General features: G+C 42.3%; 1 protein-coding gene across 1 annotated transcript; it reads right to left on the bottom strand.

Moving 5' to 3' along the window:
• Positions 1–23,661: 23,661 nt before the first annotated feature.
• BNC1 (basonuclin zinc finger protein 1) lies at positions 23,662–53,593 on the bottom strand. Its single transcript, XM_030878489.2, has 5 exons — positions 53,516–53,593; positions 33,732–33,831; positions 32,437–32,672; positions 28,596–30,442; positions 23,662–24,346 (listed from the first exon to the last, which is right to left on the bottom strand). Exons 1-5 carry the CDS (start codon positions 53,591–53,593, stop codon positions 23,662–23,664), a joined length of 2,946 nt encoding a protein of 981 aa, XP_030734349.1.
• Positions 53,594–72,089: the final 18,496 nt, after the last annotated feature.

The raw sequence follows: 72,089 nt of genomic DNA, 5'->3' as shown, positions 1-72,089 counted from the left end.
TGAAATTAGAACATTCTCTAACACCATACACAAAAATAAACTCAAAATGGATTAAAGATCTAAAGGTAAGACTGGCTACTATAAAACTCCTAGAGGAAAACATAGGCAGAACACTCTTTGACATAAATCACAGCAATATTTTTTTGGATCCGTCTCTTAGAGTAATGGAAATAAACACAAAAATAAACAAATGGGGCCTAATTAAACTTAAAAGCTTTTGCATAGCAAAGGAAACCATAAACAAAATGAAAAGACGACCTACAGACTGGGAGAAAATATTTGCAAATGACGCTACTGACTAGGGATTAATTTCTAAAATATACAAATAGCTCATACAGCTTAATATCAAAAAAACAAACAACCCAATCAAAAAATGGGCAGAAGACCTAAATAAACATGTCTCCAAAGAAGACATACAGCAGCCAACAGGCACATGAAAAGATGCCCAATATCACTAATTATTAAAGAAATGCAAATCAAAACTACAGTGAGATATCACCTCACACCAGTCAGAATGGCCATTAAAACTTCTACATATAATAAATGCTGGAGAGGGTGTGGAGAAAAAGGAACCCTCCTACACTGTTGGTGGGAATGTAAATTGGTGCAGCCACTATGGAGAACAGTATGGAAGTTCCTTAAAAAACTAAAAATAGAGTTACCATATGATCCTGCAATCCCACTCCTGGGCATATATCTGGAGAAAACTCTTAATACAAAAAGATACATGTACCCCAACCTTCATAGCAGTATTATTTACAATAGCCAAGATACAGAAGCAACCTAAATGTCCATCAACAGATGAATGGTTAAAGAAGACGTGGTATACACACACACACACACACACACACACACACAATGGAATACTAGTCAGCTATAAAAAAGAATGAAACAATGCCATTTGCAGCAGCACAGATGGACCTAGAGATAATCATATTAAGTGAAGTAAGTCAGAGAAAGACAAATATATCACTTCTATGTGGAATCTAAAAAAAAAATGATACAAATAAATAAAACAGAAAAAGACTCACAGACAAATTCAGAAAACAAATTTATGACTACCAAAGGGGATAGTGGGGCAGGGGAGATAAATCTCGGAGTTTGGGATTAACATATACACTCTACTATACATAAAATAGGTAAACAACAAGGACCTACTGTATAGCAGAGAGAACTATACTCAATATCTTGTAATAAACTATAATGGAAAAGAATCTGAAAAAGAATATATATATATAACTGAATCAATTTGCTGTACACTTGAAACTAACACAACATTGTAAATTAACTATACTTCAATTAAAAAAAATAAGAGTTGGATTTCTCAATAGACTGGCTATACTCAAATGACTACTGGGCTAGGCAAGAAATGTAAGTGGTTGAAACAAACTATGTACAAGATAAGCAGTAGTGAGGACTGTGGCAAACTGGGGAGCCCCTTATAAAAGGGACAGTCATGCTAAGCTTCAACTGATTGTTACCATCTTGGAACGAGCCCCAACCTTAATTAGAAATATTCCTGAAAGACATTATTGGAGAAAAATTCCCTCACCTCCCACAACTTCAAGTGGTCCATTTCACTGATAATTCATTCAACATGAAATAACTAGAGGTGAGAATCTATATTTATCTCTTGGCAGAGGTTTATGAGTTGGCCAGTTGGCCAGGGTCTTGGAAAGAACAATATTGGAGTGAAAAGGAGATCTAGGGAAGAGATATGAAGATGGACCTCCTTGAACGGGCACAGAGTGTAAGGATATTTATGTCCCATGTGGGTGCTCACCAAAGGGCATCTACCATAAAATAATTAAGTAGATAAGAAGACATGATCTGAGGAGGTCAGCAAGCCTCTTTTCCCAGCCACCTTACTGCTTGCTGAATGCTCCATATTCAAAGTGGCCGTGATGGCAGCAATGGGCCCAACAGGGCCCTCCTCCTCACCAGGAGGATGTAGCTGAATGTCTAACCTGCCAACAGCACAGGCCAATGATGATATCATAATATGAAGTAGGCAGTAATTGGTTCTCATTGGAATAATCATTTATGGATATGGATTTGCCTTTTCTATCTGCAATGCTTCTGATAGTACCACCCTCCCTGGACTTATGGAATGCTTTATTCACCAGGAAAGTATTTCATACATCACTTCTGACCAAACAACTCATTTCACAGCGAAAGGAGAATCACAACAAGCTCATGCTCATGTAATTCACTGGCTTTACCATGGACCCCCACACTCAGAAACAGCTGGCCTGAGAGAACAGTAGAATGGCCTACTGAAGACAGCTACAGTGTAAGTTGGAAGACAATAACTCTGAAAGGTTGGGGTATATCCTACGAAATGTGTTTCTTTTCTTCTTGTACCAGTGATCAATATATGTGCTATTTTTTCCATAGCCAGGATATTCAGGTTTAGAAATCAAGGGGTAGAAATGGGAGTGTTTCTAATAACCCACTCACAAAATTTTTGCTTCCAAATATGATAGGTTTTTGCTAGCTTAGAGGTCTTAGTTTCTAATAGAAGAATATTTCCACTAGGGATCATAATTGATTAACATCCTTGAGTTATAAGTTGAGACTACCATTGGCCAATTTGGACTTTAACGTGCCATTCAATTAACAGGCAAAGAAGGGAGTCATTTTATTGGCTGGGGTGATCCCAATCACATTAGGGAATTGAGTTGCTAAGACACAATGGAACTCAGTGGATTCTCTTAAGGCATCTCTTAGTGCTTCCACGTCCAGTAGAAAGAAAGTTAATAGTAAACTAAATGAAGACCACTGGGGGTCAGATGGTTCAGGAATGAAGGTTTGGGTTACCCCAAAGAATCTGGATCTGCCAAGAGACTGGCTGAGGATAAAGGGGACTAAAATGTATAGTGAGACAAGAAGCTGGATACAACAACTACAGCTTGAGTACCAGTTACAGAAATGGGGTTCATTTTCCCCTGGTCAATTTCATATAAGGCTTAATATTAGTCTTTGTGTTCCAAATGGTTCACATGGGATTCTGACTGAATTAGAAGAGAAACTAGCCTCACCCAGAGATGGAAATAGCAACTGTTAGGTTTTTGTATATTGCTTATTTGGGAAGAGAGTGATGGCTGTATTGCTTTTTTGGGAAGAGTGTGATAGCTTTATTGTACAAAAAATGGTAGCATCCTGTTAGGTGGAAGCATGGAGTTTTTATTCTTGTCTAACATTCCTGTCTTCTGGCATTGTCTTTCTAGAGATGATCAGAACCCTGCCTGGGCTTATTCCCCAATATAGGTGACTTGCCTGTGTGCTAATAGTATTCTTTATCTTTAGAGTTGAGAAACTTCTCCAGGCTATGTCTCAGTTTTGATGATACTGTATCATATTTTCCTCCACAACTTTTTTGTCTTCAATTGACTAAATTTGAAGATATAGTTATTTCTTCATTTCAAGGGTGTTTTCATCTGTTCTAATTTTGGAAATTTTTTTTAACATGTGTTTATTCTTTATTTAGGAGTATCATTTACCTGTCTATGTCTTCCATATCCATCATTTTACCTCTAATTGTTTTATTTCTTTGCCTTTTCCCTTTCTGTGAGACATTTTTTTGTGTAATTCATTATCTTCTTTGATTTTTATTCTCATATATGAGCTAGTTATATAGAGACATTTTTTTCTTTTTGTTCTCTATTTCTTTCCTTTTCTCTGAAATCTCCCTGCTATTCTTCTTAGTCTATTGTATTATCTTTTAATCTTTTCTTTCATACATTTCATGTTCTCTAAATTTAAGGGCATGAAATATTTATTGCTTGGTATTTCCTTCTTTTTTCTAGGGTGCACCTACTGACAGAATGGGCTTTTCCCTGGTTAAAAGATCTGCCATCATTTATCTGGTAGCTTCAGTCTGTTCTTTTTTATTTTATTTTATATTGGAGCATAGTTGATTGACAATGTTGTGTTAGTTTCAGGTGTACAGCAAAATGATTCAGTTATACATATATCCATTCTTTTTCAAATTCTTTTTGAAAGAATTCATCAGCCAACCATACTTTAGAGAAGCCCAAAGTTTCTGAGGTAAACAGCTCTCCTCTTTAATAAAGGCTAAACCAGTGTGCAGTATTTCATTCCTTCAAGGAGAAAGCAAAGAAAATTAGAGGTGATGAATGAACAACTGTACCCCCAGCTTTGGGAAGACCAAAATTTCTTCCAGGCTCTCAAAGAAAGCAGGTAATTTGCATCAGCTAACGATGAAAAGAAAGCATCACTATCTCTCACACAGACCACACCATATGCCCCAGGTACTACCTGTGTTCATTTCCCCCCTTTCCCAACTTCCCTTTGGTTAAGGGCTCCCTCCCTTTGGGGCCCAGTTCTGTTCATATCCTGCATCAAAACTCCCCTCTAGGATTTAGACGCTTCTCAAAGGCTATAGCATTTGGTATCTGTACTAGGCATTTTATTTATTATTTATCTTACATATCCATCCTTTTCCTGATGCACAAGATTGCAAATTTCTCAAGGACCCATGTCTTATTTCTGGAGTCCGGCACACAGTGTGGGCAGTTAACGAGCTGATAACATCTATTAAGAATGACACTATGGACTTTTTCTTAACATTGTATTTACATGGTACTGTAAAAGTGTAATATCTTTATATAAAATTTTAGGGTTAAATGGTGACTTGAGTAAAGGCAACCTACTTCTCTCTCAATCCCAATGGAAATGAACAAGGGAATAAAAAAACTAAAAAATGTTCTATTTCTTTTCTACAGAAGAGGACAGTCGCATGACAGAACATCAATTTCTGGAAGTCACAGTGAGCTGGAACATGATCAAGAAGAATGCCAAGTATTAATTTATAATTCCCCTCCCAAGAAGGCAGTTGAACTTGTGGATTTTTAAATCTAAGAATTCCTAGTTTTTTGTTTTTTTTTTTACGATGGGAGGGAACACTGAGAGTGCGCAATAGGACAGATAGGCAACACTCAACTCAGTATCTTCTTGTCTATAAATATCAGTGGCATTTGAGGGCCTAGCTCATGGCACAGAATCTTTACCAGACATAGAGAAAAAACTATGTAGAGACCTTGGCCCACAGCCCTGGCTTCCTCCCTTTTCTCTTTGAGAGGCTTGATCACTGAACTGTAACAAGTTCTTTACCTTAAGATAAAGGCAGAATGCCATCAGCACCTGAGTCATGCATGGAGTGATCTAAGGAGAATGTTGGGGGCAAACACAAGGCATGGATGACACTCTTAGCATTCAAATCTGATGAAATGCATGAGCACATAAAGAAGCACTATTCCGTGACTTGAAAGGAAGCTTGCCAAGTTCTCGTGAGTCAGAAGAGCACGTGTTCACAGGAGGAATTTTATTTGGGGTTCTCAAAATTCAAGAGAACTTCAAGGTATCCCTGGATGACGGTGGTCACCTATTTATATCTTTCCATGCTTCCTCCAAAAACTGTACAGATTGACAAGAAAAACAAGTGAAACCACCACTAACCTGTGCCTTTGGCATACTAGAAGACAGAGAACACTACACACTTCAGATTCATTTAATACATGTAACTTTAGCTCTAAGACTAAAACAAAAGGGGGGGGTGGCAAGAGTGGAAGAATAATATGTCTTGGGGATGATAGAATAAGTTCATGGATTGTTGTGTGGGCAACAGGTGGGAGTTACTGGATACTTTTCATAACTGACAAACCCAATATATAAAAAGATATAAAATAAAAAATATATTTATTATAAAATAAAAAATGTAAAAATATATATTAAAAATAAAAAGTAAGGTTACTGTAAAAGGTCTAAATATAAGGGTAACAACTAACCAAATATTCTGTGACTTGGCAAACCTCTCTAAATATCAAAAGAAAATTTAAAAATTAGAACAAACAAAATACATCCAATAGAGAAAGAAATACAATAAATATACATGTGTAGTAATTATAACATAAAATAATAAGGCAGAATTGAGGCCAAACATATATGTCATATCAATAAAAGTGAGTGGACTGAACTCACCTAATAAAAGAAAAGGATTTTTAAGTTGGCTCATAAAGCTGATAGGTATACAAGAGACACTGGAAAGTCATTCAGAACAGTTAAAAATAAAGAAATAGGCAAAATATACCAGGTAAATGGAAAGGAAAAGAAAGCTGGAGTTGTAATCCTGATATCAGTCAAAGCAGTATTTAAGTCAAAAAGCGTTAAGTATAACAAATAAAGATGCTAGAACCTATGACTCACAATTAAGCTACAACAATTATAGATAGGTATGCACCAAATAATGCAGCAACCACCTATAACTACACTGTAGTTGCAAGGAGACACAGATAGGAAAACACTAATGGTAGGAGGCTTTAACATACCACTACAAGTACAAGACAGGTCAAATGGTCAAAATAAGCAGGAATAATGAAGACGAACTATGTAATCAATAAGGTAGATTTTACGCATATATAAAACTTTCACACCCTGATTATAGGAAATACACCTTCTCAAGCACACACAGATCATTAGCAAAAATGGATCATGTATAAAGTCATAAAGGAAATATTAAATTCCATAAAGTAGAAAATTACTAATAATACTTTCTGATAACAGAATAAAACTAGAAATTAATAACAAAGTATTTTTAAAGGTCCACCTAGAAATTAAAGAATCTCCTATTGGGTCTAATTTTTCCAATGTTTATGGAACACCTACAAAAATTAATTGTATACTGGGCTACACAGAAAACCTCAATTAATTCCTCAAAGCTGAAAATGTACAGGTCACACTACATCTTACCATGATGCAATAAAATCAGAAAGTAATAACCTAAGATTAAACAAAGAAATAATCTTGTAAAACTTGGAAATGAAAACAAAACAATTTTATTATATCTTGGATCAAAGAAGAAATAAAAGTTAAAATTATACTACTTAAAAATAATAACATTATATTTTAAAACCTCCATAAGAGTTAAATTCTTAGCACCAAATTCTTACACTAGAGTGAGAATAAATGAATTGAGCATTCAACTTATGAAAACAGAAAATAAACACAAGAAAAGCAGAAGTAAGGAATTAATAAGGATAAAAGTAGTATATTAGTAAGTAGAAAAATGAACTAGTGTTACTGATAAACAAATTGAAGGAAAAAAATAACACAGATTTCTGGACAGATTGATCAAGAAAGGAGAAAGAAAATGTTTCTTTTAAATTACATGTTTAAATTACCCAAATTGGAAAATTACTATTAAAATTGGCAAAGTAAAGGCATTTTTTTTTTCCTCCTCCTCCTACTCCCCACCTCAAACCTCATCAAAAACAACCATCAAAAAAGAATGTGATCGAGGCTCTGAAATGGGCATAAGACTTTCTTTGATGTGAAAGAGAGCCAGGAGGAGGCAGGAACTTTGTGGATTCCATTTTCTAGAAGGTTGGCTGGGGAGGGGTCTGGCCTTGGGTGCAGTGTGGTGGAGTTTCAGGGCATCCAGACCCAGTGACGGAGGTCCCAGCTGGCATAGGGTCTTCACTGTAAAAGAAGAAAGGTCTTTGCTGGGTGAATAACACTGTGTGGCTAGACCAGCATTGCTCCTGGCTGTGTAGCCTCCAAACCTGACTTGCTGTCTGGCTCCCCTAAAGGTTTTGTGAGCCACTTAATGCCCTTTTCTGGTTACAATAGCTTGAGTGAGTTGTGTAGTTAATGACCAAGAACCCTTCCGATCTGAGGAAGGTCAGAGACCTGAAAGTTCATTGCTAGGGGCAGTCTTCTCCAAACAGTTTTGATTGTAAACCACTATCAGAATAAAATAGATGCACCCCAACACATAACCCTGTAATTTATATACAAATATTGGTATGTTCATGAATTATATAAATGATAAAACAGATTGAAGGAGAAAATTTAAACTGATGAGATTTTAATGGACTAAACAATATTTAAAGCCAAATCATTTTTTTTTTTTTTTTTTTGCGGTACGCTGGCCTCTCACTGCTGTGGCCTCTCCCGTTGCGGAGCACAGGCTCCGGACGCGCAGTCCCAGCGGCCATGGCTCATGGGCCCAGCCGCTCCGCGGCATGTGGGATCCTCCCGGACCGGGGCACGAACCCATGTCCCCTACATCGGCAGGCAGACTCTCAACCACTGCGCCACCAGGGAAGCCCAAAACCAGATCATTTAAATTTTATTTATTAACTGCACATCTTTACTCATATGAGAATCCATGCTTCAAATACTTTTTTTTGGATAAAATCTGGCTTTTTTCCCGTAGATCTGATTAGATTGTTGTAGTTTTTACTCTGTAATGTGGCTGATGAAAAGTTCACTTCTAACAGTAAAAGAGGTGTTATGTCTGCCATTTTGATCTTAGTGTTTTGTTTGTGCTTGCTTTAGTATTGTCTTCATGCTGTGGACAATGAGTGTCTCCTGCCATATTAGTAAACAAAGGATGCAGCCACTGCAGCCACCCCCAACAGTGCACCCTGAGGGGATTCAGGTTGGAGAAAAACAGGATTCTGGCCCCAGATAGCTGAGGTGCATATCAAAGGAATGATTTCAATGAGCCCAGATTCTTGCGTCTTCCCATACATAGAAAAGTGCTAAATTGAGTAACTTGAGATGTCCGGTTTTTCTTTAATTAACAGTAATCTTTTGATGTTCCGACTACCTGGTTTTTGTTGTAAAAATTCCTGTATATCCTGGGCTCCTCTCTTACCTCTTCAGAGCAATCTGAAAGGCTGCCTCCCGGGCTTGAGTCCTCAGCAAATCCACTGAATAAAACATAATTCTCAACTTTTAGGTTGTGCAGTTTTCCACTCCATAACACCATAGTTTTTTTTTGTTTGTTTGTTTTGTTTTTGTTTTGGCAGGAATTTCTGTAAACTTCTTGTTCACTTTGTGTTAGCTAGGTTTTAAAATTAGATAGTATAATTGCTAATCCTCTAAACTGGGCACCCATAAACTGCATTACTCTGCAACACACTGAGAGGGAAAGAAGGAGTGTGAGAGCCACTGTCAACTTCTCTACGTGTTTAGCTTCCAGTCTTCCAAATATGTACCACATGTCCACCTGACACACGAGCCAAACAAGGGTGCCCTTGTTTGGCCGTATATTCAAGGTCAGTAAAGATGAACTTCTTTGTTTTGTCAAGATAAAAATAAGATCAACTGAAGCTCCATGTTTTCTTCCTTCAGCCCATTTGATCATCTTCTGCACCCCCTTGGGAGTGACTCGTCCACCTGGGAGACTCTAGATGGCAGCAGTGAGATCCAGAAGCAGGTGTCAATCATGAAAGAAGGACACTTCCTGTACAGGCCAGGTGGACACTGGAAAGGCAGGGGAAATGGAGCTGAAGGAGAAGTGACACTGGAAGGCCAAATTTGTTGCTGGTGACCTAGTTTGTATGGCTTCTGAGAAGAGGCAGTAATCTCCAGACTGTAGCACAGGGAGTAGTGACTCAACCTCTGAGCCAACCACCCAGTTGAAAAATGGAATATGAAAGGAGACTTAGTCCCAGGACAAAGGAAAGATGTGGAAACCACTGTTTGTTTGTTTGGCTGTGCCACGCAGCATATGAGATCTTAGTTCCCTGACCAGGGATTGAACCTGCACCCCCTGCAGTGGAAGCATGGAGTCTTAACCACTGGACTGCCAGGGAAGTCCCCACTGGCTTTCTTTATATTGAAGTATAGTTGATTTACAATGTTGTGTTAGTTTCAGGTGTACAGCAAAGTGATTCAGTTATATATGTACAACTGAATAGATATATATTCTATTTATTTATAAGATATATATTCTTTTTCAGATTCTTTTCCATTATAGGTTATTACAAGATATTGAATATAGTTCCCTGTGCTATACAGTAGGTCCTCACTTATCTATTTTATATATAGTAGTGTGTATCTGTTAATCCCAAATTCCTAATTTATCCCTCCTCCACCCCTTTTCCCTTTGGTATTCATTAGTTTGTTTTCTATGTCTGTGAGTCTGTTTCTGTTACTTGGCTAACTCAGTAGATAGTTCCAAACTCTTTCATTGTTGCCACCTCCACCACAGAGGAAAGGAAAACTAAATCTTTGCTTTCCCTGCTTCCCTGGCTGCTAAATATGGCCATGTGACATGGTTCTGGTCAATGATACAGAAGTAGAATCTGCTAGGGCCTTCTGGGAAAACTGCTTTTCTTGATAATACAGAAAAACCTATTTAGTGCCAATCCTCTACCCCTTCCTCCTACCTTCAATTCAGGTTGGTGACTGGAGTCAGAGAGGCCTCATTGTTCCTTGACAATGAGGGAAAAATCAAGAGAATTGCAGAGATGGTGGCCCTGGCCAGCCTGGGCCACTATGCAAATCCCAGCAGTTACTTATGCCTACATTTCTTGTTATTTGAAATAAATTCTGTCTGACACTAATTTTTTGAATTTTCTGTTGTATGCTTCAAAGCATTCCTAAGTGCTACAAGACATCTCCTTATAGACTAAAATGATAGAGCATTTCTCTCCATTTCCTCCCTCCCTCTGCTCAGCCTCACTCATACCCACTCTATCCTTCAGCAAGTAACCAGCCCCACCAAAAGGTGAAAAATCATCAGAAAGAACCTTGCATAGGTTCTGTGCATGGAAACAGCAAAAGCAAAGGAGGAAAGGAACGTAGGCAGTTGAAAACCATACATCCCAAGAAGAATTACTCCTTTGGAATATGGAGCTCTTAGAAATATATAAATATAATATCTAAGAGAATATAAATATAATAGCCAAAATAAATATTACTTAGATAAAAAGAAGAGTAAATAATTAAACAAACACGACTTTTCTTTTAACAAAAGAAAGGAAAAAGATGGAAGGATGATGGCAGGGTGGGATTTTTAAACTTTTGTCTTCTTCTGTATTTCCGTCCATCTCCCCTCAGCCCCCCATGAGTTTGTATTACTTTTGCATTCAGAAAAATCCCGATATTTAAGAAAAGATTCCACTTTACTATATCTTCAAGTCTCTTCTCTGGTGGCTTGGATTTTAGGTCAGAGAGACTCCCTTCTTTAACAAAAGCCATGCTGTTCTGATTATGTTAGGATGACTATTATCAAAAAGCCAAAAGAGGAGGAGGAACCAAGATGGCAGAGTAGAAGGACATGCTCTCACTCCCTCTTGCGAGAACACCAGCATCACAACTAGCTGCTGGACAATCATCGACAGGAAGACACTGGAACTCACCAAAAAAGATACCCCACATCCAAAGACAAAGGAGAAGTCACAATGAGAATGTAGGAGGGGCTCAATCACAGTAAAATCAAATCCCATAACTGCTGGGTGGGTGACTCACAGACTGGAGAACACTTATACCAGAGACCTCCACCCACTGGAGTGAAGGTTCTGAGCCCCACGTCAGGCTTCCCAACCTGGGGGTCAGGCAACGGGAGGAGGAATTCCTAGAGAATCAGACTTTGAAGCCTAATGGGAATTGATTGCAGGACTTCGACAGGACTGGGGGAAACAGAGACTCCACTCTTGGAGGGCACACACAAAGTAGTGTGCACATCGGGACCCAGGGGAAGGAGCAGTGACCCCAGGGGAGACTGAACCAGACTTACCTGCTTGTGTTGGAGGGTTTCCTGCAGAGGCGGGGGGTGGGGTGGGGTTGGGGCTGTTGCTCACCTTGGGGACAAGGACACTGGCAGCAGAAGTTCTGGGAAGTATTCCTTGGTGTGAGCCCTCTCAGGGTCTGTCATTAGCCCCACCAAAGAGCCCAGGTAGGCTCCAGTGTTGGGTTGCCTCAGGCTAAACAACCAATAGGGAGGGAACCCAGCCTCACCCATCAGCAGTCAAGTGATTAAAGTTTTACTGAGCTCTGCTCGCCAGAGCAACAGTCAGCTCTACCCACCACCAGTCCCTCCCATCAGGAAACTTACACAAGCCTCTTAGATAGCTTCATCCACCAGAGGGCAGACAGCAGAAGCAAGAAGAACTACAATTCTGCAGCCTGTGGAACAAAAACCACATTCACAGAAAGATAGACAAGATGAAAAGGAAGAGGGCTATGTACTAGATGAAGGAACAAGATAAAATCCCAGAAAAACAACTAAATGAAGTGGAGATAGGCAACCTTCCAGAAAAAGAATTCAGAATAATGACAGTGAAGATGATCCAGGACCTCGGAAAAAGAATGGAGGCAAAGATCGAGAAGATGCAAGAAATGTTTAACAAAGACCTAGAAGAATTAAACAACAAACAAAGACAGATGAACAATACAATAACTGAAATGAAAACTACACGAGAAGGAATCAATAGCAGAATAACTGAGGCAGGAGAACAGATAAGTGACCAGGAAGACAGAATGGTGGAATTCATTGCTGCAGAACAGAAAAAAAAAAAGACTGAAAAGAAATGGAGACAGCCTAAGAGACCTCTGGGACAACATTAACCGCAACAACATTCACATTATAGGGGTCCCAGAAGGAGAAGAGAGAAACAACCCAATCCAAAAATGGGCAGAAGACCTAAATAGACATTTCTCCAAAGAAGACATACAGATGGCCAAGAAGCACATGAAAAGCTGCTCAACATCACTAATTATTAGAGAAATGCAAATCAAAACTACAATGAGGTATCACCTCACACCAGTTAGAATGGGCATCATCAGAAAATCTACAAACAACAAATGCTGGAGAGGGTGTGGAGAAAAGGGAACCCTCTTGCACTGTTGGTGGGAATGTAAATTGATACAGCCACTATGGAGAACAGCATGGAGGTTCCTTAAAAAACTAAAAATAGAATTACCATATGACCCAGCAATCCCAGTACTGGGCATATACCCAGAGAAAACCATAATTCAAAAAGACACATGCACCCCAATGTTCATTGCAGCACTATTTATAATAGCCAGGTCATGGAAGCAACCTAAATGCCCATCGACAGATGAATGGATACAGAAGATGTGGTACATATATAAAATGGAATATTACTCAGCCATAAAACGGAACGAAACTGAGTCATTTGTTGAGACGTGGATGGACCTAGAGACTGTCATACAGAGCGAAGTAAGTCAGAAAGAGAAAAACAAATATCATATATTAACGCATGTATGTGGAACCTAGAAAAATGGTACAGGTGAACTGGTTTGCAGGGCAGAAGTTGAGACACAGATGTAGAGAACAAACGTATGGACACCAAGCAGAGGAAAACCGCGGTGGGGTGGGGATGGTGGTGTGCTGAATTGGGCGATTGGCATTGACACGTATACACTGATGTGTATAAAATTGATGACTAATAAGAACCTGCAGTATAATAAAACAAAAAAAACCCCAACTAATACTAAACTTTCTTTGGGTTATTTGTATGGAAATATGTTAATATAAATGTTTCAGACATTACATGAAATTTCTAAAAATCTTATATGTTCTGGTATAATGTTATAAGTCATAATTCTAGTTATTACTTTAAAATGTATATCTCAGAAATAACTAAATTTCCTTGTCAATTGCATTACTATGAACTTTCATCAAATCTTTAACCGTGGTCATTTTAAAGTGTTTTGTGATTTACAGACAGTTCTGAGTGTACTCTGCTGCTTTTGCAAAAATGTTCCTATAAAAGAGTTTCATCTTCAAGGAATTAATGGAAAAGACTCCAACAAGTACAGGTTTCTGGTAACTGACCATACTACTGAACTGAATAAGCATTTTCAGAACTCTAATGGAAAACTGATGAATTCATAAAAGTGCTACCAAAAGATCAAGATGAAAAAAAAATTAATTACATGGGACTGAGTGAACTGATGAGGATGATTATAATTTTTGTGACTTTCTGTTTGAATAAAAAAAATAATAAAAAAATAAAATAAAATAAATCCCACAAGGACTCAGAGGCAAAAAATATACAAATCAATTTTCACTGCAAGTAAAGGAGCTGTTACCGTGGAGGATTCCTGGACTGAATGTCAATATTATGACATAGTATGAGTGTGTTTCGTGTTTGGTAATTGCAATCATTGTTGCTTTTGTTGTGGTCATCCATTTACAATGCTTGGTGTCAGTTGATTTATCTCTTGTAAAAATAAAATACAGGGTGTGTGTGTGTGTAAAACAAAAAAAAGTTTAAAAAAAAAAGCCAAAAGATAACATGTTGGTGAGGATGTGGAGAAAGGGGAACCCTTGTGCACTGTTGGTGCAAATGTAACTTAGTACAGCCACTATGGAAAACAGTATGAAGGTTTTTCAAAAAATAAAAAATAGAACTACCATATGATCTAGCAATTCCTGTTCTGGGTGTATGTCCAAAAGAAATGAAGTCACTATCTCGAAGAGATATCTGCACTCCCATGTTTGTTGTTGAATTATGCACAGTAGCCAAGACATGGAAACAACCTAAGTGTTGACAGATGAATGGATAAAGAAGACGTGGCATATTGGGACTTCCTTGGTGGTCCAGTGGCTAAGACTTCGTGCTCCCAATGCAGGGGGCCTGGGTTCAATCACTGGTCAGGGAACTAGGTCCCACATGCACAAATGAAGATCCCACGTGCCACAACTAAGACCTGGCACAGCCAAATAAATAAATAAGTATTAAAAAAAGAAGGTGTGGCATATATATATAATATACTTATATATATATATTTTAGCAGAACACAAAATATTAAAACCTAACATATGAGACCAGACAGAAGGGGAATGAACTCCTCTGGTGCTGGTCATTGCCCTCTTGGCAACTCCTCATACCCCCTTTGGCCTGTGAGGTCCCTGTGAGGTTCCTAGAACACTATGAAATACAATCTGAAACCACCATTTGGTCGATGGAGAAATGAGGTCTCCAAGCGTTAGAGATGTTTAAGGCCCCACAGCTAGGGATGTGCAGAGGTGGAAGGTGAAGCCAGGAGCCTGGGGGCCCTAAACGTGTCCTTCCCACCACATCACTCCTCCACATGCAGGCAGGCTGGAGAGCTGGAAGGGCTCTGGTTTCACCTTCTGTTCTAGGAAGGCAAGTGCCAAACTGGGGAGTGACAGAAGGAGCCTGTGTGAACTTACCCTGAACCAGTGCCCTAGGTGGAGACACTCAACTCCACGAAGCGGGCTTAAGAACATTCAGGAAACATGTCTTCTTTTCACCTGGCCTTGGCATTGGAGGACATGAGGGGAATTTCCAAACACATTATTTCCCAGGACAGACAGGACTCCAGCAGCTCACAATGCCAATTGCAATAACCAAGATATTCCAGCAGAGGGCACTATTCACCAACAATCTGAAAGGTGGCCAAGCATCAAAGAAGATTGGAAAGCCAAGCACCTCCTTTAAAAAATCGTTTGTTTTTTCTTAGTATTCCCAGCCCTCTGCAAAGAACATAAAGAAAATATAGCAATACAGATGAATTAAGAATCAATCACAGATTTCTAGGACGTAGCTTTAAAAGCATCAGGTGACCAATTGGCATTTAGTTCTTTATACAATTTGTCTGAAGCCACTTCTAAAGTTTCTTGGGGGACTTCCCTGGTGGTCCAGTGGTTAAGACTCTGCGCTTCCAATGCAGGGGGCGCGGGTTTGATCCCTGGCCGGGGAACTGAGATCCAGCGTGCTGCAAGGCGTGGCCAAAAAATGAAAAAAAAAGTTTATTGGAAAATATGGTTTTAATGAGTAGACAAAAGTAGACCTTGCACAGAAGGAGTTATGGGTGAGGAGGGAGGGTGACAGGGGCTGGGCTACCTGTCAGGACTATAAAGCTGGTGTTCAGAGACTCAGACGTTTCTCTTGTACTCCACAATTGCCAGGGAGCTGGGACCAGGGTCTCATTTCCCTGTGAGTAAATCCTGGGTGAAAGATGTTGCCCCAGGGCGTCTCAGGCTCCTTTGTAGATGCCCCCCAGGATCTGAGGGGGTGGGAGAAGAGGCTGAGAGAGGTTGCCTGAGCCAGGGGACAACTCTCCTCTCCCAGGAACGGGATGAGTGACAGACCCTCCCTTTTAGGAACAGTCTTGACCAGTGGTTCTCAACTGGGGGCTATTTTGTTACCCATCCCCACTAGGGGATATTTGGCAATGCTTGGAGATATTTTTAGCTGTCACAATTTTGGGGGTGCTACTGGCATCTCATGGGTAGAAGCCAGAGAAGCAGCTGAACATCCTACAATGCACAGGGTAGCCCCCTACAGATAATAAAGAATTATCTGGCCCCATATGTCAACAGTGCCGAGATTGAGAAACCCTGGTCTGGACTTTAGACCGGGGATTCTCAAAGTGGGGTCCCCAGTCCGAGTGCATCAGCATCACCTGTTACAAGTGTAGATTCTCCGGCCATGCCTCGACCTACTAAATGAGAAGCTCCGAGAGCCACCTGTGCTTCAATGAGCCTTTAAGATGATGTAATGCATGTCCACTTTGAGAACCACTTGTCCAGGGACAATACAGCTTGAGATTTAGGAGTCTACGTGTGCTTTTAAGATACGAATGTGCTTGGGACTTCCCTGGGGGTCCAGTGGTTGAGACTTCACCTTCCAATGCAGGGGGTGAGGGTTTGATCCTTGGTTGGGGAGCTAAGATCCCACATGCCTCATGGCCAAAGAAACCAAAGCATAAAACAGAAGCAATATTGTAACAAATTCAATAAAGACTTTAAAAATGGTCCACATCAAAAAATATTTAAAAAAAAGAAAGATACGAATGTGCTTATAATCACTGTGGAATTGCTAAAAGACAGATTCTGATTTAGCTGTATGAGAATTTGCATTTCTTACAAGCTCCAGGTGATGGTGATGTGGCTGGCTGAGGCCTACACTTTGAGAAGCAAGGATCTATGATATTGTTTCCAAAACCTGCCAGATCATAAGGTAGACCTGAAATGGGCGTCAAAACTTCAGATTCCCAGGATCCCCCCGAGGCCCACTCCCTAAGCCATCTCCAGAGGAGGGGCCTATGAATCTGTATTTTTAGTAAGTGCCTCAGAAAATTCTCACAATCAAGCAGGTCTGAAAACACTGACTTCTGACGGCAGATTCAGGAGTTATTGATTAATGACATCATCTCTGAGTCCTCTTTGTCTGTATACTGGAAGTTCTCAACCAGGGCTGAGGAGAAGCATCTGGGGAGCTTTGAAACTCTCCCTGCAAAGGCCACAAAGCAGGTTGATTACATCAGAACCTCGGAGGATGGGACCTAGGAAGTGGTACTTTTAAAAGATGCCCAGGTGACGCCAACGTGCAACTACATTTAGGAATCAGTGACCTTAGAAAACAGTCTCACAATTCCTCAGAAAGTTAAACATATAGTTACCATATGACCCAACAATTCCACTCCTAGGTACATACCCAAGTGAACTGAAAGCGTATGTCTACACAAAAATTTGTATATGAATGTTCAGAGCAGCATTATTCAAAATAGCCAGAAAGCGAAAACAATCCAAATGTCCACTAAGTGGAAAAACAAATTAAAATAGTTGTGGTATAGCCATACAATGGAATAGTATTTAGCCATAGGAAGGAATGATATGTTACAACATGGAGGAACTTTGAAAACACTACATTAACTGAAAGAAGCCAGATACAAAAGACTATATATTTTATGATTCCATTTATATGATATACCCAGAATAAGCAAATCCATAGAGGTAGAAAGGAGATTGGTGGTTTCCAGGGGCCGGTGTGAAGGGCGAATGGAGAGTGATTGTTAATGGGTACAGGGTTGTATTTTGGGGTTATGAAAATGTTTGGGAACTAGATAGAGGTCGTGGTTGCACAACACTGTACATGTACTAAATGCTGCTGAATTGTATACTTTAAAATAGTTAAAATGGTAAATTTTACGTTATGTGAATTTTATCTCAATTAAAAAAGGAAAAAAAAACAGTGACCTATACAATTTCCTAATAGAGGTAGAGTCTAAGAGATCAGGGAAAATCTGGATGTGAGTGGATTAGCTCATTCAGAATAAACCTTAAGAGAGGTCATATTTATGCTCCCATGGTCTTTGACGCTCTGCTAGAGGAGGGAGAAAAGGGTTTTTGAAAGCTTGATTGGAGGAGTGAATATTATCAGATCCCTAGGATTAAGGGCAAAGAAGCTAGTTTTCATCTGTCAGTTGAAGTTGTATTGATTTGAAAGTCTGCTCCCAGAATCTGGGAGGCTTGTGTGTTTTTAATGTTCAAAGGCTGATGGAGAAAGTGATTGCTGAGATGAGTCTTCTTAAAGTGTGGGCGTTATTTAATGTGAATATAAACAGAAGGATGACCCACAAGGCTGAAGGTTTAGGGACCTGCAGGCAATTGACAGTTAAGTTACATTTAAGCAGCCACGCACCTGGGTGTGGAGACAGAGTGCCCAATCTTGAGGAGGGGGGTCACGGGGAGGTCATGACCCCATGCCCTCAGTTGGGTGGGCCTTGCAGGAAGGGATGCTAGTGAGAGAGGTTGAAGATAGAGAGACCTCTCTTCTGGAAATTCAGCTTGTGTCATTTTAAAATCTTTTGGTTTATTATCGGTCTTCCTTGCTGGGCTTTAAACTCCACAAGAGCAGGGACCATGTCTATTACATTTACCACTGTGTGCTCTGCATGCTTGGCACGCGGTAGAGGGTTCTCTGTTGACTGACAGCCAGAGGTCACAAGTAAAGCCCCTTGGTGAGGGGTGAATGCTGACAGTAGACCTGCCAAAGGAGGGGCTGGGGTGGGGGAGGGCAAGTCTGTGGGTAAACCTGACAGCACATGGGTGCCAAGAACTGGCTCACTTCACTCAACACTGAGAGGGAGAGACAGCGAGGTCACCAGGGGCTTTCAGGAAGTGATGACACCTGAGCTGAGTCTCAAAGGAGGACCAAGGGTTAGTGGGTCAGAGACTGGAAAGGCGATTCCTGCAGAGCAAGCAGCATATGCAGGGCCTTCGGGGCCTGACTAGCCCCAGGATTGTGGGGCCACTGCAGGGGGTCAGCCTGGCTGAGGCCTGGCTGGACGGTAGGTCCCTGGAGGGGGTGGCACCGTCAGACCTTGGGCTGCTGTCTGGAGGTTGGATTTGAGAGAGAAATAAAAATAGGATGCTGCTGAAATACTCTCAGAGAACGGAGCGGAGGGTTGCCTTGATGAACTGACATCGATGATGAGCAGGAAAGAGGGGAAGGATGTGAGAGCGTTTTCGCAGGTAGAGCCTTTTGGATTTGGTGACTGAGTGCTACTGTTGGGAGTGAGATGAAAGGAGAAGTCTGCGATAGGGATGATGATGGCGACAAAGACGATGCTTACGGCTAATGTTTGTTGAGGGTGTACGTGCCAGGCACTGTGCTGAGTGTTTCATATACACCACGTCATCTGAGTCTCATCATGAACTATCGAAGCTCATGAGTATATTTTTATACTCATGATACAGATGAGGAAACTGAGACCCAGGGAAGCTGTAACTTGGCCAAGGTCACCAGGTTAGTATGTGGAACAGCCAAGGACAGTCAGACCTAAAGAGCTATGCTCTTAACCATACTCAGTACCGGCTATGCTCCTAGCCACGCTCGGTACCGGCTATGCTCCTAACCACGCTCGGTACCGGCTACGCTCCTAGCCACGCTCAGTACCGGCTGCAGGGTTTTAGTTTGGGTTGGCCAGGTGATGGCACCACTCCCTCAATCCGAGGAAACAGAAGGAGAAAAATGTTTGATTGGTGGGGAAACGACAAACTGAGCTGAGGACAAGTTGAACTGGAGATGCTGTGGGTTATTCCATGATAACCAACAGTCCAGAGGGCAGCTCTGGAGGGATCCTGCTGGGGGTGCAAGTCATGGGGATGCATAAGACAACCAAGAGCATGAGCATGAGGAGAGAAAAAGGCCAGGGAGGGACCAGGGTTCACCAAAGAACCAAATGTGTCCTTTGGATATGGCCGTCCGGGAGCAAGATTAGTGCAGCCAGAGGACAGAGGCAAAGTCTTACTATTCTAAGGAAATTGGATGCACAGGAAGGAAAGAAGAGTCACCAGAAGGGATCGGGGGAGCGGGGACAGAGAGCTCTTTTTTCTTTCTTTTAATCGTTGAGATGAGAGAGATTTGCAAATGTCACAGGCTAGAGAGATGGGACCATTAGAAAGACGAATTTGATAATGAATGGGAGAGGAGAAAAGTGATGGAACGACAACCTTGAGGCAGCTGGAGGGATGAGGTGAGAGCATCAGTCTTCAAAAAGAAAGTGAACACTTCTTTTGAGTCTAAAGAAAAATATAGGTTTGAATGCACCTTGAACAGGACCCAGGGGCTTTAGAAAGGTAAGATTTGGCCAACTGCTACAGCTATCATGCTCTACGTCCACTGCCACGTTTGCACAGTGGCCACACTTCCCATGGGTTGCTCGCAGCCAAGACGGAGCATGGCAGGGAAACGATTCCCAGGGAACCCATTCCCGGGAGATCGGGGCCGACTGCTCAGATGGTTCATCTGGACACAGGGACTCCCCAAAGGCCGTGCTGAACCTTCCTCAGGTACATGGCGGTCTCAAGATACTTTCACCCAATCTTCCCTCCTTCCTTTCTTCACTTGGGGTCAGCCCTGCATTGCATCTGCTGGCTCCTCCCGCTTTCCCCAGCTCCCTATTTTCTCTCAAGAGTGTCTCTTAATACCATCCTTGTACATTTAGTCCTACTGGCATCTGCTTCTTAGAGGACCCAGACTAACACAGCCACCCAGGCACACATGGATAAAATCAGAAAGGTTGAGTTAGGGAGACTCGGATCCCTCAGTGGGAGGTGATGAACCTAAGGAGGCTGTGACGGGTCTGCGTGTGAGGGCAAAATGGGCGGTGGGAGTGCAGGGGGGATCCTGGTCACCTTCTCACAGAGGCCTGCAGCTCGCTGTTGACTGTCTGCCAGGCACAAGATAGATTCTCAGGAGGTCCAGGCAGATGTGACCACATGAAGATGGGTATGAATACAGACAAATGGATGGGGGCTGGTGGGCACCGGGGGAGAAGCTGAAGGGGTTCCCACCTAATTCTCAGAGAGCAGGAAGTGAGGTCAGCTCTGTGAATATGACCAGTCCACGGGGTGGGACCTTGCAAACTGGAGGTTTGGAACAGCTGCTATGGTGAGAGGGAGGGAGAGATGGCTGACAAAGACTGTAATGAAAAGAGAATGGAGAAGCGGCAGGGGCAGGAAAAGGTTTTAGGGCCTTGTAGGCCTTGGGAGGGTCTCTGGATTTTACACTAACTGCTAAAGGGAAACCTTGGAGGGTTTCGAGCTGGGGCCCTACAGGACCGGATCTGTAACTTAGAAGGACATTCTGGATACTGCAGGAGATGAGAATGGATGCAGCAGACCAGTGAGGAGGTTACAGCAGTCGTCCAGGCAAGAGAGGACATGGCCCAGAGCCGGGCGGGAGCAGTGCAGATGCCGGTAGCTAAGAAAGTTCCCCTCTGATGACTCCTATTCTCCCAGTGAAATAAGAAGCAGGGACACTGACATCACCTGAGAGGGGGGCTGGATGGGTAGGTGGGATTGTGCTTTTATCTGTATGTTGGAAGGGTAGAAGAAAGAGGCAAAGTTGTTAAAAGATAAGTAATAAAAACTTACTTTAATGTATAAAATAGATAACTAATGAGAACCTACTGTAGAGCACAGGGAACTCTACTCAATGCTCTGTGGTGACCTAAATGGGAAGGAAATCCAAAAAAGAGGGGATATATGCATACGTATAGCTGACTCACTTTGCTGTACAGCAGAAACTAACACAGCATTGTAGAGCAACAATACTCCAATAAAAATTAAAAAAAATAAAAAACCCCTGCGTATTTAAGAAAGAAAGAAGAGGCTTAAATCTTTCATTACATTCCATTTTGAGCATTGGCCATAAGACTTATCTTTGATAGCACAGATTTTTAAAAATCCCTGTATTTTCCTTGATAAGTGATACCTAGCCCCTCCTCCCAGTGAAGTAACCACTTGATTTCTTTGCAACTCATGAACCGCTGCAGTTCCTGTTAGGATGGGGCAGTAGTTACTGATTCCTGTCCACCAGACCTTCCCTGAGTGGTTAGATCTGTAAAATTCATGTGTATGTGTGTGTGTGTGTGTGTGTGTGTGTGTGTGTGTGTGTGTGTATGATGATCACATGCGCTCACACAACACGCAGTATGTATGACAAAACTGCTTTGACAAAGGTTTGCCTTTTTAAACAAAAAGTGTGTCATATATTTTTATTAAATCATAGAAAACTCATTTGTATACAAATTTTTCCACTTTGGGGACAATGGAATATTAAACAGCTGGGTAACAAAACAGTTGAAAGATACATCTCACTTTAAGCAGAGACAAATTTTAAGTCATCACATTTATTTAAAAAAATGTTGAAATAATCAGTAACAGGTTATTGGCTTTTTTCACCTTTGGGTCAGAGGAATAGTATCTCTTATAAAGCCCCAATTCTCTTTAAGGATGCTTTTCATTACTCAAACCAACCATGAGTTTAAAAAGGTGATTAACTTGAAGTTTTCTTTTTCCCAATTTCTTTTTCCCAACCATGGACTTTTAGGGTATTGTAAATGCCGAATTTCAGGACAGGGTCTCCTTTCACAGGACCTATTATGCTTCTTTTCTACAACAGCAAATGTGTATAATGGTACAGAATATATTTCAGAATAAGTTAAATATTAAGACATACAGTATGGCAATAATGTCCTACTTTTCTTTCTACCATGTAAATTCAAAAGTTCATCCTAATCTTACACATTTATAAAAGGGTGAAGACTGAGGGATCCAGTGATAATGAAAATGCACAACCACCATCAGGACCACATTCTCTAAACACTCTGGCTGAATATATACAAATGGTCCTGCCAGAATCATGCCTGCGTTTGTTCCACAGGGGATCTCAATGAACAGACGCTGAAGGTCACCAAACAAAAATGGGCAGTGGTTTTGCAGTTTAGGTTGTCACTTGTTCTGCTTTTGAGCAGAGACCCAGAGGTCACACTGTGACATGTCTGCACTCACCACAAACACTCACAGAACATAAACACAAATTAAATATTAGCAAACATTTTAAATTAAATTGAAGACCGCTATTTTTAAGTGCATGAAGTATTTCCCCCTAGCTTCTTAACGCGTGTTACAGAGCGAGAACTAAGATCCTGGGTAACATTTGTGTTCCTACGTATTAGAGGCCAACATGCTTCCTTTGCGAACTCCCTGGAGTAACACATGAGATCTTCAGGGGGACAAAAGGCAATTCTCCAATCTAAATGGAGGGATAGTCTCAAACAGTCATTTTCCCAAACTCCAGTTTGGATTTGACTCATTAAAGCAGGAACTCAAAAATGTGATCTTTGGGAGTGGCTCCTGGTGTCACCCCTGGTGACAGTCTGTGTCCCAGGACACTCGACTGACCCTTAATACTACAAGCCTCACTTCAAGCTGCCCCCAGGTCCTGGGACCCTGCTGTCAACTTGCAGACCTGGAGCTCTCCCAGGGAATGTGTAAACAAATCTGGGGAAAACCACGTTTCTGCAAGTTTTTGTTATGTCAGTGGTAAATCTCCTGGGCTAAGAAAAATAATAGGAAACGCCACCCCAATGGCAACTTCTCACGAGGCTCGTCTTCTGCTCATCCTGCTGTCGAAGACTACGAAGTCAACTCAAATATTCTTCGCCTCGCTTGCCCCAAATGGTAACTAAACAGAGTTAGAAGCTTTTCTTTGGACTACCTGATTCCTGAATTACGACAAAGGCTTATCTGAGCAAACGTGGCCCACTACCTCGTTACTGGAGGTGACTTGGAGAGGAGGCTAGGCTTTTGTGCAGGTTGGGATTCTGGCTGTGTCTGTTTCGACTTCGAACAGACGAGAACATGGTGCTGCAGCCCGGGACTTTGCACTTGTGCAGCTGGCGGAGGTGCACAGTTTTGTAGTGAGCCTTGAAGGTCCCCTTATTACTGTACGTCTTTTGGCAGAGGTGACATGTTATGGGCAGCCCAGACGGCAGGCTGGCAAGGCTCTGGTCGGCCTTCTCCATCAGGACGCAGATGGGATAGTCATCCTCCCCGGGGACCAGGCTCGCCCCCTCACAGTTGCCGTCGCTGTCCTCCATGAGCACGGTGCCTTCCTCGCTTGCCCCGTCTGAGTCCCAGGAGGAATGGCTGCTACTCTCCGATTTCATGCTCGAGGTAGTACTCAAATCCAGGATGGTGCCCTCGCTTGGCGGACCGGAGGTGTAGCTCTCCGGGCCGGCGCTGTGGACTTGGGCTACTGGGTAAACCAGGCTGCCCATCCGACTCGTTCCCTTGAAGATGACAGATGTCGGGGAGGCTTGCTGTGTGAAAGCCACACCCTGACAGGCCTCCTTAGCCGTATCTTTCAACAAGTAAGCTGCACGGAAATGGTCTTCACCGCTCTCCAACACTTCTTGAGTCAACACTTTTTGGTGGAGGTTTAGGTTTGAACTGTGTCTACAAGAGTGAAAAGACGGTTAGCAATGGGTTGGGCTGTTGTTTCTGGTGTGTTAAAGACAGCCTTCATTCTGAGTAGAGACGCTACGCAGATACCAGGAAAGCTTGTGGCATGAGAGAAGTGATACAGTGTGTGTGTGTGGTGGACACTGCCCACTGCCGTTCACCACCTGTCACAAGTTAGCATTTGACCAGAAAGGTCAACAGAATATGTAGTTCTCTTCAGTTTCCACGATCTGATTGACACGTAAGTTCTGGTACCTCATCTTTAGAGAATGGCTGGACTACTTCAGTTAGGCCAGTTCAACTGGGACACTGGAACCAGGAGATCCCAGAAGAAAACTGGTCACAGACAATAAGGAACTAAGCAGAGGACTTTATTTCAATGAAACCAGGAAATATTATCTTCTAGAGCTGCACTGTCCAGTATGACAGCTACTCATAAGTGTATGAGCTCCTGAAAGGTGGCTATGACATATACTGAAATGATAATATTTTGGATAGGCTGAGTGAAATAAAATATGTTACTAACACTTACTTCACTTGTTTCTTTTTACTTTTTTAATGTGGCTACCAGAAAATTTAAAATTTCCTATGTGGCTTGCATGGTGGTCTAGAGGATTTGCATACATACCCCCACGCAAGTTCCACAGGTGTGATAATCTGACTGGCTAGAAATTGTATGTGTGTGCATGAGTGTGTGTGTGGGGTGTGCACATGTGTGTGTGCTAAATTTAGTTCATATCTGCAACATTTCACTATATACCAGACAGAAATCTTGCAAATGCAGCACTGTGAGCACACTGCCAATCATCTACCCAATGATTACTCCTAAAGGGCAGATAATAAGTATCCATTATGACACATGCCTTTTACTCATAAGGTATCATTTGGATGTAACTTGTCAATCAATGTCAGCCTTGCTCAGAGATCCCCTAACTACTGATGAGCAAAAACACCCCTTACCAGAGGGTACAATCTTAAAGGTGATTGGAGATTATTCCAAACAGGGAAGATACCTCCCCCAACGCAGATCAGAAGGCATGCCAGGGTCAAACTGGGAAAAACACCCTCACCTAAATGACAAGGAATCAAATTTTCTCTTCTAAATCTCCAAGGACATATGGAAGGGGTGTTACTCATAAAATGTATCAAATTTACTTCTGAACTTCTTTTTAATCCTCTTATACATTCTTTTCTTGGGACATAATCAGAATTATACTCCCAGATCACCCACTTTGCAAGCAGCTCTTCTCAACTGCAACTCTGCCCTGTGATTATGTCAGCACCCTGGGTTGAAGGGGCAGGTATGTCTCGGCAGAAAACCAGACATTAGATTGACATACAGGTTCCAGTATACACAAGTGGTCAAAAAAAAACGTCTGACAAACACATTTACTGGAACACCTTGCACAGAAAGGTCCCTGATGCAACAAAGCAAACCTCTGGGCCCTTTGCTCAATCCTGAGGATCCCATGAACACCAAGAGCTAACATGTGGGAAGCCCTCTCTCCTCCTTAACCATCCTCAGAGGGTTAGATGCACTTCCCAAGGTGCCATGTCCCCTGAGACCAGTGAGTACCACAGCTTCAAAAACCCTGTGACCACGTGCCAGGCTTTCTGTTTCCAGGACTAATGCTGTGCCTACTGCCCAGGTCTGCATTTCTTCCCTTCAACCTCTACACCTCCCCCTCCAACTCTTCCCTCCCGTTTGTGACTATTTAGATAAGCTGAGACCAGTGGTTTTCAAATTGCGGTCTGGGTACCCCTAGTGGTCCCTGAGATCCTTTCAGGATGTCCCTCAAGTCAGACTCCTTTCATGATGATACTAAGACATTGTTTTCCCTTTTCAGGCTCATTCTCTCACTCGTGTAGAGTGGAGTTTTCCAGAGGCTACGTGACCTGTGATATTGCAACAGATTGAATGCAGAAGCTGGTGTGAGAACCCAGTCGTCTTCTACCAGACCAGACATTAAAGATATTTGCAAAATGTAAAACAAAGCCACTTCTCACTAAGTTTTTGATCCAGAAAATGTAGTTATTTTTCATAAAAATGTAATGGTAACGTATAATAGGTTTTTTAAGTGATGTGATACATATTTTTTCAATTTTAATTTCTAATACAGTAAATATTGATAGATATAAACCCAAATAGACAAAAGTTCTTGAGGGTCTTGAGGTTTTAAGAATTTGTAAAGGGGCTGTGAGACCAAAACTTCTGCAAGCTGCTGGATTAGACAGAACTCCTCTGGGAAACCATCCCTAACTTCTCAGAGAGTTTGGTTAGGCGCCCCGCCATGTGCCCGTAACAGAATACCCCCGCTTCTAGCAGCCACCACCTTCAGCTGTAATCACCTGCTTACTGCTCTGTCTTCCCCACTGGCCTTCGTGGGCAGGAACTGTGTCTAGAGCACCTAACACAGAAGGTCATTAACTATTTGTTGGCTAAGTATCCACAGTGCTGTCCTCGTCCCTTTGTGATGGGTCCTAGGAACTGCTGTTGGCAGTAGCAGCGGCTTGAAGAGAGGACATCAGTTATCATTACAGCCATGCAATTCTCATCTCTGACTCAGAAAAATGGTGGTGGGCCCGGGACTGCTCACAAAGTCCTGTTTAAAATAGTATCATTTTAATCACAGATTCTAGGGAAAATGCAGTCCAAGTTCTAGACTACTAGAATTAGTGGTTTACATTTAGAACGAAAGATGTTTTCCTGTGGTGGGGCAGGAGGTTTGCATCACAAAGAGGTTCCAAAATAAGAAAATGTTAAATATATGAAAAATAAATATAAATAGTATCTGAAATTCAATATGTCTTCTAATTTAGTAGACAATGTAGGTCAGAACAGTATCATAAATATCAAGGATAACCTGACCGATATGACTCTCTCTTCTTTATAACGACAGCTTATTCATGATCGAACACCCTTCTTGGAGGGTGGAGGAGGGGCACTGGCTCACTAATTTGGGTATCTTGGTGGTTTGGTGCAACATCCAGCAACAGAAACAGGAATTTTAACTAATATCACCCCTGCCGCATCCTCTCTGCTCAAGACACTGTGTGTGTTCTTAGGGGCCCTGTCCAGGAATGTGTGTGGGAGTCTATACATTTTCACCCTCTTAATAAATTAGGTGCTACAACTTGGACTGAGGCAATGGTGGTGTTGAGCTGCTCGAAGTCAAGCTTGTTTGAGCGAATGTAACATTTTGATATTCTGTGAACCATTTAGCATCCACAATGCTGCATTTCATCAGTGAGCTGGTTCTCTCCTTAAAGCCTCCTGGGGTCATCTTTTGGTAAGCTTCCTCTTCCCTTTACAGGCTGGGGAGGAAGGCGACCTGAAGAGTGGTTATGCGACTCAAGTTCATTAAGAAAAACACAAGTAAGATAGTAACGCCAGTGCTGTGTCCCCAGAGCGATGAGAGATACTCTATACCCGGGCGCTCTGTACAAACAGTCTGACTCTGTGTGGTGGGGTCATGAAAACCCGGCACTGAAAGACTTCTCATCTTTGAACTATACATCACAGACACTGAAATAACCTGTTAATTGCCTTTACTCTTTGATATCTTAGTATTTAAAAAATCTTCAATCAGGCAGTTATTCTTCCTTTCAAAAATAGTGGTTAAATAGAAATCGGAGAAAACGTTTCATTCTGTGGACTTCATAGTGTGAAATGAAAATCAGACAAGTTTTGGGGAGCTACAATCCTAACTTTAAAAGCTCCCCCGCTTCCTCCCCCTCTATTGTGTGAACTAGTTCATGACGCCTTATCCCAAACCCTTGGGGCCAGATGTTTCTGAATCCAGAATTTCTCAGGCTTTAAAAAGGCAGAATGATGCATATACTGTCATGTCATGGCAATGCCCCCATAATAAATCCATTAACATTTCTGTATGGAATATATAGTAAAAAAATCCACGCAAAGGGAGATTTAAAAAGATTAAAATAGCCTCACATCATTTCAGGTCAGGTTTTGTGGCTAAATGAGTTTAAATTCTGGAATTGAAAATCCAGGAATCTGGATCTATAGAACACCGTTTCTCAATCTGTGGTCCCTGGAATAGCATCAGTGTCCCCTGGGAACTTAGCAATGCAAACTCTCACATCTCGTCCCAGACCAAGTGAAGCAGAAATTCTAGGGAGAGGGCTCAGAAGTCTGTTTTAACAACCCTCCAGGTGACTCAGAGGCATGCTAAAGTTTAAGAACCACTGCCTTGGAAGAAATGATTGCCACCAGACGTCTTACCTGTCTCTGCTCCTGCGGGAGGGGAATGTGGCCTTACAGCCCTCCAGCGTGCACGTGTGCGTCTCTTTGGCATGCATGTTCTTGTGATGCATCTTCACACCGCAAGCGTTTTTAAAAGTCTTCTTGCAGATGTCACACTGGAAGCGATTTTCCTCCTTCGGCCTCGCTAATGTGTGCTGACCTGAGTGCTCCAGCTCTTTGGAATCTTCAAAACAAGGAAAAGCCATCCCCCGGCTGGACAAAGCACTGAGGAGGCCCCCAGCCAGAAGGCGCTGCTGCAGTTTGACGTAGTCAGGAAAAGGGACACAGGGCTCCACCCCGGGGGCGAGGTGAGGTTCATGGCCACCATCCTCCCCGTCCCGTGGCACCACGGTCAGCACTGACTTCTGCTCAGTCTCCCTCTCCGAGTTGTATGTGGCCTGCTCGGGGGTTTGGCGGAGGGCTCCGCTGGACTCGATCACCGGTTTGAGATGGCAGGGCCTCTCTCCTTCAGGACCAGGCTTCCCTAAGCTTCCCAGTGGGGCTCTGTCTGACCGGGGGCTGCAGGTCTCCAGCTCGTCTTCACTGACCACCTGCAGGGGCATGTCTTCATCTGAGCTGAGAGTGTGCCTCTTCTCATCCGCTATCTCCACAGCCTCCTTCTCTATTTTGATGGGCATACTGGACTTCCGCGATTTCTTCTTGGGCAGGGCATCGAATGGCATCTCGTTGGAAACCAGTTGTTCCGGGATTGAAGAGGACAGCAGAGGGAGGGAAGGTAGCATCCCAGGTGTGTTTGCTAGCTCAGCCGGGGTGGCCGGACTGCGGTAGAAAGGAAGGACCGGCTGGACCGTCTTCAGGTTGGGAAAAAGCACTCCATTTTGGCCAATGCTTGGGAAGGCTGGCTGGCTCCGGGAATCCTCCCCTGAACCAGTGTAGCCAGGGAAGGGTCGACAGTCTGGAGAAGTCACCCTGAAACCGGGGCGCTTATAGCTCTCAGAGGCAGCCAGGTTCAGGCTGTTCCTCAGGTCTTTGTCCCTGTTGTTTCTGTTCATTGGCATGTGCAGCCGGGGGTTGGGGTTGGCGCTGTGGCGGTTCCGGCTCCTCAGGGAGCTGAACACCATGTTACAGCCTTCGATGGTGCACTTATGCTTGATCTTCAGGTGGACGGCATTGTAGTGGATCTTGAGGGTGCCTTTGTCGTAGAAGGTCTTCTCACACGCTGTACAGAACACCCGGCCCTTCTTTGTGCCGAGGCTGTTCCTCTCGGACTTCACTTTGCCCTCTGGGGACAACTGTGTCCTTTCGAGCTTTGTGATGATGTTGTATGAGCTGGAGTCACTTAAATGGGCACTGTCTTCCTTTGTAGTAACAGGACCTGGACAGTTTAGACACTGCTCTTTTTCAACCTGAAATGGGGTGGAACTGGAAGTTAAGAAGCTGCTGTTGGGGAAGGGTCCGTGGATTTCCTGTTTGGGGTCCTGACTTTGGTCCTGACCCTGCTCCAGCACATATGGTTCGGGCACTGACCCTATCAGTGCGGGAGGCACGGGGTTGAAGAACTGGAAGGGCAGCATGAAGGTCATGTTGTTTATGAGGTTCTCAAAGGGGTGTATACTGCCGGGGTTTCCTTTGTCTACAGGAGGGGGGAGGCTGCCACTCCGGTGGCTGCAGCTCTCGATGAAAGCCCTGATATCTACGTTCGCCGTGGAGGGCGGGATGATGATGGACTGCTCTTCCTTCTCTTGAATTACCATGAGCTCAACGATAGACTTGGTCTCTCCAAAACGAAGAAACTGCTGCAAGGTGGCCAGCTCTTCCTCACTGGTCATGATGCTCCAGTGATCCAACACCTTTCCTGATGCATCCTAAACCCAAACCAGAATTAAGAAGGGCAATTAATTGACTATTCCTTACCCTTTTCTCTAAGAAAGGAACCACGTGTGTAGTCAGGGCCTCCACCAGCACCACACGGCACTTTTGTACATATTAGAAAAAGACACCCCTGCGAGCAGAAGGCTTGATGAGTTCAGCCCTCGCTCACCCCACTGTCCTAGGACAGAAACTCTGTGCAGAAAATAAACTGCACAAAGGTAAGCAGTGGTCCAGAAGAGAGAAATAAAATATCACTCAAGCCTAAGGGAAGTTTGGTGATTATTTTCCATCTTATTTCAAACCAATTGGTTGTCTTGCATCAGGCATAATTTTCCTCCACTAAAATTAAAATATGTATCATTTGAACAATAGTAGCTTCTTTATCTAAAGAGTATAGATGAGGCAATCAGGCCTAGATATAGTTCAAGTATTTATTCGCTGCAAGTTTAATAATCTTTCCTAAGCAACTAACATTGAAAAACAAATGAACCTGTATTGATCTATTGCCTATGTTCACAAGGCAGAGCTGTAATTACACTGGAGTGTTGGAGATCTTTCAAACTCTAGCAAGGCCTAACTTTTCCCAAAACTACAATAAATATTTTATCACAGAACATGTATTTGATGGCCTACTGAGATTTTTCACAGTGCATGTAAGAGTTCTGAAGATGATGAGGAATGTAACATCATAAATTTTTCATGCACTAGAGGTTCAAGGTAATTGATTCCATATTTTTAATCCTAACACTAGAAAGCAAGATTATTAGGATCATTAAATATTGATCTATGTCATAATGTAAGATCATAATGCTGCTCTACATAAAAGGTGGTTTCTAGCCTGCTGGGGGTCCTGCACTCGAGGTGAGCAAACATGTTTCCAGAGGAAGACTGGAGGCATTGTCAGAGTTCGAAAGAAGTGGGTTCAAATTCTCAGTCTGCTGCATACAAGCTGAGTGACTTCAGCAAGATTTAGAAGCACTCAGTCTCTGGTTTTCCAACTGGAAAATGGGGATAATCTACCTACCTTGTGAGATTACTGGAAGAGGGTCTAAGTCAATAAATGGCTGTTATTAGTGTTTGTTTCAGGGTTATGGCCCAGCTGAGTTAGACTGAAGTGTATGTTAGTCTTGGAAATAACATTCATCCACCCATTTCGTTGAAATTTTTATCAAAGTTAGCTGACATTTTCTAGTGTAGTAACAAGAAATAAAATGTTGTAGCTGTTTCATATGTCAGAGAAATGATAGAATTCACACCAGGGAATATGTTCTTTGCTGTTGAAACACCTTGATAGCCTCTCTGGATAGGAAGCATAAGGCCTACCCCCCACAGTATGGTACAGAAAAAGAGGTACAACACTCTGCAAAGGAAAGAGATGAGAGAAGGGCCGAAAGGCATGGAATGATGGAGAGACGTAGAGAAAATGCGAGGAGGCCAAAAGGAACTGGAGAGGCAGAGAGAGAATGAGCCAGAGCATGCAAAGAGACATATCACAAGGTGATGGAGCCTGGGAAGGAAAACTGGCAGTAGGATGGATGGCAGAGGGCTTTAAAGAACAGGAAGGTGTGGCATGAAATTGTAACTGTTTGCTGTGCGGTTCTGCAATGTAAGTTCCCTTCCTCAACCCCAAACTCTCAGTAAAATCTGAAACATGATGTCTTGTGTCAGTAAATAGTTTGAGGATAATAAAAGAAACGGAGGCATCACCAAGGATGGGGCAAATGGCTGACTGTGGAAGAGCTGGCTGAGTGAAACCTAAAGCAGAGAATATGTAATGCTCCCGCATCCTCAAGTCTTACAGATACCTTGAGGAAAGGCACTGGATTTCACCCAGCACATGAGGTAGCGCTTAAGACATTAGAAATAACTATGAAAGGGAAGGATGACTACCAATGGCTGTAGCACTGTAGGCAACGGGGTTACATCAGTTCCAAGGACACGAGCTTCGGAAGACATTCTAGGAGAACAGTGCCCATGGTCCCCATACCTGCAGCACGTATCCACGGATGTAATCCTGGAGGGTCCAGTCCAAGGCATGGAGGATCTGGAGGACCTCATCTTGCTTCAACACACTGAAGAGCCGGTCCAGTAGGATTTTCAGGCGAACAGGGATGGCCTGGGTCCCATACAGCATGAGGCTGCTAATATCAAACACCACGTTGGACTGGACAATCTCCACCTGGCTTGTTGGATACACGGGGGGAATCCTTAGCTTACTTAGAGCTGAAAAAGTGAATTGAAGAAATATCGTTTTTCAAGATTCTACTTTTAAGAGAAACAGTGCACAGAAGTAGGTTAGCGCTAACTCTCAGTTATTTGTTCCAGTAGAAAAACCACAAATACGCAAACAATTAATAATCTTAATAGCTATCTGGCTCCAAGTTATTCTCAGGAAATTCTAAAATAAAATGGACTAGCCTGAGAGGCTTCTTTTCTCCCTTTCCTGTGGCGTGCCTAAGGAGTAAAAGAGCCGTGAGTAGGGACCGTGCACGGAAAACAGGTAAAAACGAAGGCGGCAGGTGCATAATCAAGAGGATGGAAAACCAGGAAGCACGGGGTCTGGGGAAGAACCTGGACTTGGAAATCCAACAGATCTGGGTTTGAGCCCTGGTCTGCCACTATCTAGTTGTTGGGCTGGGCAAGTTAAGCCACTGAACTCCATGCTGTCCAATGCAACAGTCATCAGTCACAGATGGCTATTCAAATTTAGATTTAAATTAACATAAAATAAAACTAAAAATTCAGTTCACCAGTTGTGCTAGTCACATTTCAAGTACTTGTAGCCACATGTGGCTAGTGTAGGGCTGTCAGGTACAGCAAATAAAAAAACAAATAAAAATTAAACTTGAATATACATTTCAGATAAAAAATGAATAAGTGGTATACACTTAAACCAAAAATAGTCTTTGGGATATACTTAGGCTAAAAAATTATGTATAGTTTAACTGAAATTCAAATTCAACTGAGCATTCTGTTTTTCCATCTAGCAGCCCTGGGTTACAGGCTACTATATTAGACAGCACAGAGCATTTCTACTGTTGCAGAATGACAGCCCTGAAGCACCATTTTCTACATCTTTAGAAGGGGGTTGATAAACACTTATCATATAGAGTTGTTAAGATTCAAAGAGATAACATATATAAAGCTCTTAGGCTGTTACCTGGCACATAGCAGTAACTTACAAATGTTAGCTGTCATTCTTAGATATTAAATCTGTTCCTGAATAACTAAGTTATTTAAAGGGAACACTAAAGACCAAGAGAGGGGGCAAAATAAAGTTACCGTGGGCCACCCATCCATGTCTGCACTGCTCACACTGACGGTGGTGTATTTTCCCTGGTTTGAAGCTTTGGCAACTACAGTTCAGAGTACAGCCGATGGCCTGCAGAAGAGAACACAGGGATACCTGGCATGTTAGTGAGGCGTGGAACACACATCACATTTACATAACAAAACACACTCCTCCACTGAGCAACGTTCTTTGAGTGATGTGTGCCCACTCTGTGCCAGGCCCAGACCTGTAGAGTGTATCCTGGAAAGCGGGGAAGCTGGCCCCAGACCTGGAGACAGTGAACATGCTACACAGATGTTCTGCATGCGAGAATGGGCTAAACTCCCAGAACTCTTTATAAGAAAGGATTACAGGTGGGAAGGAAACATCTTGCTTGTTATTAAGGACACAGAAAGGGTGAAAAAGAGTCACATTCTCACTGAATCTCTAAGTTGACCAGAATAGCAACCCTGAAAGGTATACACCAGCTACCCTGATGCAAGTAAATAGGAGAGCGATCAGAACTGAGAGTAACACACGTGCGTAATTCGTTACCCCCCAAAATGAGGCAGAGGCTGAATATCAAGACAGATTTGAGGACATGCAATGGCTGACCACACTGACGATGATTCCCCGACCCCGCTCACTGGACTGTGTGACTAACAGACGCACACAGGCTGGACAAGCCCTGCATCGATGCCCAGGCGCAGGTCTAAGTGTCGGGTGTGGTGTGGGGGTGTGGAGTGTGCAAACACACAACTGAAACTGAAACTAGAGATGTACGTGACAACAAAGTTCTAGTATTAAGAACAAAGCTTCACGTGTATTTTTTTTTTTTTTTTTTTTTTTGTGGTACGCGGGCCTCTCACTGTTGTGGCCTCTCCCGTTGCGGAGCACAGGGTCTGGACGCGCAGGCTCAGTGGCCATGGCTCATGGGCCCAGCCGCTCTGCGGCATGTGGGATCCTCCCGGACCGGGGCACGAACCCGTGTCCCCCGCATCAGCAGGTGGACTCTCAACCACTGCGCCACCAGGGAAGCCCACTTCACGTGCATTTTTAAGATGAATTTCTCAAAAGGGGATAGAGGCCTGAGGAACGTAATCTATTATTAAAGAGAAAAAGCTCTCACAGGAGCTCTGTCAGTGATATTCCTGGGAAGCACCACTGTGTGGAATCTGTATGATTCAAGAGAGCTTTAACACTGGGGAGTGTCTCTGTGTTTGGAGGGGATGAAAGAGCCCTATGACTATGGGTTTAAACCCTCCATGTGACAATTAAGGGACTATGTGGCCTTGGGTGGGGACAGGGAAGAGGAGAATCTGGCCTAGGACACTTTAAGGAGTACATAACTAGTCCTCACTCAAAAATCAGTTGCTGCTGGGATTGTAAAATGGTGCAGCCACTTTGGAAAACCGTCTGGCTGATCCTCACAAACACAGTTACTATACAACCAAGCAATTCCACTCCTAGGTATAAGCCCAAGAGAACTGAAGACATACGTCCACGCAAACTTGTATCCGAACTTTAAATAATCGGCATTATTTATATTAGCCCCGAAGTGGAAACAACCTCAATATTGATCAGCTGATGAATGGATAAACAAAATGTGGTATGTCCATACAATGGGATATCACTAGGCCATAAGAATGAAGTACTGACACCTGCTAAAACATGGGTGAACTCTGAAAATATTATGCTAATGAAAGAAGCCAAGTACAAACAGTCACAGGTGGAATGATTCCATTTATGTGAACTGTCAAGGACAGGCCAATCCACAGAGGCACAGAGCAGACTAGTGGTTACCGGGGTCGTGGGGAGCAGGTAGGGATGAGGAGTGACTGCTAATGGGTGGTAGTGGGGGGAAAGGGTTATCTTTTTTGTTTGTTTTCATCTTTTTAAAAAAATTAATTAATTAATTAATTTTTGGCCGCGTTGGGTCTTTGTGTCTGTGGGCGGGCTTTCTCTAGTGGCGGCCAGTGGGGGCTACTCTTCGTTGCAGTGCGTGGGATATACTCCTTGGAGCAGAACTGCTGGATCATATAGTAACTCTATGTTTAACTTTTTGAGAAAAATCCCAAACTGTTTTTCAAAGTTTATATTCCTACCAGCAGTCTATGAGGGCTCTGATTTCTCCACATCCCCACCAACACTAGTTGCTGTTTGCCTTTTCTACTGTAGTTATCCTACTGGGCATAAGTGGTATCTCACTGTGGTTTTGATTTCATTTCCCTGACGGCTAATGGTGTTCAGCATCTTTTCATGTGCTTGACGGCCATCTGTATGTCTGTTCAGATCTGTTGCCCAGTTTTAAATTGGGTTGTCTTTTTAGCATTGAGTCATAAGAGTTCTTTATATACTCTAGGTACAAGCCCCTTACCAGATGTACGATTTGCAAATATTTTCTCCAATCCTTGGCTTATCCTTTCACTTTCTTCACAGTACCCTTTGAAACACAGATAGTTTAAATTCTGACCAGAGTTTCTTTCTTTTTTTTTTTTTTTTTGCGGTACGTGGGCCTCTCACTGCCGTGGCCTCTCTCTTTGCGGAGCACAGCCTCCGGACGCACAGGCTCAGCGGCCGTGGCTCACGGGCCCAACTGCTCCGCGGCATGTGGGATCTTCCCGGACCGGGGCACGAACCTGTGTCCCCTGCATTGGCAGGCGGACTCTCAACCACTGCGCCACCAGGGGAGCCCCAGAGTTTCTTTCTGAGGTGATGAAAATGTTCTAAAATCAGGTAGTAGTGATGGTTGCACAACTCAATGAATACAGTGAAACCACTCAGTTGTATACTTTATAAGGGTGAATTTTATGGTATGTGAATTATATTTTGATAAAAATATTATTTTAAAAAATCAGTCCACTATACTCCTATTAGAATGGCCAAAATCCAGAACACTGACAGCATCAAAGGATTGTGAGGATGTGGAGCAACAGAAATCTCATTCATTGCTGATGAGAACGCAAAATAGTAATAAAGCTACTTTGGAAGACAGTTTGGTGGTTTCTTATAAAACTAAGCACACTCTTACCGTACAATCCAGTAACTGCACTCTTTGGTATTTACCCAAAGAAGCTGAAAACTTATGCCCACACAAAACCTGCACATGGATGTTTATAGCAGCTTTATTCATAATTTCTAAGACTTGGAAGTAAACAAGATGTCCTTTAGTTGGCAAATAGATAAACTGTGGTACACCCAAACAACAGAATATTATTCAGCACAAAAAAGACATGAGCTATAAAGCCATGAAAGGACATGGAGGAAATGTAAATGCATATTATTAAGTGAAAGAAGCCAATCTGAAAAGGCTACATACTGCATGATTCCAACTTTAAAACATTCTGGAAAAGGGAAAACTATGGAGACAGTAAAAAGATCAGTGGTTGCCAGGGGGTTGGCAAGGGTTGGGGAATGAACAGGAAGAACACAGAGGATTTTTAGGGCAGTGAAAATACTCTGTATGATACTATAATGATAGATACTTGTCATTGTACATTTTTCCAAACCCATAGGGTGTACAACACCAAGAGTGAACTCTAAGGTTAAACCATGGATTTTGGGTGATTATGATGTGTCAAATGTTGGTTCATCAATTATAACAAATGTACCCTCCGGTGAGGGACGTTGAAAATAGGGGAGGCTATGACTACGTGGAGGTAGGGGATATATGGGAAATCCTTGTACTTTCCTTTCAATTTTTCTATGGATCTAAAAGTATTCTAAAAAAATAAAGTCTTTTAAAAAACCAGTGACCTTCCTTAAATACAGGTTAAACTTTACATGATTTGACCGTTATCTACAATTTCTTTTGGATTACAATGGGCCTGAACAGAACAACTAGACAGAGATTTTCAGGTGAAGGAATGGGGCTGTTTATAACTGAGGTGTACAGCAGACAGCAACAGTGTTACCTAATCCCTTCAACAGGCTATCAAAAAACAGGAAATATGGGTAAAAGGGTTTTGCTCTTTGTAAAGTCATAGAATATAACATAAAGAACTCCAGATGATCAGAACAGTCTCTCACTCTAATAATGAATACATTCTCATCTGGGGTATACCATCCCCAAAGGGTGAAAACTATTCCATTCTTTTTATGTATAGAGCACACATATACATACATAAACAGATAGATAGTATATGGTGTGAAACTAAAATTTCATTGTGGTAGGCACAATTAGAAAAAAATTTCTAAAGTCTCCTTAGATGCGTGTGGGGGGGTGAATAATGAAAAATAAGATCAAGAAATACTGCTCTAATGACAGAAATTATTTTACTTTTTGGTTATATAGTTTCTACTTGTGTACACATATACAAATGTATTATTGATAAATATACAAACACACACATCTATATACCTGCACACATAATTATATAGTTATCTTGACTGGAAGTTAAAGGATAAAAATGAGTAATGGTTTAGTTTCTACTACACACTGTCAAAATTTAAGAGTGTCATTACCTCAGTTTGCAGCATTCCTATGTTGTCCAGCTTCTAAACTTCCCTGCGACTCCCTGAATGTCAGCTCACAGGCAAACCAATCATCTATACTCTCAATAGCTACCAGCACACTTAGTACTAAACCTCTGAAATATTTCACCACCTACATTCTACAAATATGACTGTTTTAATGGAAATTTTTAAAAGAAGAAAAGTTCTTATTTTGGATTATGTCCCTCAAGATGCTATTCATTCTTTAAAAACAAGGTATTGGAACTATATAAAGTGAATTCACATTTTATTTACTTGGAAAATAGGACCTGCCTGAATTAGAGAAAGATGTCCTTGAGCACATACTTCCTTCACTCCCTAAAGAGTCTGCTCAGAAGGCTGACTCATGGGAAGCCCCCAGGAAACTCTGAGTGACACTATCTCAGGCCCAGCACAGTGAAACTACAGAGGGAACAATTCCAAGCACATTTCATAGCCTAAGGTTGAAACTCATTTTTTTCTGCATCTCTTGACACCAACTCAGGGTTTCTCAACGTCAGCATTATAGACATTTTGAGCTGGATAATTATTTGTGGTGGGCGCTGTCCTGTGCGTTGTAGGATGTCGAGCAGCGTCCCTGGCTTCTACCCACCAGGTGCCACAGTAACACCTCCCTTCCCCAGCTGTGAAAGCCAAAATGTTTCCAGACATTGTCAAATGCCCCTAGGGGCAAAACTGCCCCCAGTTGACACTCCCTGATCTAACCTGACTATTCACAGTTATAGCAGCTTCTAGTTTGCGGACTGAATTTTAAGCAGTTTTATCTGTAATTCCAATGTATGAATGCTGCTTTACAAGAAACATTCATGTGGTTCTATATGAACCTGTTTGAATAAGGCTTAATAAAGCTCATTAAACATCTATGGAAATAAATCTCAGAAGAATTATTTATGAACTAAAAATGCTAATTACAGTGTCTAAGAAAACTTCCAATATTAAAGCCCTTGGGTTTTTTCCACCCATCTCAGAATCCCACGATGTAGTAAAATTATAGCACCATTATCTACAGACAAATTAAAACTTCTAAGATGAAATCAAATCAAAAATTCTAATTACAGGACAAAAAGTACTCATGTAAATCAATAATGGAAAACTCTTAAAACTTACATCCTTTCTTTCAGAATCCTGATACTTGTTCCATTCTTCAGAAACATAAGACAGATAGATGTTTACAACATTCCGAACTCATCAAGACGTGATTATTGCTTTTTACGCACTCATTTTAATCAGACTATTTCCGAGTTGTTATTAATCACTTTGATGTGCTACAAATCAACATTCAAAATTCTGGTTTGCTTTTTTGTAACTATCATTTGCTCATTCATTCACCCAAAAATTACGAACACACCTAGTATAGGATGGATGATTTGGTTATTTTCAGTTTTGGGATGGAAAGTTATGACCTAGATTTTAGGTAGATTTGAGGGTCCCACTTCCTCTCCCAGATACCCTCTACCTTCAGCTTGGGGAGATGCTGCCATGCGCCTTTTGTCAGTAGATGCTGACTTGAACTCCTAGCAGTGGCCAGTGCAGGCACACAGTGGGGCAGATGCACAGACATCCACTGCTAGACAGTGCAGGCCTTTGATGGGATTTGAATTATTGAGCTTGAGAGTAAAAACTGTCCACTTCAAAGCTGTTTTCATCTCTAGTACATGCAAACACTTTCATATCACTGAAGATAAATTCAGGGGGATACTCTTGGGGGACCAGACGGAAGTGGGGAGGAGAAAAATCATAGAGGACTTTTGGGATTTCCAGATTCATGGTATTGACCCTTTGAGGGGAGTCATTTGCGATCTGGCTCAGGAACAAAACTGAACTGCATACCAGCCAGACAACTTTGTAGGGTTAAGTTACTTAGTCCGCCTTGTCCAACAGTAGCCACTAGCCACATGTGGCTACCTAATTAAAATAAAATAAAATAAAATAAAATAAAAAATTCAGTTCTTTGGTCACTTAGTCATATTTCAAGTGCTTGGGAGCCACATGTGGCTAGTGGCTATTGCACAGGACAGCAGAGAGGAGAACATTTCCGTCATCACACAAAATTCTACTGGGTAGTTCTGAGTCCAAAGGCGAGACTAGCTATTCTTCCAGCATCTGCCCTTCCACATGGTGGCATTCGTATGTAATAGGTGATCACGTTCAATCCTCACTACATCACTGTGAGGAGGGAATTATTCTCAGGAAACAAACTTACGGAAGATTGTTAATTTGCCCAAGGTTACATAGTTTACTGATTGCTTATTTATTACATGTGAGGCACTGCAGTAAGCAGTACCTATGTGTTATCTCATTTCTTACCACCACCCCGTTGTATAGATGAGGAAGCTAGGAACTTATAGGCTACTTGAGGGTGGTCTCAAATCTGGATATTGAGCATAGATTACATCTTGAATTATCAGTACCTGGTACTAACTGCACTTATATTTATGGTTTCATTTAATCTTGACAGAAACTATAAGGATATTAAAGTTCCACATGGTAAAGAAACCCCATTCCCTGAATACATATTTACTGAGTGTTTATGATCTAAACTCTGGGGGCTAAAGTGTTGAATGAGAATGATGAGGTCCCTGCCCTCAAGGAGCTTATATTCTACAAGAGAGAGACAGAATAAACAAGTAAACAAACAATACCTTTTCAGAATAAGGTAAGTGCTATTGAAGAAATAAGCAGAAAGCTTTGCTAGCAATTTTACTGGGTGGCATGGAGAGGCAGGAGTAGTGGTAAGTGCCTTTTAGACAGGGTCATCATCAAAGGCTTTTGAGGAGGTGACACTTGAACTGAGTCCTAAGGCATGGCAAGGAGCCAGTGAAGAACTGGAGATTGAAGGAGTGTTTCGGGCACATCAAGTGCAAAGGCTCTGAGGCATAAAAGAGGTTGGAAGTGCTCAGGGAACAGAAAGGGGACCAGGGTAGCTGGAGTGGAGTTAGTAAGGTTAATGGTAGAAAATGAGGGTCAGAAAGGTGACACAGAACACTGTGCATAGGATCTTGTGGGGCAGGCCAAGGAGTATGGTTTTGTCCTAAGTCTAACAGTGAGCCTTTGAAAAAAGTACGAAACTAATATGATTTGCCTGTTAAAATGACACCTCTGGAGGCAGAGCTGGGGAGCCTAAACTCCTTCCCCCTCATCACACTGAGCATCTTTCACTGAGAGGTAGTACAATCTATGATTGTCCTCAGTCTATGTCTTACTTTTTGTTAAGCCATATAACCTTCAGCTCCATGCCTTGGAGTCTTTGACTATAAAATGGGCTGGGTATCTGTTCCTGCCTATCTCAGAGGCCTATTAGTCATATTAATGAGGATATACAGATAGAGAGTTGAAAAGACCAATTAGCACAGTGAAACTGTTGTTGCTACCAGGTCTACAACAAGCAAGATCTTAGGTCCTCTGGGCTCTAGTGATCTGACTCTGCACAGACAGAGCTACCAAAAATACCTATGATAAAAACCTCCAAAAACTTGTTCTATAATGAATCATTCCCTTAAAGAGGCAACAAAAGTGAAACTCCAAACAAATACCTAGTGGCTAGCACTGGGCCTGATACTTGGTAAGCTTTCCACTGGTATTAAGAGAATAATGAATGAATCAATGAGAAAGCCACACCATGCTTACTAATTACAGACACCCATCCAATATCCTTTGCCTGATCTGCCTTAGTAAAGGAACCTTAATTTCCACGTTTCCTTTGGTGGCCAGGTGACTAAGGATTGACCAATGTGTGCAAGCAGAAGTGGCTGGGTGGAGCTTTACAGAAAGCTCCTTACAAATGGGAGCTGACACTACGGAGAACAGTATGGAGGTTCCTTAAAAAACTAAAAATAGAACTACCATATGACCCACCAATCCCACTACTGGGCATATACTCTGAGAAAACCATAATTCAAAAACAGTCATGTACCACAATGTTCATTGCAGCTCTATTTACAATAGCCAGGACACGGAAGCAACCTAAGTGTCCATCGACAAATGAATGGATAAAGAAGATGTGGCACATATATACAATGGAATATTACTCAGCCATAAAAAGAAATGAAATTGAGTTATTTGTAGTGAGGTGGATGGACCTGGAGTCTCTCATACAGACTGAAGTAAGTCAGAAAGAGAAAAACAAATACCATACGCTAACACATATACATGGAATCTAAAAAAAAAAAAAAAAGGTTATGAAGAACCCAGGGGCAGGACAGGAATAAAGACGCAGACGTAGAGAATGGACTTGAGGACATGGGGAAGGGTAAGGGTGAGCTGGGACGAAGTGAGAGAGTGGCATGGACATATACACACAACCAAATGTAAAAGAGATAGCTAGTAGGAAGCAGCCGCATAGCACAGGGAGATCAGCTCGGTGCTTTGTGACCACCTAGAGGGGTGGGATAGGGAGGGTGGGAGGGAGACGCAAGAGGGAGGAGATATGGGAATATATGTATATGTATAACTGATTCACTTTGTTATAAAGCAGAAACTAACACACCATTTGTAAAGAAATTATACTCCAATAAAGATGTTAAAAAAAATAAAAATAAATGAGAGCTGACTCAGCTGGGGGAATTCTTTGCCTTTCCTCCTTCCTCCTTCTTGGAACAAGAACACGATGGCTGGACCTCATGGATGCAAACTTGAGGTCAACCTCAAAGTCAAGCCCTAAGGATGGCTGAGCAGAAAGGATGGCAACCATTATTAAGGAGCTCTTTTACTAGCAGCCAAATGCTGTTCCTAATTTACACATTGATCTTCCTGTCGACTGTGGAGAGTGACACATAAAAATCATGTGAAAAACTGCTAACTAGTAGAGATCACTGAGGCCAAGTTTAGAGTCTATGGTCCTCTCTTAAATGTGAGATTCTAAGGCTGTGTCAGATTCTCAGTTCTGAGAAACATAATTTCCCAACTTGAAATCAAGGGACCCAGTCAGCTAAATCACAAAGCACTTTTTAGAAGTCACCAAGCTTTAGAATAAAAATGATGCGGGTTTTTCCAAGTTGTATTTTTAAATGTTGAATATAGACAATGGCTTTTCATATGTTCGAGTCCTGGAAATCTACAGTGCATATCAAAAACTGCCCATCTATAATACAAAACATCTTCTAAAGCGGATGGACCACCCTTAGCTTGTGGGGACAGAACTTACTTTCTTTTCATCTCCAGTGAAATTGTATTCCCATTCTCTCTGTGGCTGCAGAGTTAGACTTCCTGGTTTGGGAAAATGCTTGATTCAAGGATGGGAGGTCTCTACCCCATTGCTCTTTGGAGCTACTCTGCCTCTTAACACACATTTTATACTTCTAACTTCTCTTACTAGAACTGGCTTTATTTCTTGTTTTTTTGCTCCCTACTTTCCCTCCTCTCATTTTGCTCTTCTTACACTTTTCATTAAGTTTTTCATTGTTTTTCTAACATATGCGAAACCACAGAGGTACAACTAGGATTCTGAAAATAGTAACATCATTTGCCAGGTGTCCCAGGACAACTGGGATGAAGGGAGAAGAAAACCCATGAGGTCCTTTTGTGTGAGGTAGCTTATCTGCTGCTGGCAGCACTGGACTGATGCCCACCTGGAGAATTACACATGGACCAGATGTTCATCATGCCTTCACCTTCCATTAGTAGTTTGACAAAAATGAAACCAATTTATTTAACAATTTTTTTTTTTTTTTGCGGTACGTGGGCCTCTCACTGTTGTGGCCTCTCCCGCTGCGGAGCACAGGCTCCGGACGCGCAGGCTCAGCGGCCATGGCTCACGGGCCCAGCTGCTCCGCGGCATGTGGGATCTTCCTGGACCGGGGCACGAAGCCGTGTCCCCTGCATCAGCAGGCGGACTCTCAACCACTGCGCCACCAGGGAAGCCCTAACAAATTGTTTTTTTGTGGAGGTCGCTGTTTTTTTTTTTTAAAGCATCTACCATGTACAGGTAACAGTGGGGAGCCTCAGGGAGACACAAAGATGAGGAACTCCCAGTGTCCACTCTAGGGGAGCACATGGCTTCACTGGGGAAAAAAAGTCAGACACCTTGATTCGTCAAGAATTGCTGAACAAGGACTTCCCTGGTGGCGTAGTGGTTAATAATCTGCCTGCCCTTGCTGAATGGATACAAAAACAAGACCCATATATATGCTACAAGAGACCTACTTCAGACCTAGGGACACGTACAGACCGAAAGTGAGGGGAAGGAAAAAGGTATTCCATGCAAATGGAAATCAAAAGAAAGCTGGAGTAGCAATACTCATATCAGATAAAACAGACTTTAAAATAAAGAATGTTACAAGAGACAAAGAAGACTACATAGTGATCAAGGGATCAATCCAAGAAGAATATATAACAATTATAAATATATATGCATCCAACATAGGAGCACCTCAATACATAAGGCAACTGCTAACAGCTATAAAAGAGGAAATCGACAGCAACACAATAATAGTGGGGGACTTTAACACCTCACTTACACCAATGGACAGATCATCCAAAAAGAAAAGAAATAAGGAAACAGAAGCTTTAAATGACACAATAGATCAGATAGATTTAATTGATATTTATAGGACATTCCATCCAAAAACAGCAGATTACGCTTTCTTCTCAAGTACGCATGGAACATTCTCCAGGATAGATCACATCTTGGGTCACAAATGAAGCCTCAGTAAATTTAAGAAAATTGAAATCATATCAAGCATCATTTCTGACCACAACGCTATGAGATTAGAAATCAATTACAGGGAAAAAAACGTAAAAAACACAAAACACATGGAAGTTAAACAATATGTTACTAAATAACCAAAAGGTCACTGAAGAAATCAAAGAGGAAATCAAAAAATACCTAGAGACAAAAGACAATGAAAATACAATGATCCAAAACCTATGCGATGCAGCAAAAACAGTTCTAAGAGGGATGTTTATAGCTATACAAGCCTACCTCAAGAAACAAGAAAAATCTCAAATAAACAATCTAACCTTACACCTAAAGAAACTAGAGAAAGAAGAAAAAAACCCAAAGTTAGCAGAAAGAAAAAAATCATAAAGATGAAAACAGAAATAAATGAAACATAAACAAAGAAAACAATAGCAAAGATCAATAAAACTAAGAGCTGGTTCTTTGAGAAGATAAACAAAATTGATAAACCATTAGCCAGACTCATCAAGAAAAAGAGGGAGAGGACTCAAATCAATAAAATTAGAAATGAAAAAGGAGAAGTTACAACAGATACCGCAGAAATACAAAGCATCCTAAGAGATTACTACAAGCAACTCTATGCCAATAAAATGCACAACCCAGAAGAAACAGACAAATTCTTAGAAAGGTATAACCGTCCAAGACTGAACCAGGAAGAAACAGAAAATATGAACAGACCAATCACAAGTAATGAAATTGAAACTGTGATTAAAAATCTTCCAACAAACAAAAGTCCAGGACCCGATGCCTTCACAGGTGAATTCTATCAAACATTTAGAGACAAGCTAACACCCATCCTTCTCAAACTCTTCCAAAAAATTGCAGAGGAACACTCCCAAACTCATTCTATGAGGACACCATCACCCTGATAACAAAACAAGACAAAGATACTACAAAAAAAGAAAATTACAGACCAATATCACTGATTAATATAAATGCAAAAATCCTCAACAAAATACTAGCAAACAGAATCCAACAACATATTAAAAGGATCATACACCATGACCAAGTGGGATTTATCCCAGGGATGCAAGGATTCTTCAATATATGCAAATCAATCAATGTGATACACCATGTTAACAAAGTGAAGAATAAAAACCATATGATCATCTCAATCGATGCAGAAAAAGCATCTGACAAAATTCAACACCCATTTATGATAAAAGGTCTCCAGAAAGTGGGCATAGAGGGAATCTACCTCAACATAATAAAGGCCATATACGCCCAACCCACAGCAAACATCATTCTCAATGGTGGAAAACTGAAAGCATTTTCTCTAAGATCAGGAACAAGACAAGGATGTCCACTCTCGCTACTATTATTCAACATAGTTTTGGAAGCCCTAGCCATGATAATCAGAGAAGAAAAATAAATAAAAGGAATACAAATTGGAAAAGAAGAAGTAAAACTGTCACTGTCTGCAGCTGACATGATACTATACATAGAGAATCCTAAAGATGCCACCAGAATACTACTAGAGCTAATCAATGAATTTGGTAAAGTCGCAGGATACAAAATTAATGCACAGAAATCTCTTGTGTTCTTATACACTAACAATGAAAGATCAGAAAGAGAAATTAAGGAAACAATCTGATTCACCATTGCAACGAAAAGAATAAAATACCTAGGAACAAACCTACCTAAGGAGGTAAAAGACCTGTACTCAGAAAACCATAAGACACTGATGAAAGAAATCAAAGATGAAACGAAAAACAGATGGAGAGATATAACATGCTCTTGGATTGGAATAATCAATATTGTGAAAACGACTATACTACCCAAAGCAATCTACAGATTCAATGCAATCCGTAACAAATTACCAATGGCATTTTTTACAGAACTAGAACAAAAAATCTTAAAATTTGTATGGAGACACAAAAGTCCCTGAATAGCCAAAGCAGTCTTGAGGGAAAAAAATGGAGCTGGAGGAATCAGACTCCCTGACTTCAGACTATACTATAAAGCTACAGTAATCAAGACAATATGGTACTGGCACAAAAACAGAAACATAGATCAATGGAACAAGATAGAAAGCCCAGAGATAAACCCACGCACCTATGGTCAACTAATCTATGACAAAGGAGGCAAGGATATACAATGGAGAAAAGACAGTCTCTTCAATAAGTGGTGCTGGGAAAACTGGACAGCTACATGTAAAAGAATGAAATTAGAACACTCCCTAACACCATACACAAAAATAAGCTCAAAATGGATTAGAGATCTAAATGTAATACTGGACACTATAAAACTCTTAGAGGAAAACATAGGAAGAACACTCTTTGACATAAATCACAGCAAGATCTTTTTTGATCCACCTCCTAGAGTAATGGAAATAAAAACAAAAATAAACAAATGGGGCCTAATGAAACTTCAAAGCTTTTGCACAGCAAAGGAAACCATAAACAAGATGAAAAGACAACCCTCAGAATAGGAGAAAATATTTGCAAACGAATCAGTGGACAAAGGATTAACCTCCATAATATATAAACAGCTCATGTAGCTCAATATTAAAAAAACAAACAATCCAATCCAAAAATGGGTAGAAGACCTAAATAGACATTTCTCCAAAGAAGACATACAGATGGACAAGAAGCACATGAAAAGCTGCTCAACATCACTAATTATTAGAGAAATGAAAATCAAAACTACAATGAGGTATCACCTCACACCAGTTAGAATGGGCATCATCAGAAAATCTACAAACAACAAAGGCTGGAGAGGGTGTGAAGAAAAGGGAACCCTCTTGCACTGTTGGTGGGAATGTAAATTGATACAGCCACTATGGAGAACAGTTTGGAGGTTCCTTAAAAAACTAAAAATAGAATTACCATATGACCCAGCAATCCCACTACTGGGCATATACCTAGAAAAAACCATAATTCAAAAAGACACATGCACCCCAATGTTCATTGCAACACTGTTTACAATAGGCAGGTCATGGAAACAACCTAAATGCCCATCAACAGATGAACGGATAAAGAAAATGTGGTGTGTATATATATAATATATATTATATATATATTATATATATATATATATATACACACACACACACAATGGAATATTACTCAGCCATAAAAAGGAATGAAATTGGGTCATTTGTAGAGACATGGATGGATCTAGAGTCTGTCATACAGAGTGAAGTAAGTCAGAAAGAGTAAAACAAATATCGTATATTAATGCATATACGTGGAACCTAGAAAAATGGTGCAGATGAACTGGTTTCCAGGGCAGAAGCTGAGACACAGATGTAGAGAACAAACATATGGACACCAAGGGGGGACAGCGGCGGGGGGTGGTGGTGGTGGTGGGGTGAATTGAGAGTTTGGGATTGACATATATACACTGATGTGTATAAAATGGATGACTAATAAGAACCTGCTGTATAAAAAAATAAATTTAAAAAGTAAAGAAGAAAAGAATCTGCCTGCCAATGCAGGGGACACGGGTTCCAGCCTTGGTCTGGGAAGATCTCACATGACACGGGGCAACTAAGCCCATGTGCCACAATTACTGAGCCCGTGTGCCACAACTACTGAAGCCCACGTGCCTAGAGCCCGTGCTCGGCAATAAGAGAAGCCACTGCAATGAGAAGCCCACGCACTGCAACGAAGACCCAATACAGCCAAAAATAAATATATAAATACATTTAAAAAAACTGCTGTATTGTATCATAGTCACACAACAAAATACACACTTTAAAAATTTCATTAAAAAAAGAATTGCTGAACAGAAAATATGATTTGCCAAAAATTAGTGCGAGTCATTTACTATATTAAAATCTAGCAATTCATAAGGCAGTTAAAAACAAATGCAAAACTCACTGGCCCCCTTTAGAGGATGCTATGGAACCAAAAGATGTTAAACAAAGGGAAAGAATTAAGCATGTATCCTTTTTCATACAAATTGTAGTTCAGGGCAACCAAATCACTGATGAGGCAAAGATTCTCTTTATAGTATTCCAGTAAATAAATAAATGAAGAATTAGAATATCAGCATTCTGCAACTCTTAATGAAAAAGACAACAACTAGGTCACCTGCGTCTGCATTGGAGGATACACACTACTACATATGGGGTGTTCTTGCCCAAAAAGTTCAAATCTGAATTAGATCAAGCCTTTTGGTATAGGGGATAGAGGAATGCTTAAATGATATCACGAGGAAACAATCACCAAAATCCAGGCTGGGGAGTACTCCACAAGACAAATGACCCAGATTTTTCAACAGATAAATTGCAAGGAAAAAAGTAAAATGTAAACCTATAGATTAATAGACACAATTTATGGACCCTATTTGAATACTGATTTGAACAAACCAATGATAATATAAACTTAAAGGGACTATCAAGGGAATTTGAACACTTTAGAAATTTAATGACATTACATAGTTATTGTTAATTTTTAGATGCTATACTGCTTTTCTTAACAAAAGAGCCTTTTATTTTAGAGCTACATATTAAAGTATTTATGAATGAATGCTCAGGATTTGCTTCAAAGGAATTTAGTGTTGGTGACGGTGAGGAGAATGGGTAGGGAAAACAGATGAAACAGGATTGGCCCAAAGTTGATCACTGCTGAATGCCCAAGCATGTATCACCAAGCTTCATTAAACTAGTCCAATTTTGCTTGAAATACTCTATAATAAAAAGTGAAAAAAAAGGGGCTTCCCTGGTGGCGCAGTGGGACACGAGTTCGTGCCCCGGTCCGGGAAGATCCCACATGACGTGGAGCGGCTGGGCCCGTGAGCCATGGCCGCTGAGCCTGCACGTCCGGAGCCTGTGCTCCGCAACGGGAGAGGCCACAACAGTGAGAGGCCCGCGTACCGCAAAAAAAAAAAAAAAAAAAAAATCAGGACTCCACCTCTCCCCCAAATTTTAGTTTTGAGTAAGACGGCGTAGAGGGAGAGAGCAGTGTTATGCAGAGAGCCCAGAGGAGGCTTTCTGCAGGAGGCAGCAGGCATGCTCTCAGCAGTGCATGCAGGAAATGCCACAGTCCTAGGCGTAAAGAAGGCTCACCCTGTACATGTCTGTCAAGCCCAGGAGGCTGGGCCACAGAGCACAGATTTCTGTCATGGGCAACAAGAGGCGACCGAGAAAGGCAAAAAGCGGGGGGTGCTGTCCAGATGGGCAGCCATGAGTCTCTCTCTTGGGTTCATGGAACCATCAGCGTTCTGAACAATGGGAAGACACCATTTATCATGAGCATGGTTGAAAGAGGGGACCCTGGGAAGGCTCAGAAACCAGGCAGGTAGCATTTGCAACATAAAAATGACACTAAAGGAGAACTGACAGAATCTGGTTTCTCGCTGCAAGGATGGGGATGAAAAGAGGCCGGTCAAAGAAGACTGAGAGGGTGGAGAAGGGTCTGGCAGAGAAATGGCAGGTGGGAGGTAGAACTCAGGGAACAGATGTTGGGCCAAGTCTACCTGTTAGTAGAAAGTATGCACGAGGCACTTGTAGTGTTTTCTCTTGCTGCTTAGTTCAAAGAGGGAGATGGGGAAAATACTTGTTCTTTTGATCTCTATAAATCAAAGTATAAACTCTGTGCCAAAATAATTTAACAGCTGTGCCTTTTTCCTTAAAATTATTAGTTCTAAAAACAGAAAATATAAAAAGTAGAAAAATCTGCGAATCCTACCTTAGAAACCAAACCAAATATTTCTTCTTAAAAAAACTAACAACAACAACAAAAAACTATACAGGTATATAAATGATACGGAGACATTTTTTTTCCTTTATAACCCAAGTTTCAGAGACCTCAGTTGTAATCCTTGGAAAACTTTGACAACAAAAAACAAAAGGACATTAACTGTACATGTAGGGAACTTCTGGATACAACAGTCAGCCTAAGGAAAAAAATAAAAACCAAAACAAAAAAAGACACTTACACTTCAGGATAATTTCAACTATACAAACAATGTAACTTCACCATTGCTGCTGATGTAAAATAACGAGGACATTATGAACATCGCTAAGTAAAATTTTGCCAATATTTCTTTTAGGGACTTAGTGAGAACTAGATTTTAAAAATGAAGTGTAAAAACACCCCTAGATTTTCCAATTGAAATTTTTGAAGAGAAAAGATCAGACTTACTTATGACATCCTGATCACTGTCTTAACATTCAGCATGGTGTATCGTGAAAGAGAGCTGTCTGTATAAAAATTTTATCCTCATAATGAATAACGAAAGAAATAATCAGAGGGCTACAGAGCAAGGACAATGCTTCTGGAAGCTGATGTAGACCTGGAAAATAATTTTGATGTTTGCTAGCATGTACTGAAGGCTCACTCAAATAATGTGTAAGAGGAGACAAACTAATATAACTCTATGAAAGAAGTTAGCAGCCTGAATTAACTTTACCTGAGACAACCATTTCCCTCCACATAGGTTGTTTGGACCTGGCCTTCACAACATTTTATTTGTCCATCTTACTTTTCTCTCACATTAGCTGAGTGAAATTATCAACCCCCAAGGCAGCGTCCTCCTGTGATATGTTAGGCTGGTTTATAATAATGAGTCCATGTGTGGACGGGAACAGCGATAGCTGGTTTGCTTATTTGTGCGAAGTTTGAGAAGGCCCCAAGTTGGACCCTGGTGAAGCAGATCTGCACTGTTTAGACCCACCCTTTTTGGATAAAATAGGCGTGTGTCTGAGTAGAGAAATGGGGCTGCACCCGAATCGTGGAATTTCCAGAATTAGGAAAAAGGGCTTCAAAGAATGACAAGATAAGAGGAAATAAGGTTTTCAGGTGGAAACCGATTTAAAAGGGAAAAAAACCCCAAAAAAACAACCCTTTCCAGATGCCCCTTCTGTGCAGAATCAGTTAGTTTTAATATCTCTCAGATAAGTCATCAAAAATAAAATATCTAAATAAATAAAATTTAAAAATCTACAGAATACTCAGAATAAAGTAATTTAGAAAATTTATTGACTCTAGCACTGAGATTTCACCTTAGCTAAGATATTTCTAGTTCTTTTTAAACAGAACTGTTTCTGACAAAAGTAACTCATTCTAAATGACGTCTGTAGAGGTGAAAATTCACCCTGGGGTAAAGCATGCTCCTCCTGCAAGTAATTTACCTTGTGGAACCTTCAGGGCAACTCTTTAATGGCTACTGTCAAAACAACTTCTAAAGCCATACACAAAAGCTAGAAGACACTTATGCCCCTCACCCCATATGCTGTGGTTTAATTTTACTGACAAACTAAACTTTTAAAATGTTTTCCCATTTATATTTGTCCACAGGCATTCAGAAATAATAAGTGTATGCTTAAAGGACAATTATTACTTGTTCCACAGGGAAACCGATATGGCTTTTCTCACCCAATGGGTTGGTTCGTCCTTCTTTCCAAGCTGATGCTTCTGAGGTACAGAATATGGGCATGGGCTTGGGACGCAGGCCTAACTGATACATGGGAGAGGCATAAAAATTAAAATAAAATAAAGATAACCCTCTATGTAAACTTTATGCTTCCACTGCAATTACTCCATTTTCGTTAACCTTTCTAGTGTGAATTATAACCAGAGCAAACAGATCATCGTTCCACATCCCAGTAGATGTCAACAGCCAAATAACCACTTCAAACTAACCACTCTCTCTGTCTGACTGAAGAAGGGGCACATTGCTAAATCCTTACTATTCTGAAGGGAATAGGAACTCTGGGTACAGGTAATATTCCAAATTAAATTATGCAGATGTCTGAACATATTTGAGTTCCCAGAGTATGAGCAGTACTTGTTCTAAGATCTCACCACCTCTTCTATAACAGAACATGTTCAACCAACAGTTGAGTTGAAATAGTAACACTTTCTTGCGGAAATTAAAGTTAGCAAACTTATTAGATGAGAAATCAAATAATGACTCACATCTTATTCTTTTAAGTATGACAAAAAAGATAAAGCTATTTATCAAAATTTATTTTAGCAAAAGTTGTGGCTATCTTTTCACACCTATTTAAAGCAAAAATCAAATCCTGGACAATCTGTAACATTTGGAGTAATGCTCTTTTACATCATGCACAAAATTTTTATTTTGACGTATTCAATTTTAATGAAATTTTAGTAACATATATCAACAGATTTGGGGACAGCTGAGGAGCCAGTATATTTATCACTGAACAAAAGTTTTAACACGTAAGCACGTATTTGCAAAAAGCAATCTAAGAAATCTTATGAAAAGATCCCATGAAATCCAATATCAAATTAAAACAGCAAGGAATAAAAGGACACCAGAAAAAAAAAAGATCTGTTAAATGCTGTTTTTCAATTCACTTACTGTCCAACCAAAATCTTTGTTGCTTTGATGAGAAGAATATATTTTTAAAAAATTCTTGCTAGATCTGCTCTATGTGACACACACACACACACACACACTCACACTCTGACAGGGATTCCCAGGACACCAGTGGGGCCTCTTTTAGGCCCCTTAAGTGTTAACAGCAGAGGCCTGGCTGCGACCAGGCGCGTCTGGCCCGATTTAAATGCCCTGTCTTCAGATGACTGCGGTGAGCATGGCCATAAAACTAGGGGACATTACTGAACCTTAGAGTGTCTGATCCTCCCCCCAACAATACACACAACTTTACTCATACAATTAAGGCTGCTAGTTGGCATTCCATTTAACTGTCAAAGTCAGACCGGTGGCAGCCCCGCAGCCACAAAGAGATGCCTTAAATGAGAAGAACATGTTTCTACACCGCATTTGAGAAAGTTTGGCTCCAAGCTATGCACTGATTAATATCAGATCTCCTCCTTCATTCTCTGCTCGACAATCTTGTCACATCTGGCTGACAAATCCTTAGGAGGTTATGCAAAACCAGGCGGCCGGTGGGGCTCGGGGTCTGGCCAGCAGCGCCCGAGGGGCAGCGGGGACCACGCCGCGGCCTCCTCCTCCGCCGTCGGGCACCTCCCACCCCCGGTCCCCTGCCCCGCCGCTCGGTCGGCAGCGGGGATCCGCCTGGGCGCTCGGGTGGCGAGCGAGCGCGGCGCCCCCGGGGCCGGGAAGCCGAGTGCGGCCGAGGTTCAACACCCGCGACGCGGGACCGGCCGCCCCGGCGCTTGCAGGCGATGCCGAGTGCGGCGGGGGTACCGCCGCCGGCTCCGAAGCCCGGTCCAGCCCTGTCACCTGCAGGCTGCCCGTCCCCAAGTAGCCAGAGCCCACTGTGTCTGGCTTGGACGTGGAAACCCTCGAGCCTGACCCCAATTTCTGGGGCTGCCTGAACCGGGGGGGGGGGGGGGGAACAGCTAGCGCTGAACTGTTCCGCGCACCCGGCAGGTCAGCTGTAACCTTTATAAAAACCTGACCTTGCACCCTCGAATCTATCCTGTCCCGGAAGCTTCCTGAGCCGACCTGTCTGCGTCTTCATTTGCAGTTTTGTACAAAAGATTTGTAGACAACCCTTCCCCCCCGCCCCGGACAGGAGGCCCCGTCACTATCCCTCACCCGGCTCCGCAGTTCTCCGAGTGACCGAAGGCTACCGCACGCTTAATTCTCCGGAAACAAAATCCAGGTAAAAAAGAAAAAAAAAAAAAAAAGGCCACTTTAAAAATCAGCTGTTTAATTAATTCTGAGGTAAAAGCGGTTGAAACAGTCCCAATGTCCTTGGACCGAAAGCCGAGGTGCTGAGGGGGCGGGAAGAAGTGCGGAAGGCGGCATCCCAGTCTCTCCCGACCCCGCACTTTCGACGCGCCGGGGCTGCCCCGGGGACGCCGGGGTCCCGCCCCCGCCCGCCAACCCCGGTCGCTCACCCAGAGCGCGTCGGGCGGCTCCGGGACGTCGGGCGGCGACGGGTTCGGGCGCCCCCACGGGCCCTCCCCGCCGCAGAGACGCTCCCTCACACCCTGCCTCGGGTAAGGACTGCGCCCCCGCCGCGCAGGTGGCCCTCGGGGAGATGGCCCCTGGCGCACCCCTGAGTACCGACCTGCCCGGGGTCCGAGCGGCGTCCCCGGCCGCCCCGCCCTGCGCGCTGAGGGGGCCCCGCGCCCGGGGAGGGCGCCACGCTTACCTCGGCCATCCTGCGGCCGCTGCAGTGCCGGGGCTACCGGCGCGTGTCCCCGGCTCGGGCCGCCCCGCGTCCGCCTCGGCTCGGCGGGCGCCGCCGCATCCAAGCTCCGGCCGTCGGGGCCCGCCGCGGCGAAGTGGGCGGCTCCCAGTGCTCCCAGGCCGCGCGGCGCGGTGGCCGCCCCCGCCCTCCGGAGCGCCGCGCACCGCGTGTGCCCGCACGCCCGCCCCCTGAGCCCCGGGGGGGTGCCCCTCCTCCTCTCCCCTTCCCCTCCTCCTGGGCTGCCGAGTCGCCCGAGGCTCGGGCGCTGCTGCGCAGCACGGGAAGCCGCCTCCTGCTCCCGCGGCCCACTAACGCGCTAAATCGATGCAGCTGATGCGAGGCCGTGGCCCCCGCAGACAGCGGAGACCTAGCCGGCGGCCGGAGAGGAGGTGTCTGCCCCCGCCGGGCTTGAAGGCACTTGTCGGTAAAGACACAGACGTGTCGGTGTTTGCCTGTCCCGGGGAAGGGCGAAATGCTCTGAAGTTCTCTGGCTCCCATGTCGGGGGATGATTCTGCCGCCCTGCTTGCTCCGGGGCGCCCTCGGGTCCCACCGCGGCCAAGAAGAGGGCTGTGCCACCCTCGTCACCAGAAACTTTATTTCCAGAGGAAGTTTGGGGACGTGTCCCAGGATGTGGAAAAAGAGGGGCGCCAGGAAGTTTTATTACGAACTCCAACAGGCATCCCCGCTTCCCTTCTGTGGTCTAAGGAGTTATAGTCTCAGCTTTACCACTTTCCTGGGACAAGTCTTTGCTCCCTGAGCCTCAATTGCTTCCGTTGTAAAATGGGATTAAGTTTTCACCTCTCTTATTGGGTAGTAAGGACGAAATGAAATTAAATGTCTTGGAAAACCAAACAGGAGCTTGGCCGCCATGAGCAGATGGGGAGGGGGCCTGCCGGGAGAACCGGTTTCCTGTCCTGGGGACAGGGGATGCTTCACCCCTAGGAGCTGACAGAGATGGCCCACAGCTGCTGAAGCAGGACCCAGCTTTTCTTCTGCCCCGCCCTGGGGCAGACACAGAACCTGAGGAGAGTCAGGCCTCTCCCTTTTCAGGTCCCTAAAAGGATTCTCTGAAGGCTGGATTTGGGGGAATCCTACTTCCTTCTCCCCCAAGTTAACCCACCTACCTTGCTGCTAGTGGAGGTCCTTGGAGGGAAACAAAACCCTTGCACATTGTGGAAAAAGATGTGAGATGAAAGGGGAAAAGAAGCGAGTTGCACTCATTCAGACGGAGGGTACTGGTCCTAGCTCTGAATGGCGCAGGCCTCTGAATGGAAGAGGAGGGAAAGGAGCGACCGTGGTGCTTGTGGAAGAAAGTATCTGGGCTTCATGGGGTCCAGAGAGCCCTTGTGAGAGCTGCCTGTGCCCTGCAGGCTGGACACACATAGCTGGCGTTCTGGCCATGTCCTGGGTCTGCAGTGTGGTGCCCTTCCTTGCAGGTATGAGGTTGCCTGGCCTCATGTGATGGACTCTGCCCTCCCTGCCTTACAGGTGGTGGCAAGATTCATTTTCTCACATGGCTGACTTTATTATGAAGCTTTGCTTTGTGAATTCCAAACCTAAACTGCTTACCTTCCGTTTGTGTCCTCCTCCTTCCCACGCCCAGCATTTCGACCTTTCTCCTTGCTGCTCTTCTCTGCTTGTTGTAACACAGTGCATCCTTCAAGACCTTTCTCAAATGTCACTGCTTCTCAGAAGCCCTCCCTGATCCACCAACCCTCCACTCTGTTTGCTTTTGTCCTCTTCTGACCCCCAAGCACTTGTATCTGCCTCTCTAATTGTGCTTATTACATTCTCTAGCCTGGTTGTGATGTGTCCTTGTCTTAACTTCTTTGGTCATTACTCATCTTAGTGGCTTCTGTGTTATGAGTTGCTGCAGCAGACAAAGTTCAGGTTTTGAAGTTAGAATGGCTTGGGTGTAGCTGGTTCGCGCAACTGGAAACTGAGAAAGTCAGCTTTCTAGGCCTCATACTGTCCTCATCTTTAAAAGTAGGTATGAAGCCCTGTTTCTGGCTGGATTGGTAGAGCTAAATAGGTAGTTTCTGTTCTGCAAACGCTGTTCTCCTTCCTTTCTCCTGCACATAAAACTGATTTTGTAATTAATTTAAATTTGTTACCAGAGGAGTCCTTGGTTGCAGTATTATTGAATGGCCGTATATGCTTATTATAAATACACTGAAATGTCTAAGACCCAGACAATGGCCCACTTAAATACCTTTAATCTGTCTGATTGTTGGTTTTTGTCAGTATCTTTGTGTGGGTGGCAACTGAATTATATTTTAGTAAAACTTTTCACTAGCAACAAATATCACGATCAACCTGTTTAACTCTTTCTGGTTACAGACAAGGAGGATTTTTGGCAATACACGATTTGAAAAGGTGAAAATAGGCCACCTCTCCCAAGATGCACCACTGGGATCCACATACACATTTCTTCAAATATGACAGTTTGGACCCCCATATATGGAATCAGTAGGACTAGATGAAAGTTGCGAATTAATCTTCTGCAGGTTCATTTAGAATCCTATACCTGATAAATGTGACTCCTGAAATCAGTTCTCATATTTATTCCCAGATTTGATGGGCTTCTCTGCCACTCCTTGGAAACATGTAAGCAGAACCTGGGACGGAGAAACCATCCTTGAATATAGAAAAGAATGTGGCCCCGGCTGGGTAAAGATCGTCCAGATCACGCTTCTGTTCTCCTACTGGTCAGTAATGGGACCTGGGCATGACTTTCCTGTCTCTAGGCCTCAGCTTCTTCATCTGGCAAGTGGGGCATCCTGAGGACCTACCCTGTTCTCACAGTCCTCCCTTTTTGCTTCTGTGTGCTTCTGTGCTTCCACCTTGCCATTTTTCTTTTGTGTCCAATTTTTTTGTTGTAGCAAGCACGAAAAACGGAATGTTTTCACTGATACCAGAGATTAAAAAGACCTTTATTAAAAAGGGTAAAAGTCGAGAAGGCACAAAATAAGAAAATCCCTGTGACCTGTTCTTATGGAGGCATGAAGCAGCTCTTCTTAAATGAGAGACTTGGTTGGGTTGCTGTCTTCCTGAGTGAGGCCTTTCCTGAGGTGGGTGTGCTGAGATTGCCCATCCTGAGAACCACTGGTGTATACTGAGGGGTGGGACAGGTTGCGTCAGGGGAAGCAGGGCAGGTGGGGGTTGTGTGAACCGAGAGCCAGTGCATGTGTGAGGTGATCAGTTGTTGTTCTGCTTGTCATCAGCTGGGAATGTGGGCTCACTTTTGCCAGATTTCCCAAGTTTGCAAGAGAAGCTGGAAATATTCTGATATTTAAAAGTTGGCAACTAATTCAAATTTTTGATAAATATGGTGTGAGTCAAACAAAATATGTTTTGGGGCTGAATCTGGCCTATGTGCTGTTCATTTGCACCCTCTGCTGTATACAGGGATGTCTTCTTGAGGCTTGGGCTTGTAGTATATAGTAGGTGTGCAGTAAACATTTGTAGAGTGAATATGACTCCTGGTGGCGAATGGCTCACAGCCCGCCTAACGGTTAAATGGAATTCTCAGAAGCCACACAGAGACAAGTAACAACCTTTGTGTGTTAGATTCAGAGCCCACTAATGGACTGGTAAACATCTATAATATTTATACCCTGATAAGTCTCCATCTAGTTGTTAATAGTTCAGTGAAATTCAGAATAGCCTCTCGTTGGGAAACTAATTCTCACAAGAAAAATTTTCCCCAGTGGGGACAAATGAACTTGAAAAAAATTTTTTTTTAATTAAAAAAGGGTATTTTTAATCATGGGATCATCGTGTTAAAAAGGGAAAAAAAAACCCCCACCTTTACCTATGGAGGTTTGGGCACCACTGATGGGAACAGCGTATTACAGCAGGGCAGGTGGGTAGCTGTCTCCCTCCTGAGCTTACCAGTGGCCTGGAGGAGGAGCTAGCCCTGGGGCAGTTGGCAGGAGGACTATGTTGAGGGCCAAAGGGGCAGGACAGGGAAAGGCTTTTGACATGGCAGCGTGGGCAGAGAGCTGTGGCTCTGTCGAAAGTCTTCTGAGGTGGCCTCACTTGGAGTCTTCCACATTCCTCTGAGGACGGTGCCGGGAAACACTGGAAGACAAGAGTCACATTTGCTCCGTCCCCTCCCAGCCCAGACACAGACACCTGGCAGGTCTGGGCACATCTGCTGCTCAGCTCAGCATTGGAGCCTGACTAAGCCGCGTTGAGGCCAAGCTGCGCGCCCCCCCCTTCCCCAGCTGCCTGCTGGGGGACAGGCTGGCTTGCCACAGGCCTGGCCCAGGTGTCGCAACTTCTTCCCTCTAGCCCCTGGGCTGCTCCCTATTGCGAGGAAGGAGATGAGGCCATTCCAGAGGTGGCACAGGGTTTTGGTGGCAGAAAACTGTTCCTGTTTCTCCACCTCTCACACAAGGTCAGGGATTGAGGGGACCAAAATGCCCTGAAGGTCCTGCTACACCAAGGGGAATGCACTGTGTCTTGCATTTGGGGTTTTGGTAGCCAAGACTGCCAAATCTCAAGGAGGGGGATGTCAGTAAGGAAGAGTGATAAATACTGTTGTAAATTCCAACCTGCAAACAAACCCAGGCCTGATTCTAAACGGCTTCCCTGAGTGCGTCTGACAGTGATGCAGTTTGTGAGCATCCGTGGCACCCTCTGCAATCAGGAAAGAATATTCATTTCTGACGCGGACAGATTGAAGGCTTATGATGGTTCTTTCAAGTGTAATGCTTGGAGAAAACATTGCAAGTTTGGCCACCATTGTTTTGATATGTCTGGGATGCGTGAAGTTAGCTTCTCATTTATTCTGTCCTCCATGGCCTTTAAACAATCAATGACAGTCATAAGAAGGCTGTGGCCTGCCTTCCAAACAGCTCATCCTCTCTTCACCAAGGCAGTGGAAAGAAAATATCACAGGTGGACTCCTCCCTGGACACTTTATTTAGTACTACAATAGCAAGTCTGAACTCAAGGAGCTCTATTTCTATGTAAAGTGTAGAAGAGATACTTAGTTGTTGAAAATCCCTTAGACTGGCACTTTGCATATTGAGTCGATGAATTTGGAGTGGATTTTATCAGGACAGGACAGTTTTGGGAGGCGGGTGAACATGTGTCAGAAGAAAACTTTTAAGGTTCATTATACCTTGGAACATGGCATCTTCTGCAAATTTAACAACCTATTATTCAAGTTGAAGGAGAAAATATTTGGGTTACTATAACTGAGAATTCCAAGCTAGGTCATATTGCTTTTGGAAATTGGGAAGAAAGGGTTAGGGAAGATGGACTATAGGATGGACTTTAAATCATTCTCAATTACTAACTGATAGCAAACTTCTAAAATATTTCTTTGGGAGTTTCAGTGTATTCTTAAGGGAAAAGAGAGCTATGAAAAAACAAACTTAGAGTTATGCATTTTATGATTTTGAAAAAGTAAAACCATCTTTAAATTTGATTTATTAAATTTAGAGGAAATAGATTCCTCTTTGCAGCCCTCATTTCTGATACTGAATAAAAATTAATTAGTAATCCAGAATCTAGGCATGAAAAAGGATTGCAGCAGATACTATGCTGTGATTGCCTCCTCAACCTCCATTTCATTCCTTCTAAAGCATGTCGCAGCCATTTCTTCTGGGTGGGTACCCAGCCCCAATCCCACAGGTAATTGGTTCAGGTGACCCAATCACAGAGTTTTTCCTGGTCCCAGGGATTGGTTCCAGGGTAGTCCAATGAGCTCAAAGCTCAGGACTTTTGTTTGATGGTCATGGGAGGCCAAGTTCTTCTTTCCCCATAGGCATGAAGAAGGAGACATGTAATCCCCGATGTTACCTGCAGCTTGAGTAGAGTTGAGAGAATTGTAGGGAAATTCAGCTGAAGCTTTGATCAAACCATGCGTGAAGGCTTCAGCCTTCTCAGATTTGTGAACAATTAAATCACTTTTATAATTTAAGCCAATTTGAGATTCCCCCCCCTTATTTTCAATGGAAAGCTTCTCAGCTGATATAGATTTTTTTTATAAATTTATTTATTTTTGGCTGTGTTGGGTCTTTGTTGCTGTGCGCGGACTTTCTCTAGTTGTGGCGAACGGGGGCTACTCTTCGTGGCGGTGCGAGGGCTTCTCATTGCAGTGGCTTCTCTTGTTGCGGAGGACAGGCTCTAGGCACGTGGGCTTCAGTAGTTGTGGCACACGGACCCAGTTGCTCTGTGGTGTTACATTCAGTTTTACTGGAAGATTATTCTGGGATAAAGGATAAATGAAATACCAAGTGCCCTATGTGGATAACAGTCTTTGTTCATTCTTTCACTCTTAGATGACCTTGGTGATAGACGATTAGGAGAGAATTTCTGAACACAGGCCCTCAATCCACAGACCCTGGGCAAGTGAGGAGATCCTTCTAATTAAAGCGCATTGATGCTGTAGTCATGATTATCTCCTTGATCTTAAGTGAAATATTTTCCAGAAATGCACTGACCACATACTTTAGTTAGTTTTTTAATTTAAAATTTTATTTATTTATTTATTTATTTATTTTGGCTGTGCCAGGTCTTAGTTGTGGCACGCAGGATCTTTGTTGCAGCATGAAGAATCTTTAGTTGTGACATGCGAACTGTTAGTTGAGACATGCATGTGGGATCTAGTTCCCTGACCAGGGATCGAACCCCGGCCCCCTGCATTGGGAGCACAGAGTCTTAGCCACTGGACCACCAGGGAAGTCCCCACATACTTTAATTTTTGAAGAGACTTTTCTTCTTGGCTTTTGAGATTCAGAGGGTAGGGACTGTTGACTTTTACTGTTCTAGAACAGTGCTCTTCTGTATGCAGTCGGTGCTTCTTAAATATGGGCTTACCTATAAAAGTATATATGAAGAGATTTAAAAACATACTCCTGACTTGTAGCTTCTTAAAAGTACCTTCTTGTAAATGGCATAATTGAAGTCTTCTAAAAATGTAATTGCCAACTGCACTTGGGAATCCACTTTGTCAAACTGTGGCTTCTAACACCTTGTGTCTGACACCAAATCAGTTTTGATACCGACGTTTCCCAGAGGTGTGGCTTTAAATCCTCAAGTTACAACACAAGTTTTAACAGGCCAGTTTTGTCTGTTACCAGGAGTTTAGTAATTAACAAAATGCCCCGGTACTAATGGTTTATCAAAAGGTGAGTCAGTAAGTAAGAGACATTATACAGGAAAATAGACCTGTATGCTTATGAAGGAACTCGTGTAAGGAGCATGCCAGTTACATGTTATGCTCAATTTGGACCCAGTCACTGAAGCTCAATCTAAGACTTCAAAGGGAGACCAAAATCAAGCTCTGGGCATAGATCCTATATATTAAAATCTACTGACCTTCATAACGTCCATTCTGGGATTCACACACCTCAGAATCATTTTCACAGCTGTGGGTATTTTGCAACAGCCTTTGTTACACACCTTCTAATAAAAGTTAGTGGTTTTCTTGGAAGTCTGAAACAGAGCACATAACAGCCAGTGAGTAACCTGCAAGTAATGCCGTGGTGACAATTTTGCTTTGTTCTGTGGGAGTGTAAGAAGCCGAGTCAAGACACCGATTGCCCTCGTGAGTGCTGGGAAAGGAAGGTCCACACGCTCCAAGAGGGGAATGTTCTCTTTATCTGAGGTGGCTGCCAAATCTTAAATACTAAAACATGTAGGTGTACTTGAGTAAAGAGAAGGCACTGACATTTCAGAGATAACGTGATGGAAGGAAAGGAAAAAGAGGAACTGGTTTACTGGGTAGAGATGTAAATTTACCCCTGTAAAGGTAACCTGTTTTAGAACCTCGGCGTCCTCAGATCCTGACAGAAGGGTCCACACACGTCCTCATGCTTGTGTTTCTGCAAAGCAGGCTTTCTGCCTGAACCTCCCCTCTCACTTTCTCTCTTCAGGACACCCCTAATGGATTGCAGATGTCCCATTTGGTTAGAAACACGTTTCAGATACATCTGCCCTTCTTGCTTTTATGCAAAAAATACCTGCAAATCTTTATCTTTAGTTAGATTTACCACACATTTGAAGCTTTGAAATTTTGGTCCAGCGGGAAAGAGGAGCATGTCACCACCCTCCTTCTTCTTCAGTTGGATTCCATAATGGACAATAGCCTTTGGGGGAGATGTTTTCATTTTTCTTTAAAGATAAGAGTTGGGAAGGCTTTAACAGCCCAGACCTACTCAGCTGAAGGCTAATTAATTTCTTTAAGCCTGTAGAGTCTATGGAAAAATCTATGGTGACTGTGGGTGGACAGCTATGGTGCGTGTGTGTCACTTCCTGATTTTCTGAATCTTAGCAAAGAAGATGGGACCACAGCACCTGAAGAAGAGAGAACAATGAAATGTTGGCAAACTGGCGAGGATATGGTTACAGGACCAGCTTCCTGGAATGTGCCTTGAAAATGCATGTGTTGTATTTCTAACAAGTGAGTCCCTCTAGGCCTCAGGGAAGGTTTTTAGCCACTCCCTTTAGTCATTCAACTTTAAGATATTCCATCCCAGCACCCAAGGGATGACAAATGCCACTTCAGTAGTTTTGGGATAATAAAGTAATAAAATCATGAGCTGCCTCTGGGAAGGTTGAGAAGGAAATCCATATTCAGTGTGGTTTTGTAAGGAGGTGGGAAGCATTGGCTAGCTGAACACTAGCTGTATAGCTTTGGGAGCCTCAGTTTTCTCAGCTGTTAAGTGAAGAACGTAGATTAAAGTCGTTTGTTTATTGCACAGTAATTATTGATACTGAGTGCCTTCTATGTGTCAGACACTGTACTGGTGCCTGAGGACACAACAGACCCAGTCTCTGTCCTTGTGAGCAGCCCCTCAGCAGAACTGTCACCTCCTGGTCACTTCCCATCGTTCACCGCTGACCCTGGGGATTGGCTTAGAACTTTCCACCCCAACTGGACCTTCATTCATTCCTGGATTTCAGTGTTCATGTGGTCTGCCTACCCAGTAATCTGACCCTACGATTCTTGGACCTCCTCGGCCTTCAACTTCTCTTCCCTTTCTCACAACTTTGTTCACACTTCAGTGTATTTTGAACTTATAAAGACCTCTAGTTTCCTGACTCTTCTATTTCCTCTATCAGTCTCTTCCTGGCCTCTGTCTCTTACCTGTGGAGTAAAAACCCCATTTCTATTATTCAAATTACCGTCTCCGGTAATCCATAACTCCACGGCACCACTATCCTTTTGCAGCATCCAACAACCAAATTCTAAACCTGGGTCAGGGGACTTCTCTGGTGGTCCAGTGGTTAAGACTCGGAGCTTCCACTGCAGGGTGCATGGGTTCCATCCCTGGTCAGGAAACTAAGATCCCACATGCCGCACGGCGCGGCCAAAAAATAAAATAAAATAAAATTCCTCTTTAAAACCTCCCCCCCCCGGATCAATACGATAATCAGCCTCCTCAGCTTCAACATGCAGACTGAGCATTGATGGAGAAGCAAAATGATGGTGGGGTTGGTGTTACCATCGATACCAAGTCTCTACCCCAGTGCCCCATTTCCATGGACAACTCCCCTTTTTTCCCCCTCAGTGATTTAACCAAAATATATTTAAACACCTGTTTTATTTTACTTTTTAATTTTTAATTCTTTCTTCTCTTTCTCTCTCTTTTTTTGGCTGCACCATGCAGCATGCGAGATCTTAGTTCTCCAACCAGGGATGGAACCCATGCTCCCTGCAGTGGAAGTGTGGCATCCTAACCACTGGACTGCCAGGGAAGTCCTAAACACCTGTTTTAAATCTCACCTCCTCCAGTCTCAGAGGATGCTGTTCCTCTTCCTTCCCCCACCAAGTGCACCCTCTGGGGTTCTATTAGTGATAATCTCTCTCTATTGTATCTTCAATGTCTCCCTTTCAGTTAGTTCTTTTGGGCCCAGCCTATAAACATTTTAAACTCTCTCCCACTTTAAGGGGAAAAGAAACACGATTACAGTGAACTGTTATATCGATAGATTCGTCCTTCCAAGTCTCCCACTGTTCACACCCTCTTGTAGTCCCCTCCCACGTGGACTCTAGGCTTGACCATGTAGTTTGCTTTGGCTAAAAGGTCATTAGCAGGTGTGATGCAAGTAGAGGCTTGGCAACACTGAGCTTATCTCTCTTAGATTACAATAAGTCCCCTACATACGATCGAGTTCTGTTCTGAGAGCGCGTTTGTAAGCCCAATTTGTTCATTAAGTCCAACAAAGTTAGCCTAGGTACCCAACTAACACAATCGGCTATGTAGTACTGTACTGTCATAGGTTTAGAATACCTTTCACACAAATAATACATAAAAAACAAACAAAAAATAACGAAAACATTTTTAATCTTACAGTACAGCACGTTGAAAAGTACAGTACAACAGATGGCCCTTCTTAGCAGTACCAGCTCCATCACCGCTGCTTTTACACTTGCTTCCAGACATCCTGGGCTTGAAACAAAGATACTGTACTACTGCATTCTATAGAGTACTGTAAAGTACACAAATGCGCCACCACTTGTAGAGGATGCATGCACGTGACAATGTATGACAGACACGTGAACTAACTTATGTGATTGGACCTGTGAACGCACGTTCCCATCTTTGAAAGTTCACAAGTTAGAGGCTTGTATGTAGGGGACTTACTGTATTCCCTTTTGGAGCCCAGCCACCATGTTGTAAGGAAGTCCAGACTGTCTTGCTGGAGAGAATGGCCACATGGAAGAGGCCCTGTAGAGTGACTGACCAGTTTGGGAGAGAGGATCTGAGACCATGTGGAGAGAGAAGCCTAATGTCCCAACTAGCCCAAGCACATGACCCACCCGTTGAATGTAGCCCAAGAGTGACTGAAGGAGAGACCAGCAGAAGAGCTACTGCATCAATTGATAGAATCCTGAGAAATAACAAATCCTTGTTTTAAGTCATAACCTTTAGAGTGGTTTGGTGTGCAGCAGTAGATATCTGAAACAACCCTGAGAAACAAAAAAAAAGAACATTCCCTTGATCTCACACCTTCTCCACTCTTTCTCTTCTTCTTGTCCAAGCTTTTCAAAGTAGGCTACACTTGCTGCTCGCTTCCTCGATTTCTCATCTGATGGGCATTCTTCAGCTGCCCACACCACTCTCTGCTGTATTAGTCTCTGTGGACCACAGTTTCCCTGAGTTCCATGGCATCTCATGCTCCTGGTTCTCCTCATTCCTCTCTCACCAGATATTTTCTATGTCCTTCATGGGCTCCTTTTTCTCCACCTGCATTTTTCATGTTCCTCAGTCTCTGTCCTCAGCCTCCTGTTGTTTATACTTCACACTCTGCCTCCTTTGGTTTAGACCCTACACATACAGTATGAAAAACCATCTGCACTGTCTTAGGCCTGTAGACCATTGTGGTGCATGGTCGTTTTTCATAAGCAAGCTTGTCTCCATGCCTCCACTCCTATCTCTTTTGCCTGGAATAACCCCACCGGCTGAGGTGGAACACTGCTCCCCCCACCTCCCTGTTGGCTAATTCCTACTCTTCCTTTAGGCTTGGTTTAAGCTCACTGTCCTCCAAGAAGTCTTTACTGAGAGCCCTCTGTTTTCCTTTTCCATGCTGGGCTAGATGTCCCTATTCCATGCTGTACTCTGAGAATAGATTTCCTTTGCATTTAACACATTTTAATTGTTTTTATATCCCCCCCCACCACACACACAATTAGACTCTTTGCTCCTCGATGACAAGGACCATATCTTACTGATTTAGTATCTCCCAGGGTTTAGCATAATGCTTGGTGTATCATCTTTGCCCAGTAATAGGTGTTCAGTGAATGATTGTAGAGGGACTGAATGGTAGAGTTAATGTCCTTTGGAGTTCCATTCCATTTTAGGTTTTCATATCTCTATTTGTAAGGGAAATTGGCCTGTAATTGTGTGTATGTAAGTCAAAGAAGTTTGGAGTCCATGGACATGTTTATTTTGTGACATCAGTTGGTAGCTTCCCATTTTTCCCAGTGCTACATAACATGGAAATTATGTTCCTCTAAGATTTGACAGCATTCACCTGTGTATTCCCTTATTCCTGAAATCTGCTGGTAGGGGTAGAGAGGTATTTTTAATAGTTTTTTTTTAATATTTATTTTCTTTTATTACTCTTTTCAAGTTTTCTGTTTCTTCTGCTTTCAATGATTTTATTTATTTTTAGGGAGAACTATCCATCTAGTTGCTATTTTAAAATTAAATAACATAATTGTGTGCAATGATATAATAATTAAAAATATAGCTATCGTTATGTCAATTTTCTCAATTCTAATTTTGTTTCCTTTTCTCTCTTAATCAGACTTGTCACTATATTGTCTATTTTATTAGTTCCTTCAACAAGTCACCTTGTTTTATTTTTGTTATTTTCTTGATCTAATTTTTCTTAGGATTCCTTTAGTGTTCTATATCTAGAACTTTAAGTTGAATGCTAAATTCTTTAAAAAAAAATTTCATGCTACAAATTCAACTCTGAATATATCATTAACCACATTTGCTGTATTTTCTTATGTAATATATCCATAATTATTTTTTTCTGGATCATCTCTTATTGTACTATTCGTATTTTTCTTTGAGCCAGATGTTAGGTAAGGCTTTCCAGTTTATTAATGCCTTCTTTTTTGGTCTTAAACTTCACGCTTTATCACTTTACTACACTATGATCAGAGATTATAGCTAATGTAATTTCTATTTGTCTGTGTGTGCTTTAGGGTTAGGGCTTGGGAATCTTGAAAGGCTGTTTGGAGAGTGGTGCTGACATGTGGATTGTCTAAAATAAAAGGGGTTAAAAATACTAAGGTAGAAAAGGTTACATCAGTCAACTTTTCTTATGTCCTGTACTTCCCTCATTGTTGCATTTACTATCCTGTGTTATAATTGCTTGTTTGTATTTAATGTCAGATTGAATCAGGCTTGTTCATCAGGTATCCCAGTAGGGGCTCAATAGATATATTTGTTTACCAAATAAGTAAATATTGTTAGATTCTCTTTTTTAAACCAGCCTGAGATTCCTTGTTCTCCAAAATGGTACCTGGTCTAATTGCTATACTTGCTCTGACTTAAGAGATTTCATTTCACGCTTTCTCAGTGTTTCTTTGCTATTTTCATGCTATTTCAACACACAAAATATGTTCTGTTTACTTTTGGCTATTTGGAAGCCAATCACCATATTGTTAATCCTAGTAATAATTTTCCTGAAACATTTTATAAATTTTTTGTTCTGTACTTAATCAAAGCTGGTATCTTTTGACTCCCTTTGATGGAAAAAAGAAATATTATGCCCTCCTGGACTTCCCTCTTCTTTCTCTTCCTCTTCCCATTCTTCTAAAATCTAAAATATAATCAGACAATACAGGACTTCCCTGGTGGCGCAGTGGTTAAGAATCTGCCTGCCAATACAGGGGACACAGGTTCGATCCCTGGTCTGGGAAGATCCCACATGCCGTGGAGCAACTAAGCCCGTGTGCCACAACTACTGAGCCCATGTGCTACAACTACTGAAGCCCACGTGCTTAGAGTCCGTGCTCCACAACAAGAGAAGCTGCCGCAATGAGAAGCCCGCGCACCGCAATGAAGAGTATCCCCTGCTCGCCGCAACTAGAGAAAGTTCACGTGCAGCAACGAAGACCCAGCGTAGCCAAAAATAAATAAATTAATTAAAAAAATAATAAAATATAATCAGACAATAGGTATGATAGTTATATATTGCCGTGTAACAAATTATCCTAAAATTTAGTGGCTTAAAATAACAGACATTTATTGTCTCATAGGACATAGGACACGGCTTAGCTAGGACCTCTGGCACAAGGTCTCTAATAAGACTGCAGTCAAGGTGTTGGCTGCGGCTGCAGTCATCCCAAGGCTTAGCTGGGAGAGCATTTGCTTCTCACTCACCCATGTGGCTGTTGGCAGGCCTCAAAAGATCAACTTCCAAGCTCACTCATGTGACTTTTGGCAGGCGCCAGATCCTGGCTGGCTGTTTGCCAGAGTTATCAGTTTCTCGCTACATGGGTCTTTCTATAGGGCCGCTTACAACAACATGGTAGAGCAAGCAAGAGAGAACAAGAAATGGTGAGCAAGGTGGAAGGCAGAATCTTTTTGTAACCTAATCATGGAAGTGACATCCTGTTACTTCCTCTCTACTTTGTTAGAAGAGTGTCCTTAAGTCCAGCTCACATTGCAGGGTAGGAGATTTCACAAAGACCTGATTACTGATTATCAGATAATAGTGTATTCTTTCCTTTGAGGTTTAAGAATACATGAGGATGTGTGTTAATATTGTTTCCTTTTTATTGATCTTATCTGGGATAATCCAGAGAGTCCTCTTGATTTCCAATGTCAGGTTTTTTTCCCTCCAGATTCTGCTTTGATATATCCAAATTGAGCTTTGATAATCAATTCTTAACCAGCTGTTCATTCTTTATCAGGAACGTTTTTTTCATAGTTTGGCTATCAGATCTGTGTTCTGTTTTTAATATCTCTTGTCTTCTTTTGTTTCATTTAAAATATTTTATATTGATTTATTCTGTATTTGGTATATCATTCTTGACATTATCATCTATTTGAATGAATAGATTCTCTCTAGTTTTCATTCTGCTTTTATTACTTTTAATGAAGACCGAATTTCAGCTGTTATGGGTATAATTTTGTTGCATTCTTTTTATGCTGACCTGTTCATTGACTGATGTAATGAATTCTTTTACATCATTGGAAATATAAAGCAGCTTTATCTTCAAGTTTACCTACTTGAGGAGGAAGGGTTTCCCTTGGGGTCTTACATATTCTTTAGTGCTGCAGAATTTTTTCATAGGTCCCATGTTTCTTCTTCCTTTGAGTTTGAGTTTTTCTTAAAGTCTTTACTATGTTTGGAAGACTTGAGGGACTGGATTGCTTAAAAACCCACATCCCATGATTCATTTTAACATGGAGAGCCCTCCCTGGGACTAGTGCCAAAGGTTCAATCAAAAGGCTGCCAATGACTCCCTTAGGAAGTTCCTGGATCTGAAAATGAAGGATAGACCAGGAATAGCTGAAGGTTAGCTAACCTAAACCTTTCTTGGAATAAGACTGGAGTATAAGGCAATCAATAGATGCAGGTTACTCATTCCTCCTCTGCTGAATGGCTGAACAAAGAGAATCTAGGGCAGACCAATTGCTTTCTTATTAATGCTGGTGAATTATTTCTTTGTTTTGGCTCATGTTTCAACACTTCCTCTTTATCTTATGCATCTTCAGGTAACTTCTGGCCCAAACTTACAGTCAACGGTTAATCTACCAATACATTTTCCCCTATTTTGGGCTCTGTTTCTTTGTTCATACCGCCTTGCCTCCCTTTGGGTTCACTCTTCTTCTTGCTGAAGTAAGCCCTTTGGTAGTCTTTCCAGTGAGGATTGTGAATGGCACATGCCCTTAGACTTTGTAAATCTGAAAAAGCCTTTATTTTGCTCTGACTCATAAATGGTAGTTTAGCTGTGCGAAGAATTCTGAACGGATGGTTGTTTATTCCATTAGAAGTCTTCTGGTTTCTGATACTGTTGATGAGTGGTTCACTGTTGATCTAACATAATTCTGTTGCAGGAAATCTGTCTTGTCTCTTATACAGCTATAATTTTTTTCTTTTTATCCCTGATTTTTTTTCAGTTTCATAAAGATGTGCCTAGGAATGATTTATTTTAAGTTATCCTGCTCAATTTGGTGTGCATTTCAATTTAAGGAAAAATTCTCAGCCAGCATTTCTTCAACTATTGCTCTCCTCATTTTTTCTATTCTCTTACTCCAGACTCCTGTTAAACGTATGCTGGAACCTCTCTTCTGAACTGCTCTTTGTTATTTATCTTTATCTTTCTATGCTCAATTTGGGTAAATTTCCTGGTATTATCTCTCAACATTCTACTTTTCTTTTTGTGTTCAATATAGAAGAATATATTTTACATTAATAAATATATTTTTCAATTCTAAGATTTATTATAAGTTCTTTATCATATTCCCCTGTTCGTGTTTCATTTCTGCCTATTTTGTTTCATAACTTTTTTGTTCTTTTCTTTTATTCTTTTATGGTTGTTACTCATTCATTTAGCTCTATGAAGACCCTGAAACAGTCATCTTAAAATCATTTTCAGGTAGCTATTTTATTGTCATTTCATCTGGATTGAATTCATCTACTCACTGTTCATTTAAAAAGAGTGGGGACCAGATACAGTTATCACTGTATAAAACTGAGATTAAGGTGGGACTCCCTTACCCATTAAAGAAGACTGAAAAAAAAAGTAGACTAAGACTGCTTGCTACCTCTTAAAAAAGCCACATACTTATGGAGGTGAGAGAAGCTCCACTTAGCATCCAGGACCTGAGAAAAGCCATGTCATTGCTCAGTGTTTGGATCTGTGTGGTTCTGCAGTGATCCTGGCTTTGGTTGCCCATCTCTTACGGGGTACTCGTGAACCCATCAAAAGTACCACTGCTTACTACTTGTAAGCTTGTATTTCTGATAAGTATATAATCCGTGGAAGTGCTTATTTTCTTTTTGAGCATGATTATACATTTTTAGTATTCTGTTTTTACATTTTATCTATCATTGTCATGTGGTTAGAGTTGGAGAGGGGCTTAAAGTGTAAACTTAACTCAATTTTGACTGTCCTGCTTCCAAATGTATAATCTATATTAGAAGTTCAGTATCGGTTTCATGTCTTCAGTGTCTCTACATTTCAATAGGTGTTCTGATTTCCAAGAACAATTTTATAGTTCACTTACAGCAAGCAAGCGTTAGATATGATTCTTTAATTTTGAATTTCTATTTTATTACCTGTATTGAAAATTACCTGTATTGAAAATCAGGCGGTATGCACAAAGTTATCTCCAGCTCACAGTTCTTGTTTATACAGATTTGGTTGGTTCTCTCAGGCAGAGATGTTTATTGATGACTTTACTCCTGGCCCAGTGCAGTCCCGGGGCCTGGGGGCAATCAAATGCACTAGACATAGGTCAGCAGAGGCCCTCCCCACAGAGGCTCTGCACTGCAGTGCAGACTTACATCATGCTGTGTCCACCAAACGTCTGTGTAATGGCCAGAACGAAGTGATAACATGGTGGGCAGGGGGTGGTGTCCCTGCCAATGACTGGGGAAAGGATTTGAGGTGTTGCTTACCCATATTGTCTTCTTTCTATCCCATAGTCACCAAGGAA

The sequence above is a fragment of the Globicephala melas genome, chromosome 2 (assembly GCF_963455315.2).
Source record: "Globicephala melas chromosome 2, mGloMel1.2, whole genome shotgun sequence".
NCBI classification, from domain to species: domain Eukaryota; kingdom Metazoa; phylum Chordata; class Mammalia; order Artiodactyla; family Delphinidae; genus Globicephala; species Globicephala melas.
The sequence above is the reverse complement of the archived record's forward strand: the minus strand, read 5'-3'. Positions and strand labels throughout refer to the sequence as shown.

Coding starts and splice junctions, on each gene's coding strand:
- BNC1 (XM_030878489.2), bottom strand. CDS start 53,593: ATGCGGTGTAGAAACATGTTCTTCTCATTTAAGGCATCTCTTTGTGGC. Junction 32,673..33,731: donor ACATGGATGGGTGGCCCACG/GTAACTTTATTT, acceptor TCACTTTTTCAG/CTCTAAGTAAGCTAAGGATT. Junction 30,443..32,436: donor TCCGTGGATACGTGCTGCAG/GTATGGGGACCA, acceptor GTTTGGGTTTAG/GATGCATCAGGAAAGGTGTT.